Here is a 72,089-nt window from a genome sequence, read left to right as displayed (position 1 = left end):
TTTTCGGCAGGTGTGACTTATATTCTTATAGTCCGAAAAATACGGTATTTGATATTGTGGAGTGAAGTAGAAGCATTTAAGTCTCACCTTAAAACTCAACTGTATACTCTAGCCTTTAAATAAACCTCCTTTTTAGACCAGTTGATCTGCCGCTTCTTTTCTTTCTCCTATGTCCCCCCCTCCCTTGTGGAGGGGGTCCGGTCCGATGATCATGGATGAAGTACTGGCTGTCCAGAGTCGAGACCCAGGATGGACCGCTCGCCTGTATCGATTGGGGACATCTCTACACTGCATATCCGCCTCCGCTTGAGATGGTCTCCTGTGGACGGGACTCTCGCTGCTGTCTTGGATCCGCTTTGGACTGAACTCTCGCGGCTGTGTTGGACCCACTATGGATTGGACTTTCGCAGCATCATGTTAGACCCGCTCGACATCCATTGCTTTCGGTCCCCTAGAGGGGGGGGGGGGGGGGGGGTTGCCCACATCTGAGGTCCTCTCCAAGGTTTCTCATAGTCAGCATTGTCACTGGCGTCCCACTGGATGTGAATTCTCCCTGCCCACTGGGTGTGAGTTTTCCTTGCCCTTTTGTGGGTTCTTCCGAGGATGTTGTAGTCGTAATGATTTGTGCAGTCCTTTGAGACATTTGTGATTTGGGGCTATATAAATAAACATTGATTGATTGATTGAAGTATATTTATATAGCGCTTTTCTCAAAGTGACTCAAAGCGCTTTACATAGCGAAACCCAATATCTAATTTTGTTTTACATTTAAAGCAGTGTGGGTGGCACTGGGAGCAGGTGGGTAAAGTGTCTTGCCCAAGGACACAACGGCAGTGACTAGGATGGCAGAGGCGGGGATCGAACCTGCAACCCTCAAGTTGCTGGCACGGCCGCTCTATACCGCTCCAATGTGTAATCTGCAGTACATCATTTGCTTTTCGGTGCCATTTTTGTCCAGCCCTTCTCAGTTATTATCAATCAATCTTTATTTATATAGCCCTAAATCACAAATGTCTCAAAGGACTGTACAAAACATTACGACATCCTCGGAAGAACCCACATAAGGGCAAGGAGAACTCACACCCAGTAAGTCACCGCCAACAATGCCAACCTCAGCGCCTCCAAAACCCTCAAATCTAGACTCCAAACATCCCAGAATAAGCTAGTCCGGTTACTTTTAGACCTCCACCCCAGATCACACCTCAATCCAACCCACTTCTCCAAAGTGGGCTGGCTCAGGGTGGAGGACAGAGTAAAACAACTTGCACTGAGCCTGGTCTATAAAATCCGCTACACCTCCTTGATACCGAAGTACATGTCGAACTACTTCCTTAACGTAAATGACCGCCATAACCACAACACCAGGGGAAGCTCCACAAACCACGTTAAACCCAGATTCCGATCTAACAAAGGTCTTAACTCATTCTCTTTCTATGTGGAATGCACTCCCAACAGGTATAAAAGTAAGTGCATCTCTATATTCCTTCAAAACCGCTCTAAAACAACACCTACAGGCAACTTCAACCCTTTACTAATACCCTCCTCCATTCACATCCCATCTCCCCGGATAATAAACAACTCAAATGTACTTCTAATGTATATACTTGTTCTTATGCTATCTGAACTCACTATGTTCTCTGCTGACTGTACATATCCTACTAAGTAAGACCTACACTGTTTCAATGTCCACATTTCTCTGTTGATGCAATTGTTGATGACTGAAGTTCTGATATCAACCAAAGCTCCTCATCCCACTCCCCGGATTGTAAATAATTCAATGTACATAATATGATGATTAACTTGTGTGATGACTGTATTATGTTGATAGTATATATTTGTACCATGAATTGATTAACGTGGACCCCGACTTAAACAAGTTGAAAAACTTATTTGGGTGTTACCATTTAGTGGTCAATTGTACGGAATATGTACTGAACTGTGCAATCTACTAATAAAAGTATCAATCAATCAATCAATCAAAAATGAAATGATCTATTTTAATAGCTACGGCAGTAGCATATAGCAGTTAGCATTCCATGACCCACAATGCACTTCTGCCACCCCTTCTTAACTGTCTATGCGACGTCAAGGCTTGGTTAGCCCAGAATTTTTTAATAATGAATGAGGGAAAAACGGAAATTTTAGTTTTTGGTCCGGCCCTCACTGACTTGGGACCATTGCAAAATGATGTGTTTGTCCCAAAGTCACCAGCCTTGGCGTCATTTTAAACTAGACAAACAAGTCAATGGCGTTTTAAAAGTGTGTTTTTATCACCTTCGTCTTTTAGTAAAGGTTAAACCGTTTTTATCTTTTAACCTTTTTCAACAAGTCGTGCATGTTTTTATTTCAAGTGGCCTGGACTACTACAATGCACTTTTTGCTGGCATTAGCCAAAAAGCTCTCTCCCCGGTTGCAGTTAGTCCAGAACGCGGCAGCAGGACTTTTAACAGGGGCCAGGAAACGCCAGCATAGAACCCCAATTCTTCAGAGTCTGCACTGGCTCCCTGTTCATTTTAGAATTGATTTTAAAACATTGCTGTTTGTTTTTAAATCTTTACATGGACTGGCACCTCAATATATCTCGGACCTCATCCAAATTTACATTCCTGCCCACGCTCTGAGGTCCGAGAGCCAGCTCTAGCTCGTGGTGCCCAAGACCAGACTTAAGACCAGGGGAGACAGGACCTTCTCTGTGGTCGGCCCTAAGCTCTGGAACACTCTGCCGCTCCACGTTCAAACTGCTTCCACAGTGGAGTCTTTTAAGTCTCGTCTTAAGACCCACTTTTATTCTTTGGCTTTTAACACTACGTGAGTTGTGTGGTCCTCTGTCCTCTGTGTTTTTTACACACTTTGATTTATATTTTAGTGTTTTAATTGATTTTACCCTTTATAATAGTTTTTAATCATGTTTGTATTTATAGGTTTTATATTTATTTATTTTTTTGTTTTTATTCAGTCATTGGTGGAGCATAATATATATATATATATTTTTTTAATTTTTTTACAATTGTTTTTAACATGGCTGTGCAGCACTTTGGAAACCTTATTGTTGTTTAAATGTGCTATATAAATAAAGTGGATTGGATTGGATTGATGACCCTCCCCCGCCGAATTCTTATTGGTTGTCGTGTGTGTGACGTTCGCTGACATTTTCTTCGTCTCTTCCGCGAATGAGCTAAATATTATTATTGGATATTTTACGGTAATGTGTTAATCATTTCACACATAAGTCGTTACGGAGTATATGTCGCAGCCCCGACCAAACTATGAAAAAAAACTGCGACTTATAGTCCAAAAAAATACGGTACTTCGGTAACGTAAATGACCGCCATAACCACAACACCAGGGGGAGCTCCACAAACCACATAAACCCAGATTCCGATCTAACAAAGGTCTTAGGTCATTCTCTTTCTATGCCACATCAATGTGGAATGCACTCCCAACAGGTATAAAAGTAAGTGCATCTCTATCCTCCTTCAAAAGCGCTCTAAAACAACACCTCCAGGCAACTTCAACACTTTACTAATACCCTCCTCCATTCACATCCCATCTCCCCGGATTATAAATAACCAAATTTAAATAATTAAATGTATATACTTGTTCTTTTGCTTTCTGAACTCACCATGCTCTCTGCTGACTGTACATATCCTACTAAATAAGACCTACACTTTTTCAATGTCCATTTCTTTGATAATACAATTGTTGACTGAAGTTCTGATATCAACCAAAGCTCCTCATCCCACCCCCCGGATTGTAAATAATGTAAATAATTCAATGTACATACTATGATGATTAACTTGTGTGATAACTGTATTATGTTGATAGTATATATTTGTATCATGAATTGATTAACGTGGACCAAGTTGAAAAACTCATTGGGGTGTTACCATTTAGTGGTCAATTGTACGGAATATGTCCTGTACTGTGCAATCTACTAATAAAAGTTTCAATCAATCAATCAAAAACACATTTCTATTACATATAAGATGTCCGGGTCCAATGGGGCTAATAGGAGTGTGGAAATTAATGTGTGTACCACACACAGTTTCACCATTTTAGTCATAATTTTTGCGCGCAAAAAATACCTGTCTCTATGACTTTAGCTCCAGACTTCTTCTGTTTGTTTGATGTCATTACTGCCACTAGTGGTAGAAAAGTGGATTACAACCGAGTACCTGAGACAGATATTTTTGGGCGGCGCAAAGGCGTGGCTCGGGTGGTGGAGCGGCCGTGCCAGCCACTTGAGGGTTACCCGTTCGATCCCAGCTTCCGCCATCCTCGTCACATTTGTTGTGTCCTTGGGCAAGACACTTTACCCTTGCTCCTGATGAGTCGTGGTTCGGTCCTTGCAGGGTAAGTGCGGAGAGAGTGTTTTGCATCTTGCAACGGATTTAAATGGGTGTAATTTCAAATTTTTTTGGGTGATAGGACGTGATTTTGGTTTAGTGAGCAGGTTGTTATGTGTGAACATGTGTGTTGACTTTTTGTACTGGTTCCATTTTTATTTTCTGCACCATGACTAGGGGAGGTTGTTTGGATTGGGTCATAAAAATTCATGCTGTGCTTTTCATGTCAAAAAATGACACATCATGGTCACTGACCTGACTTTCTTATGTTGTCCACTAAATGGCGACACATAGCCACCTGTCAGGACCCTCTGGATATTTAATTTTGATAAGAAAGCATGGCGAAGTTGCTTATCAACTTATCGTGGGTGAAATTGAAGATGCCGTGGTATTACACTGATAACATTTTTTAGATACTAAAACTGATATCATGTGTATTGTATCTGCTGATGTAGTTACAGTGGGGCAATAAAGTATTTAGTCAGCCACCGATTGTGCAACTTTTCCCACTTAAAATGACGACAGAGGTCTGTAATTTTCATCATAGGTACACTTCAACTGTGAGAGACAGAATGTGAAAAAAAATCCAGGAATTCACATTGTAGGAATTTTAAAGATTTTATTTGTAAATTATGGTGGAATAAGTATTTGGTCAACCATTCAAAGCTCTCACTGATGGAAGGAGGTTTTGGCTCAAAATCTCACGATACATGGCCCCATTCATTCTTTCCTTAACACGGATCAATCGTCCTGTCCCCTTAGCAGAAAAACAGCCCCAAAGCAGGATGTTTCCACCCCCATGCTTCACAGTAGGTATGGTGTTCTTGGGATGCAACTCAGTATTCTTCTTCCTCCAAACACCACCAGTTGAGTTTATACCAAAATGGATACATGGATGATACAGCAGAGGATTGGGAGAATGTCATGTGGTCAGGTGAAACCAAAATAGAACTTTTTGGTATAAACTCAACTTGTCGTGTTTGGAGGAAGAAGAATACTGAGTTGGAACCCAAGAACACCATACCTACTGTGAAGCATGGGGGTGGAAACATCATGCTTTAGGGCTATTTTTCTATTAAAGGGACAGGACGATTGATCCGTTTTAAGGAAAGAATGAATGGGGCCATGTATCCTGAGATTTGGAGCCAAAACCTTCCATCAGTGAGAGCTTTGAATGGTTGACCAAATACTTATTTTCCACCATAATTTACAAATAAATTCTTTAAAATGACTACAAAGTGAATTCCTGGATTTTTTTTCCACATTCTGTCTCTCACAGTTGAAGTGTACCTATGATGAAAATTACAGACCTCTGTCATCATTTTAGGTGGGAGAACTTGCACAATCGGTGACTGACTAAATATTTTTTTGCCCCACTGTACAGTTGTGATCAAAATTATTCAACCCCCACACAATTTTGGTGTTTTAGCACGTTGAACATTTATTCCGTATTTTTTTTTATAGTCATATCAAATAAAGATGCATTAAATAGACAAATGCAACTTGAATTACATTATATTTTGTAACATACCAAACATTGTCATTTCTCTTAATATCTCATTGACAAAATTACTCAACCCCTTGAAGATCATACCTCTTAAGAACAGAATTTGAATAAGGTATTTTCAATCGGGTTTTGAACACACCTGTAGATGTGATTAGAACCATAACGAGCAACAATTAAACTGATTGAAAAAGACTGTGACGCTCCGCTTCTTGTAGATGGTCAATGGTGTATTTGCAACATGGTGAAGTCCAGGGAGTGGTCAAAGAAGTCAAGAGAGGAGGTGAATTCTCTTCATAAGAAAGGATATGGATATAAGAAAATAGCAAAGACATTACACATTCCAAGAGACACAGTTGGGAGCATAATTCGCAAGTTTAAAGCTAAAGGCACAGTGGAAACACTACCTGGGCGTGGTAGAAAGAGGATGCTGTGTGCAACTGCTGTCCGGTATTTGAAGCGTACAGTGGTGAAAAACAGCTGAGGAACTACAACAGGACATTGCAGAGGGGGGGACGCAGGTTTCGTCCCAGACATTAAGAGATGAACTCCCAGGCGTAGCCCACTTCTGACTACCAGGCACAAGAAAAATAGACTCCAGTATGCCAAAAATCATCTGGACAAACCCCAAAGGTTTTGGGAAACTGTTCTATGGAGTGATGAGACAAAACTGGAACTCTTTGGGCCTATGAAACAACATTATGTCTGGAGGAGAAAAAATTAAGCTTACAAAGAGAAGAACACCTTGCCTACTGTTAAGCATGGTGGGGGGTCAATCATGCTCTGGGGCTGTTTCTCTGCCTCAGGTACCGGGAATCTCCATTATGAATTCTATTTCCTAGCAGGATAGCTGCAAATGTCATGAAGTCAGTGAAGAAGCTAAGGCTTGGTAGACGTTGGACCTTCCAACAGGACAAGGATCCCAAGCATACCTCCAAATAAACATCAGAGTGGTTGCAGAAGAAGGGCTGGAAGACTCTGGAGTGGCCTTCACAGTGGCCAGACCTAAATCCTCTAGAAAAGCTGTGGTGGGACTTGAAGAAGGCAGTTGCAGCCCAAGAATATGAATGAACTGGAGGCCTTTGCCCAAGAGGAATGGACTAAAATACGTGTAGATGCTTGCAAGAAGCTTATGTATCACCTTTGAAGGATGTCATTACTGCCAAAGGGTGTTCTACTAAGTACTAAAGATGCATGGAACTAGGGGGTTGAATCATTTTGTCAATGAGATATTAAGAAAAATGTCCTTTTTTGCGATTTTGTAAAATACAGTGTTAGAATTTAACTTGCATTTGTCTATTTGACACATCTTTATTTGATATGACTATAAACAAAATACGGAATAAATGTCCAACTTGCTAAAACACCAAAATTGTGTAGGGGTTGAATCATTTTGATCACAACTGTATGTCAGAGTTAGGGGCGGTATAGCTCGGTTGGTAGAGTGGCCGTGCCAGCAACTTGAGGGTTGCAGGTTCGATTCCCGCTTCCGCCATCCTAGTCACTGCCGTTGTGTCCTTGGGCAAAACACTTTACCCACCTGCTCCCAGTGCCACCCACACTGGTTTAAAAATGTAACTTAGATATTGGGTTTCACTATGTAAAGCGCTTTGAGTCGCTAGAGAAAAGCGCTATATAAATATAATTCACTTCACTTCACAAATGTAAAAAGAAAAAAAAAAAAAAGGAAATGCAGGCCAAAACAATCGGTGGGACATTAAGCAAATGTTATGTTTAATGTACCCTAAGTTTTTTTGTGTAAATAAAACCAATAAAGACATTTTTTTTGCGGTCCCCCTTATTTGGAAAAATTACCGAAAAGTATCGAAATACATTTATCGGGACAACCCTACTACACGATATTGCGGGAAGACATCCGGCCAAGCAAAGTGTCTTCTTAATCCGCCAGGTCTTTGTTTTTTAATGAAGAGTTAACTAATCACTGTTTATTTATTTGCTTTATTATGATGCATTGAGATTATTAGCAGGGATTCCATTGCTGTGCAGCTGTATTCATTTACTGCAGCAGGGGGCAGCATAGTGTCATCAACCTGATTTAATCATGTCAACGTGGACGTTGAATAGTCGTTTTTGCCAGTGTGTGTGTGTGTGTGTGTGTGTGTGTGTGTGTGTGTGTCGACTTACATATTCCTTGCTTTTTCTCCCGCTTCCTTCCCGGTGGTCACAATAGAGTTGTTTTTTTTATTTTTTTTTATCTTCTCCAAGGCTGCTGGAAGGTCACCTGATCTCATTTTAGATTAGAACACCTCCACAGGCCAGAGTGCCACCGGGGCGGTTTGCTGAAGGAGCGGCGGGATGATTTGGGGGCTGCAGGGGTGTTTACTCAGCGTGACTTTCGGAAAAGAAGCAGAGTTGAGAAGAATGAGGCAAGGTGAAGATTTACCTTTTGTTGAAAGAGGGCTCACGCGCTTCCTGGAAGGCAAGGATGGTTATAAAAAAAAAGTAAAAAAAAAAAAAAGATGAGCTTCTTTTTTCGGGGTAGGTGAAAATGAAACCTGCAACACCTGCTTTGTTTGAGCGTGATTTTTTTCCATTTTACAGCCCAGCCGAGCGCAACAGGACCAATGAACGATGAAATTAGTTTTCCCTCACGTTGAATATGGAAAAAAAGAAAAGAAGAGGTGGTTAATAATCCGTGATATCAGCATGTTAAGACATCGGTGAAAGTGAACGTGTCAGATGATTGTTGGATAAGACCCTCCTGGTCACATCACTGTCAAAAGTAGCAGAAAAAACACATTTTAATATTAAATGACCTGATGTGTTGTTATTTGAAAAGCAGAGACAAGCGCGGAGGAAACAAAAAGCTATTCATGTGTATCCTGACAGGGGGCAGCAGAGAGCAGCACAATAAAAGAGTTGCCATATTCGGTGTCATGATTTTGTTTTTCCCCAATATTTACAACTCCATGTACACCAAATTGTATTTTAGATGTAGTTATTTTATCGTAATTACACTCCTTTGACGATTGACTGGGAAACATCACGTGTACAATTAAGTAATTTATTTCCAAAGACATGCACCAGGGGATAGGTTGATTGGCAACACTAAATTGGCCCTAGTGTGTGAATGTTGTCTGTCTATCTGTGTTGGCCCTGCGATGAGGTGGCGACTTGTCCAGGGTGTAACCCGCCTTCCGCCCGATTGTAGCTGAGATAGGCGCCAGCGCCCCCCGTGACCCCAAAAAGGGAATAAGCGGTTGAAAATGGATGGATGGATGGATTTCATTAAAATGTAATAATAATATTTTGGCATTTAATATTAAAAAAAAAACTATACACATAAACATTGTTTTAATTAAATTGTATTACGTTCATACATACTTGTAATTATCAAAGTTACTTATCTTAAAAAAAAAAAAAAAAAATTTAGTATGCGTGTACTTAAATATTACTATACAATAAAAACAAGTATTTAATTGATATGTAGTATTTAAGTAATGTAAAAACAACAATTAATAAACATAAGTATTGTTTTTAATTATTTTTAAAAAATAGTATTATATTCATTAAAAAATATATTTTCAAAATTACTAATCTTAAAAAAAAAAAAGTATTATTTTCATAAAGATTTGCTTGTTTCTTTAAAATAAATATTTTTTTGTATAATGTGCGTATATTTTATGCCCACCTTGTACTGCAGTTTGATTTAAGAGCACATTATCTTAAATTACCATACAATAAAAAAAACATTTATTTACAATTGAATAATTTTTATTTATTATAAAATAATCAAAACACATACTCATTTAATTATTTTAAAAAAAATATATTAATAAAAATTTAATTTTCATGTATGTATCTTTAAAAAAAACCTACCTTTTTTTGTATGTGTGTATACTATACATCCACCCTGTATTGATTTGAAAACACAATCTTAAATATTAATTTACAATAAAATAAAACAAGTATTTAATTCATATATTTTAATTAATGTAAAAACAAAAATTAACATAAGTGTTTTTAATTAATTTTGTAAGACAGTATTATATTCATAAAAACTTTTAATTTTCATAATTACTTTAAAAAAAAGTATTATTTTCATAAAGAATGACTTGTTTTCTTTATAAGAAATAACTTTTTTGTATAGTGTGTATATTACACGTCCACCTTGTACTGCAGTTTGATTTGAGAGCACATAATCTTAAATTACCGAGCAATAATATAAACATTTATTTAATTACAATTAAATAATATTTAAAAATTTATATAAAATATAAAAAAATACATATTCTCATTTCAAACTTACTTATCTTTTTAAAAAACAATTTTTTTTTTGTACAGTATGTGTGTGTACACTATGCGCCCACTTTGCTTGCTGCTAGCGGGGTGTGTAAACTAGTCAGGATGTGTCATGGATACAAAGGATTCTGGGTATTTGTCATGTTGCATTTATGCCGTGTTACTGGGAGGATGTCCTCCCGAAATGTGTTTGTCAATCTTGTTTGGTGTGGCTTCACAGCGTGGCGCATATTACTAAGAGTGTTAAAATGGTTTATATCACAACCATTAGTGTACTCTGTGTCACCCAGTATGGAAGCCACACACAACATGTTGCTGGACTGACAAGCAGATCGCACATGCTGTAGAGGGCGACAAAGTCAATGACTTCATAGCACGCCCTAATACATATTATCTGGGTGACTGCCGGTAGTCATTCTAGAGCAGGGGTGCCCATTACGTCGATCGCGAGCTACCAGTCGACTGCGGGGGGTGTGTCAGTCGATCTCCAGCCAGGCTTTTAAAAAAAATAGACCTAAAAATGAGTGATAATCAATCTTCACCAAGACGTCACTTAAATGACATTCATTCTTGTGAGATGACGCTGGCTGCTGCAAGATCCTTATTATGAAAATATGACCGAGAGGAAGGCGAGAAACACTTTTTATTTCAACAGACTCTCGCGCCGTACCTTCCGTCAAAACTCTAAAGGCCGACTGCACATTTCCTATCTTCACAATAAAAGCCCTGCTTCATGCTGCCTGCGCTAACTAAATACAGAGTCTCGGAAAACTGGCGTGCACAAGCGATCCCTCAGAAAGCTGGCGTGCACATCACTTGTGCATGCCAGCTTTCCGAGACTCTTATTTTGTTAGCGCAGGCAGCATGAAGCAGGGCTTTTATTGTGAAGATAGGAAATGTGCAGAGTTTTGACGGAAGGGACGGCGCGAAAGTCTGTTGAAATAAAAAGTGTTTCTCGCCTTCCTCTCTGTCATTTTTTCATAATAATGAACTGGCAGCAGCCAGCGTCATCTCACAAGACCCTCGGGTGCCGTGAATGTCAATCAAGCAAGCTACGGAATTTGCCGCCAATGTTTTTCTTGTAGTATAGATCTACGGTCGATCTACGTTCCCATCCTCACCTATGGTCATGAGCTTTGGGTCATGACCGAAAGGATAAGATCACGGGTACAAGCGGCCGAAATGAGTTTCCTCCGCCGGGTGGCGGGGCTCTCCCTTAGAGATAGGGTGAGAAGCTCTGCCATCCGGGAGGAGCTCAACGTAAAGCCGCTGCTCCTCCACATCGAGAGGAGCCAGATGAGGTGGTTCGGGCATCTGGTCAGGATGCCACCCGAACGCCTCCCTAGGGATGTGTTTAGGGCACGTCCAGCTGGTAGGAGGCCACGGGGAAGACCCAGGACACGTTGGAAAGACTATGTCTCCCGGCTGGCCTGGGAACGCCTCGGGATCCCCCGGGAAGAGCTAGACGAAGTGGCTGGAGATAGGGAAGTCTGGGCTTCCCTGCTTAGGCTGCTGCCCCCGCGACCCGACCTCGGATAAGCGGAAGATGATGGATGGATGGATGGATGGGTTTTTCTTGTAAAGTGTATGGAAGCTGGATGAATTATATGCCGAAAACCAACCACTTTCATGTGTTATTGTACAGAAAGGACAACTTTTTTTCTCCTCCAATTGAAAATGGGCGTTATCATCATTACTGTCTGATTCCAATCAATGCAAGTCATCAGAATCAGGTAATACACCAACTTATATTCTTGTCTTTGTGAAAGAAAGACATCTATATGTGTTACACATGCTTGTATTATCATTAAACACATTTAACTTGTTTACAAAAATGTCTCTTTCATAAATAAATAAATATAAATGATATACATAAATGAGGTAGATCCCCTCGAGTTGGTCAATTGAAAAGTAGCTCGCCTGCAGAAAAAGTGTGGGCACCCCTGGTCTAGAGAATATCAGCGTCTCCTATTGTCTTCTTCGCTTTGTGAAACGGGTCTTAAATGGCTCTTTGAATGGCAAAGGATACCGATCCCAGAACCATGTATATCAAATATTTCCGGACGGTTCAACCGCCCGAATCAATTTTTTCGTCATGTCACCCGCCCGACCCGCGGTTTATCCGCGGATGAGACCGCAAACCGCGCATATCTAGTGTATATCATACACATACCCTGTACTATAGTTTGATATCAGAGCACATCATTTTAAACACTGTACAATAAAATTTTATTAAAATGCATTTAATCAAAATGACATATTTTGTCATTTAGTATAAAATAAAAAAGATACATATCGGCTTTCAATAAAATGTTTGAAATGTTACATCATACATGTATGGGTGTATACTAAACACCCTCCCTGTACTGTAGTTTTGATTTAAGAGCACATCATCTTAAACAATACTATATATTTCCACGAAAGCAATCAAAGCTGCTCACACGGTCAATAAGGTGGCCAGTATGTTTTACAGGTAAACTTAAAGTGTATTATATCTATCCATGACAGCATTTTTGTTGTAAATTGTGAGGTGTGTCTGTTAAAATCATGGTTGTTTTTACAAATGATGACAGATGTGAACAAGAGCATGTATTGTCTTTGTGTGATGATGTAAACGAGATGTGGTTGCATTGTATATTAAGTAGGGGTGGGCAAATTAATGCGTTAATTACGCGTTAACTCATCAATCTATTAACGCCGACAATTATTTTATCGCACATTTGCGTATGTTGTTTACATGCTTTTATTTTGTTAACGCCTTTTCTTAACAAGATGGCGTCGCCCGGCGTGGAGGGGCTCTTGGTAAAGATGGAACATTTGGCAAAAATACCGGACAATTCTGCAAATTTCCTGGCTGGCTTACAGCGTGGTCACTCCGGGATCACTTATGACCGCCAGACAGTTCTGGATGTGGATAGATCGGGCCGTTTTGGACTGAATGAGGCGTGCTTGCTAGACCGGCTAGCTAGCATGGGAATACTTTGCCGGCTACATCCAGCGGCCTGTGAAGCAGCGGAGTATATGTGTTGTCTGTCTATTTATGAATAATGCAGACCAGGAGTGTTGGCTGAGTTCTTAACGTTTGCTTTCAGAGCGTGCATATCACAACATACAAGATGCCGTCATGGCGACACAACTGCGCATGCTCGTCATTCCTGTTGCATGCTGGGTAGGGTAGTTCTTTTTTTCCCTGGCTCATAACATCACAATATAGTACCATGTATATGATGCCTTCAGTTTATCAAAGCACCAAGCAAACAATCGGAAAATTCCCATCATATCAATTCCTAGATATGGTCATAATTATTTTAAGTGCACTACGCAGAATAAACACAACATTATTAATATTGCTACTACGGATAATTTGATCAAAAATTCCCTAAAACAGCCCACTACCTATAATATAGGTTTTTTTAAACATAAGATCCCTGATAAAAAAAAATGTTTCTGCTGTTACTTCAGAAATTGCCTGTTCAGATGTTATGATTGTGGCTCAGAGATTTGTATGTAGATTATATTTATTTTCCATAACAAACAGGATAACTTAAATACCCTGGCAGTGGCAATAAGCTTAAATGTTTGTATTTACATTTTTGGAGTTGATTTTCATAAAATATGCTATTTAACTGCTACTGTTTGACAAGGACTGATTTAAATTGTGTTTGCACAACAAATGTTTTGGCGCTTTTGTTCAAGTGGGAGAATATTCCAATAAAGGTGCACTACACACTACTTTTGAATTCATTATTGGGCTTTGCGTATACAATGCAGTTAATCGCGATTAATCGGAGAAATAGTGCGATTAACTTCGATTACAATTTTTAATCGTTGCCCAGCCCTAATATTAAGTATGTGTCCATGAAAGCGCATTTTATGACTTTTCTTGATTTGATTACGTGATAAGGTGTGATTTTATAGTCATGATTTTATTTCATGATTTTTGTATCCCTTTATATTAGGTAGCCAGGGACTGCAGATGGAAATGAGCTATTTAGCTATAATCTGGTACAGAATATACCTGTCTTTGAACTTAATGTTTCTGTGCATTGTCCCTTCAAATAAAGACTAAACAAACTATACAATAAAAATAAAAAAAAAATAATTATTATTAAAATGAACAATATACATATTGTCTTTTTTATTACATTTTAAAAATGTTATATTCATTAAAAACTATTTTATCTTTAAAAATACAACTTTTTTGTATAATGTGTGTATACTGTACATCTTCCCTGTACTGTAGTTTGATTTGTGAGCACACGATCTTAAACATTGCTATACAATAAAATAAAAGTTAAGTGCATTTATTAAAACTTAAATACAGTATCCCCCTGAATTGCCGCCGGGTATATAGTATGCGCCTGGCTAGAATTACTGCAGGGTCCAACTTGTTCAAGATTTCAATCATTTGAAATTGCAAAAAGGAAGAAGATTAAGAGCTATTCAGTAGGATTTAAATTCTAAGCTATTGAATATGCTAAAAAGAACAGTAAGCAGCTATGTTTTATTAATATGCCGTAGCTGCGTGTGTCAAATATGAGTCATTAAATGACTCCCGCCTCCTGATCCTTCTTGCGACTACTCGGCTGCAGAAGAAGTGACAACAAGCAGCGATCGTTTATTTTTTGCTCTCGCTTGCACTTTTAACATGGAGGATTACATATCCAAAATAAACCCGTTTTCTAAACTGGACTTTCAATCGAAGCAGGAGGTAATAAAGAAAGATCTCCATCGAGACAGAGAGACTTTTAAAACTGAAGAAAGATAAGGAAGACTTCTATAAACAAGTTATCGATGCTTTTGATCAGAAGAAGCTGCGCATAGACTTCATTTATAAGTGAAGTGAATTGTATTTATATAGCGCTTTTCTCTAGTGACTCAAAGCGCTTTACATAGTGAAACCCAATATCTAAGTTACATTTAAACCAGTGTGGGTGGCACTGGGAGCAGATGGGTAAAGTGTCTTGCCCAAGGAGACAACGGCAGTGACGAGGATGGCGGAAGCGGGAATCGAACCTGCAACCCTCGAGTCGCTGGCACGGCCACTCTACCAACCGAGCTATAAGGTAAGACCGTAATAAAGTTTTTTTATATTAAATGTGCTTTTCATGATGGTATCCTTACATCACACTCAAATTTATAAGCGCAGGCCTAAATTTACCGCATTCCTTTGTTAGCGCCAGGAGTGAGAAAAGGTTTTAAATTAATTAGCGTCCCGGCGGCAATTCAAGGAAATACGGTAAGTAATATTTTGTAATGTACATGGCACAAAGTCTTTTAATTGTTTTTATAATATTATATTCATTCAAAATGTTTATATTTTATCTTTAAAAATAAAACGTTTTTGTATGTTTGTATATTATAAATCGTCCCTGAACTGTAGTTTGATATGAAAACACATAATCTTAAACACTATACAATAAAACATTTTTTTTTAAATGCATTTAATTAAAATTACACATTTTGTAATTTACTATAAAATAAAAAATATACATATTCGCTTTAAATTACATTTTTAAAATATTATAAATTGGCCCTAGTGTGTGAATGTGAGTGTGAATGTTGTCCGTCTATTTGTGTTGGCCCTGCGATGAGGTAGCGACTTGTCCAGGGTGTACCCCGCCTTCCGCCCGATTGTAGCTGACCCCGAAAGGGTATAAGCGGTAGAAAATGGATGGATGGATGTATATGTATAATGTGTGCATACTATACATCTTCCCTGTACTGTAGTTTGATTTAAGAGCACATCATCTTAAATAGTATACTCATAACCACAATGTATGTACAAAGTGAGTCGTTTTAAAAGTGTTGCATGCCATGAGTGTTGTTTTTATTGTCATTTACAAAGATTAAAAAAAAACAAAAAGACATACTTGTTACTTCCACTTACAGACCGAAGACAGCGAGCCATGTTAGCCTACGTCTGCACGCTTACTGTGCGCGGCCGAGTACATAAATAGGACGCGGGCTGAGTCATTGTCTTCTCGCCGCAGACCGGCGGCGTCCGTCTCCTCGTCCTCCCACTCGGTCTCTGGGTATGAGGCGCAGCTCCGAGCCGTGTTTGAGGAACACGTTCCCTGCAACGCCAGACAAAACCTGTGAGTCGGTGTGTTAAAAAAGTGCAATTTGCCTAAAACTACATGAGTGAAAAAGTCTTGGTTGGGTTTATTTGTACGTTGCTTCACTTTTTCTACATTTTGTTATGTTACAGCCTTATAATGGAATAAATTCATTGTAGTCCTCTAAATTCTACAAACAATTCCCCTTAACGAAAATGTAAAAACTTTTTTTTCTAAAATATTTTTGCAAATTTATTTAAAAGAACACAAACATCAGGATGTACAGAAAAATCTTGATGAAAACCAACACTTCCCATCCAACCTGATGGAGCTAAAAAGTTGCTGCAAAGACGAATGGGCGAAAAATATATGAGGAGGTAATTGCTGCCAAAGGTGCATCAACAAAGTGTTGAGCAAACACTGTGGATACTTATGTACATAATAATAATACATTTTAGTTGTAAAAAACACTTTACATTGAGAAAAAAAAAAAAAAAAAAAGATAATAAAAAAATTAAAACTAGAACAGCCTAATAGCTACAACTAGTATGCATATATCTATAAAATGGCTTTTTTAAAAAGAAGGGTTTTTAATGAGATTAAGGGCTCCAACTTAAGGTGCAGTAGTGGGAACAAATATGGGGCAAAAATAAATAGCCTTTTTTAAAAACATTCACCATCTGTGGTGCCCTCAGGTGGTCAGGGAAAGCGTTCCACAGACTGGGAGCGGTGGAGCAGAAAGCCTGTTCTCTTTCAGGACATCTCCGCTCCAAACAGGCTAACCTCCTCCAACCTCCAATGACAAAGCTAAGAACTATGGGAGACCGGGCTTTCATTTTCTACTTGGTGGTTGGGTTGCTGTTGTTCCCAAACTATTTCATTTTCTTATAATAAAGCCGAACAGTTGACTTTGGAATATTTAGGAGGGAAGAAATGTCACGACTGGATTTGTTGCACAGGTGGCATCCCATGACAGTTTACGTGGCCTACCACTTGATGGCTGGGTTGCTGTTGTTCCCAAACAATTTCATTTTCTTATAATAAAGCCGACAGTTGACTTAGGACTATTTAGGAGGGAGGAAATGTCACGACTGGATTTGTTGCACAGGTGGCATCCCATGACAGTTTACGTGGCCGACCACTTGGTGGCTGAGTTGCTGTTGTTCCCAAACTATTTCATTTCCTCATGATAAAGCCGAGAGGTCCCCTTTCAAAAAAGTTCCAACGGTCTTTTTTCCCCTTCTTCGTGGCAGATCCTGGAAGGACGGGTGAAGTAAAAATATGGAGGGCATGCCACCGACGTGTAGCGAGAGAAAATTACAGCGTTGGTAAAATGGCTTACAAATGAGGTGGTTGCTTGTGTTGTGTAGTGTAGTGCAGGCTGAACACAGAACACTCACCTGCTGTTTGCGCGGGGTTGATTCCTATTCCGTCTGCAAAGGAAAGAACGCGAGTCAAAACGTGCGCACAAATGCGGAACATACTTGTGTTATGTAACGAGAAGCAAACATAAAGGAGACCTCAGTGACGCAGCCACACACCTGCCTTGGATCTACGAGTGTCTCAAAGGGCTGCACGAGCTACAACGACATCCCGGGCTCGGATTCTACATCAGGGCAAGGAAAAAACTACACCCAATGGGATGACAATAAGAAACCTTGGAGGGGACCGCAGATGTGGGACCTTCCCCCCTGCGACCAGTGCAATGGACACTGGGTGGATCTAGCATAATATTGTGAGTCTAGTCCATAGTGGATCTAACATAATAGTGAGAGTCCAGTCCATAGTGGATCTAACATAATAGCGAGAGTCCAGTCCATAGTGGATCTAACATAATAGCGAGAGGCCAGTCCATAGTGGATCTAACATAATAGTGTGAGAGTCCAGTCCATAGTGGATCTAACATAATAGTGAGAGTCCAGTCCATAGTGGATCTAACATAATAGTGTGAGAGTCCAGTCCATAGTGGATCTAACATAATAGTGAGAGTCCAGTCCAGATTAGATCTAACATAATAGTGAGAGTCCAGTCCATAGTAGATCTAACATAATAGTGAGAGTCCAGGCCAGAGTGGATCTAACATAATTGTGAGAGTCCAGTCCATAGTGGATCTAACAAAATAGTAAGAGTCTATTCCATAGTGGATCTAACATAATAGTGAGAGTCCAGTCCATATTAGATCTAACATAATAGTGAGAGTCCAGTCCATGGTGGAGCTAACATAATAGTGAGAGTCCAGTCCATAGTGGATCTAACATAATTGTGAGAGTCCAGTCCATAGTGGATCTAACAAAATAGTAAGAGCCCAGTCCATAGTGGATCTAACATAATAGTGAGAGTCCAGTCCATAGTGGATCTAACATAATAGTGAGAGTCCAGTCCATAGTAGATCTAACATAATAGTGAGAGTCCAGTCCATAGTGGATCTAACATAATTGTGACAGTCCAGTCCATAGTGGATCTAACATAATTGTGACAGTCCAGTCCATAGTGGATCTAACAAAATAGTAAGAGTCTAGTCCATAGTGGATCTAAGATAATAGTGAGAGTCCGGTCCATAGTGGATCTAACATAATAGTGTGAGTCTAGTCCATAGTGGATCTAACATAATAGTGAGAGTCCAGTCCATATTAGATCTAACATAATAGTAAGAGTCCAGTCCATAGTAGATCTAACATAATAGTGTGAGAGTCCAATCCATAATGGATCTAACATAATAGTGAGAGTCCAGTCCATAGTGAATCTAGTTAATAGTGAGAGTCTAGTCCATAGATTATTAGAGTCCAGTCCAGTTCATAGATTATTAGAGTCCAGTTCATTATGTCAAAATGATTCCTCTTATTCAGTGAAAATTCATATTTTAGTCTTAACAGTCCTGGCGTGATTGATGTTGTATTGCTTCTCTTCCCTGCATTGGCATGTGCTGTGTCTAAAACATGCGACTCCTTTATAGCACGGAGATGGCTGTGCTTGGTTCTTCTTGTCACTGTCCCCCACACATGCCAACAACGTGGGACAAGGATTGTTGTGATGCCGAAGATCACTCATTTATATTGTGTTTGTCTTTTGGTTAAAAGGTTATTCTCTAAATAGTTATTTGTGATTGATACTGTATTACTGCCTAACCCGATATTTAACACACAAAAAAAATTGTTTTTGCTTGCCCCCTTCCCCCAAAAAAACAGGCCACTTCTCACCAACCCCTCCACTCTCTTCTTACATTCCCAAGGAGGACACAAAGATCTGGAAATTTCTTTGTCTTGCTCTCCCCCCCTTTTCCTTTAAGCAGCGTAGACTTGTTTCTCTGCAAACTGATGTTATTTTAGATTAGGGCTGCAACCAACCCTTATTTTGATAGTTGATTAGTCAACGACTATCTTAACGATTAGTCTACTAATCAGATAATAAAGTGTATGTGTATTTAATAGCTCTAATATTTCCATCCACCTTTAAAACCTCTAAAGGCTTAGTGTCCACATGCGTGGACAGCACCATTTAGCTCTTATTTCCAAAATTGTTTACACTACTGAATTGGGATCTTGTGGCCGCTTATGTGGACACTTATACTGCCATCTGGTGGTGTCAGAAGAGTATAACATACAAGGGAAGTTGGAGAAAAAAGGTGTAGAAATAAGAATTAGCATGTCACTAAAAATGAAGTCCACGTTTGTGTACTTATGGACTAAGTACATCATATGAAAAGATGATTCTTAGTTTTTATTCTAATTAGGGTCCAATAAGCCCAAATAGCAAAGAGAAATTTAAAAAAGCATGTAAGCTGCATATTAAATGCAGCTTAAGTTATTTTAGGCATGTGCTTAACTAACTCATTCATATCTATTTATTTATACTGCTCATTCAGCTGTTGCAGTGATTATTAAATTGTTGCCATTAAAAACAACGTGAAGACAAAGCGCTAAAATGTTTACCTTGTTTATGTATTAAAATCTGTTAAAATAGCAGCAATGAAAACAAACATGTAACTTCCTCTAAAAGAGAAGCATTTTGTGATGTTTAAAAGGCTGCACACTGATTTATTGACTATAGATTAACTATTGGCAGTTTTAGCTGCTTTGAAACATACTTAAAATCAATGTAGACAAAGTTTAGCTGGCTGATTTAAGCTAAAAAGATAAGTTATTTTTCACACATGCTAAAACTCCTACAGAGGTTGAGAGGCGTCTTCCCTATCCCAGATGTCCGACATCCTGCTTTTGCATTAAATGCTTGTGTAAAACACATAAAAACTAGGTCTGCTTTGCAAAATGAGAAAGACGTTCATGTTTTTAGCATGAATAGGAAGAAATGTTAACGTTATCACTGGGTTGGACCCACCTCCTGCCGGGAAAAACGAGCGACTATTGTCGAATAAAATTGGGCGGCAAATGTTATTGTCGACTAATCGTTGCACCCCAAGTACTTAAAAGACCTTTGTCTTTATTGAAGAGGAAACATTCCCAAACACTCACCATTAGTGATGATGGCGCTGGTGGCCGGGGGCACTTTGAACTGCAGAGAAGGGAAGGCAAAATACGAATATATTTAAAATTAATCTCGACATGGTAACGTTTAAAGTATATGAAAAAAATAAATTAAAAAAAGGCTTAAAACACTTTTGAGTGGGACCCTTCATTGTTGAAGGGATTTGCTATACAACATTCAAAAATATGATTAAAAAAAAAAATACTTAAAATCAACAGCTATATTTAAAATTAATCTAGAAATTATAGCATTCAATGTAAATAAAAAAAATATATATGTTTTCCAATACTTGAAACACTTTTGAGTGGGACCCTTGAGCGTTGAAGGGATTGCTATAGAACATTCAAAAAAATAAATACAAAAAAAAACCCTACATAAAATCAACAAATATATTTAAAATTAATCTAGAAATGTTTGTGTTCAAAGCATATGAAAAAAACAAAAAAAACCCACTTTAAACACTTTTGAGTGGGACCCTTCATCGTTGAAGGGATTTGCTATACAACATTCAAAAATATGATTGAAAAAAAAACCTACTTAAAATCAACAAATATATTTAAAATTAATCTAGAAATTTTAGCGTTCAATGTAAATAAAAAAATATATTTTTTCCAATACTTGAAACACTTTTGAGTGGGACCCTTGAGCGTTGAAGGGATTGCTATAGAACATTGAAAAAAATAAATTAAAAAAAAAAACCTACATAAAATCAACACATATATTTAAAATGAATCTAGAAATGTTTGTGTTCAAAGTATATGAAAAAAAAAAGAAAAACACTTTAACCCTAGTATTATGTTGGGAAAAATGACATTGATTATGTTGCGGGTCGTTTTGACCCGTACTGCGTAAATGCACTCAAAACAGTCAAGAAAACAGGTTAAACCAATAACAATTTTATTTTAGGTTATATAAACATTTAGAAAAGTGACATACAATACATTTTTTAATTCCAATTGTATTATGTTAAGGGTCAATTTGACCCATTTCAGTTTTTGTGTTGATCAAAGCACTGGTTATCCTTTCTTTTTCTTGCTGAAATCTGGTGACTTTTCCTCATCTAGGGTCATGAACTGGTGTGTAAATCTGGACACTGTGTTGTGTAGTGGAATGTTTGTGCAGAGTTTGTATAAAAAGATGATGTTGCGGGTCATTTTGACCCAGGCGCTTTAATGTGGGTATATAGCTGTTCAGATCCAAAAATAAACATGTCTCCTTGATGTACTTTTTACTTTGATGTACACTTGTTTGTATTTTGATTGTCTCTGAGACCCAGAGCCAGGTGTGTGAAGAGAGGGAACTTTCTCACACTTGTCCTTGTCTCCCCAGATGTCATCCCCTCTGGAGCTCATTTTTGGTGAGTTTGTCAAAGAGATGACATGAGAACAGTGACAAGGAAAAGTGTGAGAAAGTTCCCTCTCTTCACACACCTGGATCTGGGTCTCAGAGGCCATCAAAATACAAACAATTGTACATCAAAGTAAAAAGTACATCAAAGAGACTTGTTTATTTTGGCTATTTACCCATATTAAAGTTTCTGGGTCAAAATGACCCGCAACATCATCTTTGTATACAGACTCTGCGAGACATTCCACTACACAACAAAGTCTCCAGATTTTACACACCAGTTCACGACCCTAGATGAGGAAAAGTCACCAAATTTCAGCGAGAAAAAGAAAGGATAACCAGTACTTTGATAAACACAAAAACTGAAATGGGTCAAATTGACCCTCAACATAATAGAAGGGTTAAACACTTTTGAGTGGGACCCTTCATCGTTGAAGGGATTGCTATACAACATTAAAAAAAACCTACTTAAAATCAACAAATATATTTAAAATTAATCTAGAAATGTTAGCGTTCAATGTATATAAAAAAATATATATTTATTTCAATACTTGAAACACTTTTGAGTGGGACCCTTGGGCGTTGACAATGTGGATTGTTAATAAAAATGGCCAATGTTCAAAAATAATTAAGAATTAAAATAAACGTTATGAAATATTGACCTGTTTAAGGCTAAAAAAAACTTCACATTAAATAATGAATAATTTAACTTTTGGGGAGTAATATTGCATTTTTTTGGGACAAAAAGACCAAAGTTGCTATACAACATTCAAAATAAAAAAAAATTAAAAATCCTTAAAATCAACGAATATATTTAAAATTGATCTAAACATTTTTAGAGTTCAATGTATATAAAAAATTATACATATATATATATGTATATATGAATTAAATACTTTTGAGTGGGACCCTTGAGGGTGGAATGGACCTATAATGTGGATTTTTAATAAAAACAGTCGATGCTCAAAAATAAAAAAGACTTAAAATCAATGTTTTGAATTGTAGACCAGCTTAAGACTCAAATAACTTCACATTAAATATTTCAAAAAATTCCTTTTTTAGGGGAGGACTATTGCATATTTTTTTGACAAAATGGACAAAATTGCTACACAACATTAAAAAAAACCCTACTTAAAATCAACAAATATACTTAAAATTGATTTAGAAATGTATAAATATATATATGAATTAAATACTTTTGAGTGGGACCCTCGAGGGTGGAATGGACCTATAATGTGGATTTTTAATAAAAACAGTCAATGCTCAAAAAATAATTAAGACTTAAAATCAATGTTATGAATTGTAGACCTGCTTAAGACTCAAATAACTTGACATTAAATATTTCACAAAATTCCTTTTTTAGGGGAGGACTATTGAATATTTTTTTGACAAAATGGACAAAATTGCTACACAACATTAAAAAAAACCCTACTTAAAATCAACAAATATACTTAAAATTGATTTAGAAACTTATACATATATATATATGGATTAAATACTTTTGAGTGGGACCCTTGAGGGTGGAATGGACCTATAATGTGGATTTTTAATAAAAACAGTCAATGCTCAAAAAATAAAAAAGACTTAAAATCAATGTTATGAATTGTAGACCAGCTTAAGACTCAAATAACTTCACATTAAATATTTCAAAAAAATCCTTTTTTAGGGGAGGACTATTGCATATTTTTTTTTACAAAATTGCTAGACAACATTAAAAAAAACCCTATTTAAAATCAACAAATATACTTAAAATTGATTTAGAAATGTATAAATATATATATGAATTAAATACTTTTGAGTGGGACCCTTGAGGGTGGAATGGACCTATAATGTGGATTTTTAATAAAAACTATCAATGCTCAAAAAATCATAATGATTCAATGAATGAATGAATGAATCAATGTTATAAACTATTGATCTGTTTAAGGTTCATATAACGCCACATCAAATATTTGACTAAATAATTTTTGGGGGAGGAATATCGCATAATGTTTGACAAAAAGGCCAAAATTGGTATACAACATTGAAAAAAAAAATGTATTAAAATTAAAATCAACAAACATATTTAAAATTAATCTACAAATGTTAAAAAAAATAGTTATACTAAGAGAGTCAGTGCTCAAAAATAATTAAGAATCAAACTCAATGTTGTTATGAATTATTGACCTGGTAAAGACTCAGATAACTTCACATCAAATATGAAATGATTTAACTTTTGGGGAGGAATATTGCATAATTTTTGGACAAAAAGGCCAAAGTTGCTATACAACATTCAAAAACATAAAACAAATATTTAAAAGCATACATTATATTTAAAATTGATCTAGAAATTAAATTAAATTAAATTAAATACTTTTGAGTGGGACACTTGAGGGTGGAATGGACCTACAATGTGGATTTTTAATAAAAACAGTCAATGCTCGAAAAATAATTAAGAATTACAATCAATGTTATGAACTATTGACCTGTTTAAGGTTCAGATAACTTCACATCAAATATTTGACTAATTCATTTTTGGGGGAGGAATCTTGCATTTTTTTTATTTTAATTTTTCTGACAAAAAGGACACAATTGGTATACAACATTGAAAAAACCAAAACCTATATATTTAAAATTCATCTACAAATGTTAGCAAAGTATATATCAAAAAATATATATCTTTGTTTTACTTGGAACACTTTTGAGTGAGACCCTCGAGCATCGAAGGGATGTTAATAACAATGTAGATTGTTAATAAAAATGGTCAATGTTCAAAAACAATTAAGAATTAAAATCAATGTTGTTATGAATTATTGACCTGTTTAAGGCTCAAATAACTTCACATCAAATATTGAATAATTTAACTTCTGGGGAGGAATATTGCATATTTTTCCCCCAGTCTGTGGAACGCGCTCTCCCTGACCACCTGAGGGCACCACAGACTGTGGATGCTTTTAAAAAAGGCTTAAAAACCCTTCTTTAAAAAAAATAAAAAAAACTTTTTTATTTTAGATATATGCATACTAGTTTTAGCTATTAGGCTGATCTCTTTTTTATTTTTATTATCTTTTTATTTGTATTTATTTTTTTAATGCAATGTAGCCCTTTGAGGTTGTTTACTCAATGTGAAGTGTTTTTTTTACAAATAAAACATATTATTATTATTATTATTATTAAAAAGGCAAAACATTCAAAAAAATAATTAAATAAATACTTAAAATCAACATCCATTTTTCCATCCATTTTCTACCGCTTATTCCCTTTCGGGGTCGCTGGCGCCTATCTCAGCTACAATCGGGCGGAAGGCGGGGTACACCCTGGACAAGTCGCCACCTCATCGCAGGGCCAACACAGATAGACAGACAACACTCACACTCACATTCACACACTAGGGCCAATTTAGTGTTGCCAATCAACCTATCCCCAGGTGCATGTCTTTGGAGGTGGGAGGAAGCCGGAGTACCCGGAGGGAACCCACGCATTCGCGGGGAGATCATTCAAACTCCACACAGAAAGATCCCGAGCCTGGATTTGAACCCAGGACTGCAGGACCTTCGTATTGTGAGGCAGATGCACTAACCCCTCTGCCACCGTGAAGCCCTTAAAATCAACAATTATATTTAAAATTGATCTATAAATTTTAGAGTTTAGTGTCTATAAAAATATATAAATTAAACACTTGAGTGGGACCCTTGAGGGTGGAAAAGACCTACAATGTGCATTTTTATTAAAAACAGTCAATGCTCAAAAAGTAACAATGAATTAAAATCAGTGTTATGAATTATTGATGTGTTTACGGCTCCTACAAGTTCACGTCCAATATTTGAAAAGTCCACCGGTGCTACAGCAGCTGACAGGATAACGAAGGAAGCCGGCTGGCGGCGGCAGATAACGTTAGCTCCTCCCAGGAGTGAAGTTAGGACGAGCGAGTGTGGGAAAAAAAATAATAATTCTGTCACTCAAATGCTGGCGACGGTGGAGAAAAAAAAAAACCCTGTCTCTTGCGGTTATTTATCGCACTAATCCCAAAAAATCGATGTTGATTAATCGTGTGGCAATAGCACATGTCCCCTCAGATTCATAGTGATAGCGTTTCTTACACCCACCTCCAATTTTCTTACAAAAAATGACAAACATCGCCGCTAAAAGAGGATTGATGTTCCGTTATTGGTGCATTCAAGGTGTACATTGAGTTTGAATGGGGGTGCTAGAAAGGGACTGGTAGAGGTTTACTATGAAAGTCACACAACTACTACTATGGGGGGATAAAGAACAAGGTCTAAATGAAGTGATAACCACGAAACTTTACAAGGAGAGATACAACCATCCAAGCATCACTTTGTTAGCAGGCGCTAACATGTAATTAAAGAAGATATGCAGCTGGCAACATGTCCTAGTTCCTGATGCTTCTGGCCCTCGCTGACGTCACACGTAATGCTGGGCGACATGGCGGGAAACCGTATCACCGTAGGTGTTTTATACATGTTTTTATTTGAAATGTAGCCTTCCTCTGATTATAATGCCCTCAGCTCTCAAGGCAGAAAGGAAATGTCAACACAAGCATGGAAAACAAACAATGTAAACAACATTGAAGACTTAATAAGATCTTAAAATAGGGAATGTATAAGAAATGCTTCATAGAGTGTAAGAAAATAGTGCAAAGTATGAAAATGTAAACAGAGCAACCTGAGAAGAACTATTTTCTGCAGTTTTAGTGCCGGGAAATAACGTCTGTGTAACATGAATTTGCCCTGTTATTTTTATTTAACTATAAAAATGATTTTTTGTTATGCAGTAATTATTTAAATTGTATTATTATATCTGTCGATATCAATAATTATTGATATTTCTTATGACCAATGGAAAATATGAAGAATAAAATAGTTTTATTTGAAACGTAACTTCCTCTGATTTTAATCCCCTCAGCTATCAAGGCAGAAAGGAAACAAACATGAAAAACATTCAAACAATGTCAACAAAATAATAAAATCGCATTAAACACTTAATAACCTCTTAAAATAAGGAATATGTAAAAAAATGATTCATAAAGTGTAAGAAAATGGTGCAAAGTGTAAAAATTTAAACATAGAGAAACATGAGAAGAACTATTTTCTGCAGGTTTAGTGCCGGGAAATAACGCCTGTGTAACATGAATTTGCAGTCTTAGTCTTATTTAAGTATGAAAATATTTTTTTTGTTATGCAGTAATTATTTAAATTGTATTATTATCTCAGTCGATATCAATAATTATTGATATTTCTTATGACCTATGGAAAATAAGAAGGCGAATGAAATATTTTATATTTTTATTCTAAATGTAACTTCCTCTGATTATAATGTCCTCAGCTATCAAGACAGAAAGGAAACACAAACATGGAAAACAGTCAATGTCAACAAAATGGTAAAATCCCATTCGACACTTAACAATAAGATCTTAAAATAAGGAATATGTAAGAAATGCTTCATAGAGTGTAAGAAAATAGTGTAAAGTGTGAAAATGTACACAAAGAAACCTGAGAACTATTTTCAGCTGATTTAGTGCCAGGAAATAACGTCTGTGTGACATGAATTTGCCCTGTTATTCTTATTTAAATATGAAAATGACTTTTTGTTATGCAGTAATTATTTAAATTGTATCATTAAAACGGTCGATATCAATAACTATTGATATTTTTATGACCAATGGAAAATAAGGAGAATAAAATATTGTATATTTTTATTTAAAATGTAACCTTCCTCTGATTATAATGCCCTCAGCTATCAAGGCAGAAAAGAAATGTCAACACAAGCATAGAAAACACTCAAACAATGTCAACAAAATTGCAAAATCCCATTAAACACTTAACAATAAGCTCTTAAAATAAGGAATATGTAAGAAATGCTTCATAAAGTGTAAGAAAATAGTGCAAAGTGTGAAAATGTAAATATAGAGAAACTTGAGAACTATTTTCTGCAGGTTTAGTGCCAGGAAATAACGTTTGTGTAACATGTATTTGCCATGTTATTCTTATTGAACTATAAAAATGATTTTTTGTTAAGCAGTAATTATTTAAATTGTATTATTATATCGGTCGATATCAATAATTATAAATATTTCTTATGACCAATGGAAAATAAGAAGAATACAATATTTCATATTTTTATTGGAAACGTAACTTCCTCTGATTATAATGCCCTCAGCTATCAAGACAGAAAGGAAACACAAACATGGAAAACATTCAAACAATGTCAACAAAATAGTAAAATCACATTGAACACTTAACAATAAGATCTTGAAATAAGGACTATATAAGAAATGCTTTATAAAGTGTAAGAAAATAGTGCAAAGTGTGAAAATGTAAACAGAGAAACCTGAGCAGAACTATTTTCTGCAGGTTTAGTGGCAGGAAATAACGTCTGTGTAACATTAACTTGCCCTCTTATCCTTGACTCTGTGTTGTATTTCATTTAGGTAACTTTACAAAAATAATGTTTCGTTTTACTAATTGTGGTTGTAGTTGATCTACTTATGTTGGTGAACCATTTATTTGTATAGCGTGTGACTGTGGAGATTGGTTTATCAAAGGGTAAAGTACCAGTAGAATGACTATTGGACTTGAGATAGGTTTATCAAAGGGTAAAGTACCAGTAGAATGACTATTGGACTTTATACGGCAGCGGTCTCAAACATGCGCCCCGCGAGACATTTTGTGGCCCGCACCTTGATGTGAAAATTTAAAGGCCTACTCAGGGTATCCGCGGATCCTTAAAAAGTCTTAAATTCACGTATCTAAAATTAGGGCCTTAAAAAGTATAACATTTATTAAAAATGTATTATACATTTTAATAAATCAGAAACTGATGACATAGTGCTGTATTTTGGGGTATTTTGGTAAAGTGGCCGTGCCAGCAACTTGTGGGTTCCAGGTTCGATCCCCGCTTCCGCCATCCTAGTCACTGCCTTTGTGTCCTTGGGCTTGACACTTTAGATCAGGGGTGTCAAACTCAATTACAGAGTGGGCCAAAATTTAAAACTGAACAAAGCCGCAGGCCAAGGTTGAACAAATTAACCTTTTAAATAGGGACCCAAACAAGTTTTGCAATGAATATTGAACAAGCAAGGCTTAAATAGGGCAGCACGGTGAAACAGGGGTTAGTGCATCTGCCTCACAATACGAAGGTCCTGAGTAATCCTGGGTTCAATCCTGGATCTTTCGGTGTGGAGTTTGCATGTTCTCCCCGTGACTGCGTGGGTTCCCTCCGGGTACTCGGGCTTCCTCCCATGGAACAGGCAGAGCTTATACAACGTAATAGTGCAAAATCAACTTTCAAAAAACTAACAAAAAAACATCAGTGATATATTAAATAAAACTTAATTTAAAAAAATAATGCCTCTTTTCTATTTGCAGCCTTCTGAGGTAAATATAAACATTAACTTTTTCCGCAGGCTAATAAATTCGAAAATAAAAATTAGGTGGGCGGGGTTTGGTGGTAGCGGGGGGTGTATATTGTATTGTATTCCGGAAGAGTTAGTGCTGCAAGGGATCCTGGGTATTTGTTCTGTTGTGTTCATGTTGTGTTACGGTGCAAGTTTTCTTCCGAAATGTGTTTTGTCATTCTTGTTTGGTGTGGGTTCACAGTGTGGCGCATATCTGTAACGATGTTAAAGTTGTTTATACGGCCACCCTCAGTGTGACCTGTATGGCTGTTGACCAAGTATGTTGTGTGAAAGCCGCATATATTGTGTGACTTGGCCAGCACGCTGTTTATATGGAGGAAAAGAGGACGTGACGGCATGATGTAGAGGACAGTGCCTTTAAGGCACGCTCGCAATATTGTTGTCCGGGTGGAAATCGGGAGAATGGTTGCCCAGGGAGATTTTCGGGAGGGGCACTGAACTTCGGGAGTCTCCCGGGAAAATCGGGAGGGTTGGCAAGTATGAGTATTAGTGGTGAATGTGATGTTACTGGCGGGCCAGCTCAAATGTTAATTTGATATTGCCTCAAGGGCCAAATGAAATCAAATGGCGGGCCAGTTTTGGCCCGCGGGCCAGAGTTTGACACCCATGCTTTAGATATTGGGTTTCACAAAGTAAGGCGCTTTAAGTCACTATAGAGAAAAAGTGCTATTTAATTATAATTCACTTCACTTATTTGACTTCTTTATCTCTTTTTTTTTTCAACCAAAAATGCTTTGCTCTGATTAGGGGGTACTTGAATTGAAAAAATGTTCACAGGGGGTACATCACTGAAAAAAGGTTGAGAACCACTGTCCTATAGTGTATGAATGGGAATGTTATCTATCTGTGTTGGCCCTGCGATGTGGTGGCGACTTGTCCAGGGTTTACCCCGCCTTCCGCCCAATTGTAGCTGAGATAGGCGCATCAGCTCCGCCCGCGATCCCAAAGAGAATAAGCGGTAGAAAATTGATTAATCGGCAAAGTATGTGAAAATACCATAAAAATAGAGATGGTTAGATGAAGCCTAATGAGGCATTGAACCACTTGACGTACCTCCCTCTATCAAAATATAAAAATAGAGATATTATTGAAGAATAAAAAATACATATATTTGTCTTTAGATATATGGATAATATTTATCTAGCATTTGTATTAGACATTACTAATGACATGATGGTATTACCCTTGTGATGAGGTGGCGACTTTTCCAGGGTGTACGCCGCCTTCCGCCTGAATGCAGCTGAGATAGGCTCCAGCGACACCCCGCGACCCCGAACGGACAAGCGGTAGAAAATGGATGGATGGATGATGGTATTACGTTCACACCCCAACACTGCTTTACCTAACAATCAGTAATCATAATTCCAATATTGATAACAATAATCATAATCATTACTTTGACCATATTTGGTAGCCCATGAACACAATTGTTTTATCTATATGGACAAAAAGTGCAGTTACGTCTTCCACACACGCGTGTTCGCTTTGGAGCCCCTACCTCGAAAGAAAATGGTGTCTTAACTTGCCTTGGTCCCATAAAATATGAGCCCTCCTCTAACCTATTAAGGCCCAAGCTGTTTGTTTACCTGCTTTTTTTTAATTTCTCTTTGCTATTTGGGCTTATTGGACCCTAATTAGAATAAAAACAAAATCATCTTTTAATATGATGTACTTAGTCCAAAAGTACACAAAAGTGTACTTCATACCGAGGATGTCGTTGTGGTTTGTGCAGCCCTTTGAGACACTTGTGATTTAGGGCTATATAAATAAACATTGATTGATTGATTGATTATTTAACTATTAAAATAAATTATTGTTATGCAGTAATTATTTAAATGTTACTATTATATCGGTCGATATTAATAATTATTGATATTTTTTATGACCTATGGAAAATAAGGAGAATAAAATATTTTTATTTAAAGGGGAACATTATCACAATTTCAAAAGGGTTAAAAACAATAAAAATCAGTTCCCAGTGGCTTGTTGTATTTTTTGAAGTTTTTTTCAAAATTTTACCGGTCCCGGAATATCCCTAAATAAAGCTTTAAAGTGTCTTATTTTCGCTATCTTCGAAACCACTATCCATTTCCCTGTGACGTCATACAGGGCTGCCAATACAAACATGGCGGTTACCACAGCAAGATATAGCGACATTAGCTCGGATTCAGACTCGGATTTCGGCGGCTTAAGCGATTCAATAGATTACGCATGTATTGAAACAGATGGTCGGAGTATGGAGGCGGATAGCGAAAACGAATTTGAAGATGAAATTGAAGCTATTGAGCGAATAGCTATTGACGCTATTCGGCCATAGCGTGGGTGTACCTAATGAAGTGGCCCATAGCATGGCTGCCTTATTAGCATCGCCGGTCAAATGTGCGGACCAAACGATCAGGACTTTCGCATCTTGTGACACTGGAGCAACTTAAATCCGTCGATTGGTAAGTGTTTGTTTTGCATTAAATGTGGGTATCTAGTTTCAAATGTACATACAGCTAGCGTAAATAGCATGTTAGCATCGATTAGCTGGCAGTCATGCCGTGACCAAATAAGTCTGATCAGCACATAAGTCAACAACATCAACAAAACTCACCTTTGTGATTTCGTTGACTTAATGGTTGCAAATGCATTTGCAGGTTTTCCATACATCTCTGTGCCATGTCTGTCTTAGCATCGCCGGTCAAATGTGAAGACACTTTGGTACATTCAATGGGGGTCTGGCGGCAGATTTCTTGCCAGTGGTGCAACTTGAATCCCTCCCTGTTAGTGTTGTTACACCCTCCGACAACACACCCACGAGGCATGATGTCTCCAAGGTTCCAAAAAATGGTCGAAAAAACGGAAAATAACAGAGCTGAGACCCGGTGTTTGTAATGTGATATTGAATATGGCGGGTGTGTTACCTCGGTGACGTCACGTTCTGACGTCATTGCTAAAAGACTGATAAACAGAAAGGCGTTTAATTTGCCAAAAATCACCCATTTAGAGTCCGGAAATCGGTTAAAAAAATACATGGTCTTTTTTCTGCAACATCAAGGTATATATTGACACTTACATAGGTCTGCTGATAATGTTCCCCTTTAAAATGTAACCTTCCTCTGATTATAATCACTCAGCTATCAAGGCAGAAAGGAAACACAAACATGGAAAACACTTAATGTCAACCAAATAATAAAATCACATTGAACACTTAATAAGATCTTAAAATAAGGAATATGTAAGAAATGCTTCATAAAGTGTAAGAAAATAGTGCAAAGTGTGAAAATGTAAACAGAGCAACCTGAGAAGACTATTTTCTGCAGGGTTTAGTGGCAGGAAGTAACAGCTGTGCTCTAAAGCAGTGGTCCCCAACCACCGGTCCGGGGACCGATACCGGTCCGTGACGCATTTGCTACCGGGCCGCACAGAAATATTATTCATTTATAAACGACCGCATTTTCTCTGACTTAACATTGGCCTGTCCCTCTAAACACACCAATAAGTTTGTTAATAGATAAATATTACAACTTAATATACAATCTGGCACAATTTTAATGTGCCAGATTGTAACCAAAGGCTAATTTTTCATGCTCATTTTTTTGCGGTTTTTATCTGCAGAAAGCTGGTCCGTGAAAATAATGCATAAATTAAACCTGTCCCCGCTGGAAAAAAAGGTTGGGGAACCCTGCTGTAAATGGTGAGCACGGCTAAGTTAGTGTGGGTCTTGCCTCGCATCGTTTAAAGACCACATTGGTCTGACTACTGTCCCTTTTAAAAAACAATCCAAAAACCTGTCCAGGTGACTTTTCCTCTTTTATCTACATTTTTTTCATTTTGACTTTTCTCTTCTCACTCCATGCAAAAAATCAACCAAGAAAACGTGATTGTTGATACTGTCACCTGATTGGCTGTCAGCGTGCCACTCCCACTGATCACTTCCCTGAGAGCGAGTGCCTTTTGTTCACGCAACCAACCTTGCTTCAATACTTTTGCGTTCTTCCGATGGAGAAAAAAAAAACAAAGATTTTTTTTATTGATATCGAGCACATGTTTATCGCGATATATTTTGATATCGTTTTATCGCCCAGCCCTATATGTTACATTGCTACAAAAGTGCAATGGTGAAGAGATCCAGATGATAAGTTTGTTATCATCGGTGCATTTAGCCACAAGGGATTGTAAGAACCAAGGTATAGACACACACTATATTATCTCACGGTATTATCAATTACTTAATTAATTACTTAATTAATTGTTAGACCCGCTCGACATCCATTGCTTTCCTCCTCTCCAAGGTTCTCATAGTCATCATTGTCACCTACGTCCCACTGGGTGTGAGTTTTCCTTGCCCTTATGTGGGCCTACCGAGGATGTCGTAGTGGTTTGTGCAGCCCTTTGAGACACTAGTGATTTAGGGCTATATAAGTAAACATTGATTGATTGATTGAATTAACAATTATCAATTCTTACCTCCTCAGCAGCAAACTTCAGAACTGCTGTGAAAGGCGTGCTGTCGGGGACACTCAGTCTGCAACAAAACAAACATTTAAAAGATAAATACTCCATTTTTGATGCCATGATGTCGATTAATTGCAACTCTCTGGTGTTTACTTGTGTTTTCAAAGTCTTTCATTTACAATTGTGGATAGACTCATCAAATCAAAACATGCTGGGGCCGTTTTGATATTTTTCATTTTCACAATTAATACAATACAATAATACAATAACCTACTCCTAGTGGTTAGAGCACGGGGCGGGAACCTTTTTGGGCTAAGAGAGCCAAGAAGCCAAATATTTTAAAATGTATTTCCGTAAGAGCCATATAATATTTTTTTTAACACTGAACACAACTAAAAGTGTGCATTTATAAGTAAGACCAACATGTCCAGAGTATAAGAGGTCTCTTATTCTTTGTAATAACATTGTTATTCTGAAGCTAACATAGGAGGGGGCGTGGCCTGCGGGCCTGCAGCAAAGCAGGATGTTGCCAGGACCGGCCTCGAAATCAGTGACAGGTGCATAGATGGCCCACCTGGGCCTTTTTATCTAATCACCTGTCGCTTTGTTATAAGCAGCAGCCAGGAGGAGAGACAGGGTTGGAACTGGAGCCAAATAGAAAATAGACAATTGCTGGAAAGCAACTGAGAGACTAATTGAAAAAACATATATATATATTTTACCCTAAAACAGGCTCTCATGTCGGTGCTTGGTGGTCTGAAGAACCCCCAGGAGGGCAAGCCCAACACTAACCAATAATAAATAAATTACTTCTTACCATTAACGCAACTTCTTGAACATAAAAATGCATGACAACGTTTTATATTTTGAATGTTATTTTTAACACTGTGATTACAAGTGGATTTATTCATTACTTATCGTGTTAAGCAGTGTCAGCTCGGATTTATCCGAGAGCCAGATGCAGTCATCAAAAGAGCCACATCTGGCTCGCGAGCCATCGGTTCCCTACCCCTGGGTTAGAGTGTCCGCCCTGAGATCGGTAGGTCGTGAGTTCAAATCCCGGCCGAGTCGTACCAAAGACTATAAAAATGGGACCCATTGCCTCTCTGCTCGGCACTCAGCATCAAGGGCGGGAATTGGGGGTTAAATCACCATAAATGACTCCCGGGCGCGGCACCGCTGCTGCCCACTGCTCCCCTCACGTCCCAGGGGGTGATCAAGGGTGAGGGGTCAAATGCAGAGAATAATTTTGCCACTTCTAGTATGTGTGTGACTATCATTGCTACTTTAACTTTATTTATAGATTTTTTTTTTTACCTTTCGGGCTCTCCTCAAGTTTGGTCCCGAAGACCTGGAATGGTCTAAGTCAGTGGTCCCCAACCACCGGGCCGCGGCCGTGGCCCGATTGGTACCGGGCCGCAGAAGAATTTTTTAGTTTATAATTTTTTTTTTTTTTTTTAACATTAAATCAACATAAAAAACACAATATACACTTACAATTAGTGCACCAACCACAAAAACCTCCCCTTTTCATGACAAAAACGTCCCTTTTTCATGACAAAGAAGAAAAGAAAAAAAAAGGTTTGAATGTTTTGATAATATATTTTTTCATAATTAGACAATATTTAAGTTAACATAATTTGCGATTACATGGAGTACATGTATTCCCCCCCCCCCCGGGCTAAATTATTAAGCGTTGACCGGTCCGGGTTGGGGACCACTGGTCTAAGTCACAGGCCCAGATGTGGCCACTTCATTTTATTTGGCCCTGAAAAAGCCTGGAAATAACATGTATCAATAAAGTATTGTAACTTTTCTTATTAAATGTATTCTTTCTTTCCATTTTGTGAGGGGGGGGGGGATACATGTACTCCATGTAATCGCAAATGATGTTAACTTAAATATTGTCTATTTATGAAAAAATATATTATCAAAACATTCAAACCATTTAAAAAAAAAAACTGAAATAAATACTAATAATAATGACTTCAAAGCAAACTATCCATCAAATTGTGCAATGTAAAAGTAGCAATAGATTTCATGGTAAAATTGGGAAATTTACTGTGGTTTTCACAGCATTTTTCTCTCAATGAAAAAAACAATACTTTTTTACTGTAATAAACTGTGGTGCCGTTTTGGCATTTATGGTAATGCACCAGTCCGAGTCCATGGTTCTCGCCCGGAAAAGGGTGGAGTGCCATCTCCGGGTTGGGGAGGAGACCCTGCTCCCAAGTGGAGGAGTTCAAGTACCTAGGAGTCTTGTTCACGAGTGGGGGAAGAGTGGATCGTGAGATCGACAGGCGGATCGGTGCGGCGTCTTCAGTAATGCGGACGTTGTATCGATTCGTTGTGGTGAAGAAGGAGCTGAGCCGGAAGACAAAGCTCTCAATTTACCGGTCGATCTACGTTCCCATCCTCACCTATGGTCATGAGCTTTGGGTCATGACCGAAAGGATAAGATCACGGGTACAAGCGGCCCAAATGAGTTTCCAGGTCTCTCCCTTAGAGATAGGGTGAGAAGCTCTGCCATCCGGGAGGAACTCAAAGTAAAGCCGCTGCTCCTTCACATGGAGAGGAGCCAGAGGAGGTGGTTCGGGCATCTGGTCAGGATGCCACCCGAACGCCTCCCTAGGGAGGGTTTTAGGGCACGTCCAGCTGGTAGGAGGCCACGGAGAAGACCCAGGACACGTTGGGAAGACTATGTCTCCCGGCTGGCCTGGGAACGCCTCGGGATCCCCCGGGAAGAGCTAGACGAAGTGGCTGGAGATAGTGAAGTCTGGGCTTCCCTGCTTAGGCTGCTGCCCCCGCGACCCGACCTCGGATAAGCGGAAGATGATGGATGGATGGATGGATGGTAATGCACCAAAAAATCTACAGTTGTGGATTCGTGGCAAAAAACTAACTGGCAGCTTAGGTGCGGAAATTGTACTGTAAAATTGCATTTTTTTTTATTTATAGTAAAAAAACCAATGTATTTTTTTTTAAATTTATCATAAAAACGATAGTACTGTTTTTCCATTTACAGTAATACATTACATTTTGAGGCGGAATTATTGCAACTTACTCTTTTTTTTTTTTGTAAGCTTTAGTTTTTAAAAGTAAAATGCATAAAAAAATGGCGTAATAATAGTATTCACTGTTAGCAGCGTCCCTGTGGGGCCAAACATAACTTTGATGTGGCCCTCAGTGAAAATGTCTCTTTTTTTTTTCGATACAAGTCATATATTTTTATTTTAAAAAAATATAACTTCAGGTCTATCTGTCTATAAAAAGGTGTTTTATTCTTATGTTGTATCCCATCCATCCATCCATTTTCTACCGCTTATTACCTTTTGGGGTGGCGGGGGGCGCTGGCTACAATCGGGCGGAAGGCGGTGTACACCCTGGACAAGTCGCCACCTCATCGCAGGGTCAACACAGATAGACAGACAACATTCACACTCACATTCACACACTAGGGCCAATTATCCCCTTTTTGTCAAAACCCTATTTTTGGGGTAAAAAAAACCCCACAAAATATGCAATATTCCCCACGTATGATACAGTAGATAAGTTTGTGTTTTTGCCTCATCCCTGTGAGAATCCTGCATGTGACTGAAGCATTAAGGAGGGGTACTACATATGCATTATTTACGTTTTCTTCACTCACGCTTTAAGTAAGAGCTGAGGCTTAAGTACAACCTTACTTACTTATTTGAAGTAATTGGAGCCTTAAATAGGTCAATCATTCATAACATTGGTTTGAATTAATTATTTATATTTTTTGAGCAATGAGTTTTCATGAATAAATCCCACTAAAATTATTGGGGATCCTAAAGAGTTCAAGTAATAAAAGTGTTAAAGATAAGGCACAATTAAAAAAACATTTTTTTTTACTTTCAACACTCAAATCTCCAGATCACCTTCAGGTCTAAGTTTTAATTAATTTTTCATCTTTTTGTTGTATGCCCTATTTGTAATAAAATAAATAAAAAAAACAACACAAATGACGCAATATTTTAACAAAAAAATATTTAAAAGTGGAATATTTGATGTGAAGTAAACAGAGCCTTGACTCGGTCAATATTTCCAAACAATATACACATTGCAACTTTTTTTTGTTATACCTTTTTGCTCTTTTATTCCACTTGTTTAAGTTGTGTTATTTAATAGTATGTGTAGAATTGTAATTTATTTTAAAAACTTCACTTAAATCTCTAGATCACATTCAGGTCTAAGTTTTAATTAATTTTTCATCTTTTTGTTGTATGCCCTATTTGTAATAAAATAAATAAAAAAAACAACACAAATTACGCAATATTTTCACCAAAAAATATTTAAAAGTGGAATATTTGATGTGAAGTAAACAAAGCCTTGACTCGGTCAATATTTCCACACAATATACACATTGCAACTTTTTTTTGTTATACCTTTTTGCTCTTTTATTCCACTTGTTTAACTTGTGTTATTTAATAGTATGTGTAGAATTGTAATTTATTTTAAAAACTTCACTTAAATCTCTAGATCACATTCAGGTCTAAGTTTTATCAATTGTTCATGTTTTTGCTGTATGCCCTTTTTGTCAAAGAAAACACAAATAATATGCAATATTTTCACCAAAAAATATTGCAAAAAAGTGGAATATCTGATGTGAAGTAAACAGCTTTGAATAGGTCAATATTTCAAAACAAAATTGACTTACAAAAATAAATGCGAAATGCCTGCATGGCAGCTTTGTTATTTGGGTCAACATTGCAACTTTCTCTTGTTATACATTTTTGCTCTTTTATTCCACTTTTTTATGTTTTGTTTTTAAATAGTATGTGTAGAATGTTAAAAAAAAAATAATAACACTTAAATCTCTAGATCACTTTCAGGTCTAAGTTTTTATTATTAGGGACCGAATGTCCCTTTGGGACAGAGGACCCTATTGTATTTCTAAGGTTTTATTATTATTATTCCGTCGCCTCTTTGAGCTGTAATTTGACCACCATAACATGCTTCAAAACTCACCAAATTTTACACACACATCAGCACTTACGAAAATGGCCATCGAATAAAAAAAAACAAACCCCAAAACTCAAAATTGCGCTCTAGCGTCCCCTAGGAAAAAACACAGACAAAACTGCTCGTAACTTCCATTAGGAATGTTGTAGAGACATGAAACAAAAACCTCTATGTAGGTCTGACTTAGACCTACATTTCATAAAATGATATCCTTCAGCAAAAATCAACAGGAAGTTGGCAAACACAAAAGTTTTCTAAAAAAAATGTCATTTTTGCCTCTTTGAGCTGTAATTTGACCCCCTTAAAATGCTTCAAAACTCACCAAACTCGACACACACATCAGAACTGGTGAAAATTGCGATCTAATAAAAAACCAAACCCCAAAACTCAAAACTGCTCTCTAGCGACCCCTAGGAATAAAACACTGACAAAACTGCTCTTGGGAAGAAAAAACTGACAAAATTGTTTGTAACTTCCGGTAGGAATGTCCTAGGGACATTAAACAAAAACCTCTATGTAGGTCTCACTTAGACCTACATTTCACTCATTGACATCCTTCAGCAATCAACAGGAAGTTGGCAATTAGACCTTCAAAACAAAATTTTTGTAAAAACCTGTCACCTTTTTTCAAACATTATCTCCTCTGAGCGCGTTTGTTGCGTCGGCCTCAAACTCGCACAGGAAAGAGATTGAACCCTTCTGAATGAAAGTTGCGTAAAGAGTTTTTCTAGCTGCTCCGGTTTTGATTTTACGAGCTGATGCTGCTGCGCTGCTGCCGTCTCAAGATGGCCGCTTAAAAGCAGGAAGCACCAGCGTGACCACACAATGCAGAGAAGGTAGGTACTGTGCGGGTAAAGATATGTTGACTGGGTGAAAGAAGGAGGCACCAGTTTGACTCCAGGATACAGAGAAGGTAGGTAATGTGCAGGTAAAGAAAGATAGGTTGTCTGGGTGATGGCAGGAAGCACCAGCATGTACGGGTGAAAGAAAGAAGCACCAGTGTGACCCCAGGATGCAGGGAAGGTAGGTAATGTGGAGGTAAAGATATGTTGAATGGGTAAAAGCAGGAAACACCAGCAAAAGTCAGTTCCACCCATCGCTGCTTGCAGCTTTAATTATGTTGTTTTTTTTAATAGTATTTGTAGAATGTTTATTTAAAATAAAATAAAAAAAAATACTTAAATCTCTAGATCACTTTTAGGTCTAAGTTTTTATTATTTTTACATATTTTTGCTGTATGCCCTTTTTGTCAAAGAAAAAAAACACATAATACGCAATATTTTCACCCAAAAAATTTGCAAAAAAGTGGAATATCTGATGTGAAGTAAACAGCATTGAATAGGTCAATATTTCCAAACAATATTGACTTTAAAAAAAAATGCCTGCATGGCAGTTTTGTTATTAGGGTCAATTTTGCTACTTTTTCTTGTTATACCTTTTTGCTCTTTAATTCCACTTTTTAATGTTTTGTTTTTTAATAGCATGTGTTAAACGTTAATAAATTGGGAAAAAAAACTACTTTGAATTTACAGGATGGTGCAATGCGTTGAAAGTGAATGGTGGAAGATTTTAAAAATGGCCAAAGCATTTTGAATGGGAAAAATGTCCCGGAAAACCTGGAATTCCGGGAAATCTGGGAATCTGTCAAGGGGAAGCCCGTGATTCCTGAATAGGCTGAACAGTTTTGAAGTTGGAACAGTTTGAATCAGATGAAAAATGTGGGAGTTGTGAAAGTCTAATGAATGTCTCATTTATTTCTATGGGAATTTCCCCCAAAATTCGGAATTTCGGGAAAAGCAGGAGCTTTTGGTCAAAATGGTGTTGGAATTCTTCAAATCTGTCAAGAAATGTTGAAGTTGTCCATCCATCCATCCATTTTCTACCGCTTATTCCCTTTGGGGTCGCTGGTGCTTATCTCAGCTACAATCGGGCGGAGGGCGGCGTACACCCTGGACAAGTTGCCACCTCATCGCAGATGTTGAAGTAGTAACATGTTGAATGGAGAAATGGCATTACGGAATCCCTGGAAAACCGGGAATTAAACCAACTTCATTTTTTGTCCTGATTAAGAGGAATGTTTGGACAGTGGAATAGTTGAAATGCCTTGAAAAATGTGGAAGTAGTCGCCAGAAAAAAGGGTGGAAATAGGGCTTTGGAAAACTAGGTATTCTGGAAAAATCCTGGAATTGTTTTCAACTTGGAAAAAAAGACTATTTTGAAATTCCAGGATGGTGAACTACGATGAGGTGGCGACTTGTCCAGGGTGTAGGCTGCCTTCCGCCCGATTGAAGCTGAGATAGGCACCAGCGCCCCCCGTAACGCCAAAGGGAATAAGCGGTAGAAAATGGATGGATGAATGGTGAAATATGTTGAAGGTGGAATGGTTTGAAAAAAATTTGAAAATGGTGGAAAATTGAAAAATGGGCCAATTAATTTTGAATAGGAAAAACCTCCCGGGAAAAATTGAATTCTGGGAAATATGGGAAGCCACGCTTTTGACACCCATGATTCACAGTCTCGCGAGAGTTGGCATATGCTAGCACAGATGCTTAAATAATACAAATGTATGGACGAGTTGTTTACAACTAAAACCAGGACGTAAAACACCCTTTTTAAGCGTATAATAAATATGACATTTAAAACAAAGATACATGAGATTATTAATAAAATAAAGACATGTTGCTGAGCTGTCAGTGTAATACTCACACTTTGAACGGGAGCCGGGGGTCCGACGTCAGTGTGATTTTAAACGTAACTTTGGACCTGGACAAGCCGACACAAAGAGCAGGATTCATGGCGTCTGTTTTATCAGCACAATTCTCACATTTTAGAGGAAAAGTGAAGGATTAGAGAGAAGAAACTTACATTTTTCAGGCGAGGCGACGCTGGTTTGGGAGCTGTTTACACACACCCGGAAGCCCGAAGGACCCCTTCATACACGTCATCAATTTAATTGTAGTTTTATTTTTTATTTTTTAAACATAACCACACACATTTGATGTTTTAGAAAAACACATTTTGTTGGTGTGATTAAACATATATTACAGGAGGAAACACTGAAAGTGAGGAAAAGTTTTAAAACAGGCAGTCTTGCCGGTCTACTAACATTACCGTAAATGACAACAGTGAGGCGCACTGACATAATTACGGTGGGAAAAGTTCGACCGTCCTCACATTTGATTTTATTTTTCCTTTTTTTTTTTTTTTTTTTTTTAAATAAACACGAATGCATTCTGACAGTGAAAGTTTAACAATTGTAAACTTAAACACATACATAATTATAAATGTATGAACAGATGTGGCATTACTCCTTTCAAAAAAAAAAGTGCAGATGCAAAATTGCAATACAAAAATTGGAGCATTAACAAAAATAAAGAAAATAAAAGAAAATAACAAAGAAACTAGAATACATCTAAATAACCAAAGGACAAGAAGATATGTGTATTGCTAAGTAGAGGACTGTACAGGTAAATTGTAATTCAAGTGCGTTTCTACCTGAGTCAGCTTCTACAAAAAAAAAAAAAAAAAAAAACAATAAAAAATACAATAAAATAAAAAAAATAAATAGAATGGCATTGTAAGAGAAAGGGGTACAAAAAGTCCATCCATTTCTACCGCTTATTCCCTTTGGGGCTGCAGGGGGCGCTGGTGCTTATCTCAGCTATAATCGGGCGGAAGGCGGCGTACACCCTGGACAAGTCGCCACCTCATCACAGGGTACAAAAAGTTTAAAGTGAAAAATATAAGTTGCATTAATGACTAAGCAAATAAAATGTACTTGTTTTTACTGTAATAAACTGTGGCATTTACAGTAATATACCGAAAAATCTACAGCTGTTGATTTGCGGTAAAAAAAACAAACAAACTGGCAGCTCAGGTGCCAAAATGTTACTGTAAAATTTTAATTTTTTTATTTACAGTAAAAAAAAAAAACTAATGTAAATTTTCCTGGCAACCTAGCTGCCTTTTTTTATTGATCATAAAAACAATAGTACTATTTTTTCCGTTAACAGTACTACACAAAATTTTGAGGTGAAATTATTGCAACTTGCCCATTTTTATTTTTTTTTTACATTTTAGTTTTTAAAAAATCATTAATAAAATGCATTTAAGTGCATTTCTACCTGAGTCAGCTTCTACACAAAAAAAAATAAATAAATAAAAATAGAATGGCATTGTAAGAGATAGGGGGGGAAAAAAGGGTTCCAAAAAGTTTAAAGTCAAATATATAAGTTGCATTAACAACTATCAATCAATTAATGTTTATTTATACAGCCCTCAATCACAAGTGTCTCAAAGGGCTGCACAAGCCACGACATCCTCAGGTTGCCCACATAAGGGCAAGGAAAAACTCACAACCCAGTGGGATGTCAATGTGAATGACTATAAGAAACCTTGGAGAGGACCGCAGATGTGGGTGAACCCCCCGTTCTAAGGGAGACTGGATGCAATGGACATCGAGTGGGTCTAACATAATATTGTGAAAGTCCAGTCCATAGTGGATCCAACATAATAGTGAGAGTCCAGTCCATAGTGGATTCAACATAATAGTGAGAGTCCAGTCCATCGTGGATCTAACATAATAATGAAGGTCTAGTCCATAGTGGATCTAACATAAACGTAAGAGTCCATTCCATAGTGGATCTAACATAATAGTGTGAGAGTCCAGTCCATAGTGGATCTAACATAATATTGTGAAAGTCCAGTCCATAGTGGATCCAACATAATAGTGAGAGTCCAGTCCATAGTGGATCTAACATAATAGTGTGAGAGTCCAGTCCATAGTGGATCCAACATAATAGTGAGAGTCCAGTCCATAGTGGATCCAACATAATAGTGAGAGTCCAGTCCATCGTGGATCTAACATAATAATGAAGGTCTAGTCCATAGTGGATCTAACATAAAAGTAAGAGTCCAGTCCATAGTTGATCTAACATAATAGTGTGAGAGTCCAGTCCATAGTGGATCCAACATAATAGTGAGAGTCCAGTCCATAGTGGATCTAACATAATAGTGTGAGAGTCCAGTCCATAGTGGATCCAACATAATAGTGAGAGTCCAGTCCATAGTGGATCCAACATAATAGTGAGAGTCCAGTCCATCGTGGATCTAACATAATAATGACGGTCTAGTCCATAGTGGATCTAACATAAAAGTAAGAGTCCAGTCCATAGTGGATCTAACATAATAGTGTGAGAGTCCAGTCCATAGTGGATCCAACATAATAGTGAGAGTCCAGTCCATAGTGGATCCAACATAATAGTGAGAGTCCAGTCCATCGTGGATCTAACATAATAATGAAGGTCTAGTCCATAGTGGATCTAACATAAAAGTATGAGTCCAGTCCATAGTGGATCTAACATAATAGTGTGAGAGTCCAGTCCATAGTGGATCCAACATAATAGTGAGAGTCCAGTCCATAGTGGATCTAACATAATAGTGTGAGAGTCCAGTCCATAGTGGATCCAACATAATAGTGAGAGTCCAGTCCATAGTGGATCCAACATAATAGTGAGAGTCCAGTCCATCGTGGATCTAACATAATAATGAAGGTCTAGTCCATAGTGGATCTAACATAAAAGTAAGAGTCTAGTCCATAGTGGATCTAACATAATAGTGTGAGAGTCCAGTCCATAGTGGATCCAACATAATAGTGTGAGAGTCCAGTCCATAGTGGATCTAACATAATGGTGTGAGAGTCCAGTCCATAGTGGATCCAACATAATAGTGAGAGTCCAGTCCATAGTGGATCCAACATAATAGTGAGAGTCCAGTCCATCGTGGATCTAACATAATAATGACGGTCTAGTCCATAGTGGATCTAACATAAAAGTAAGAGTCCAGTCCATAGTGGATCTAACATAATAGTGTGAGAGTCCAGTCCATAGTGGATCCAACATAATAGTGAGAGTCCAGTCCATAGTGGATCCAACATAATAGTGAGAGTCCAGTTCATCGTGGATCTAACATAATAATGAAGGTCTAGTCCATAGTGGATCTAACATAAAAGTAAGAGTCCAGTCCATAGTGGATCTAACATAATAGTGTGAGAGTCTAGTCCATAGTGGATCCAACATAATAGTGTGAGAGTCTAGTCCATAGTGGATCCAACATAATAGTGTGAGAGTCTAGTCCATAGTGGATCCAACATAATAGTGAGAGTCCAGTCCATAGTGGATCTAACATAATAGTGAGAGTCCAGTCCATAGTGGATCTAACATAATAGTGTGAGAGTCCAGTCCATAGTGGATCCAACATAATAGTGAGAGTCCAGTCCATAGTGGATCCAACATAATAGTGAGAGTCCAGTCCATCGTGGATCTAACATAATAATGAAGGTCTAGTCCATAGTGGATCTAACATAAAAGTAAGAGTCCAGTCCATAGTGGATCTAACATAATAGTGTGAGAGTCCAGTCCATAGTGGATCTAACATAAAAGTAAGAGTCCAGTCCATAGTGGATCTAGCATAATCATGTGAGAGTCCACAATGTCCTTCCTTGGTGGTCCTGAGAACCCGCACGACAGCGCGAGACCGTCACATTACCCAATCATGGCACCCACCTGTTCTCCCACTTATCCTTTTTACCTGTGGGATGTTCCAAATAAGTGTCTGATGAGCATTCCTCTACTTTCTCAGTCTCTTTTGCCAGCTTTTTTTGAAACATGTTGCAGGCATCCAATTCCAAATGAGCTAATATTTGCAAAAAATAACGTTTCTCAGTGTAAACATTAAGTATCTTGTCCATGCAGTCTATTCAATTGAATATAAGTTGAAAAGGACTAGCAAATCATTGAATTAAGTTTGTATTTACCTTTTACACAACGTGACAACTTCACTGCTTTTGGGTTTTGTATTTGTCAGGTTGAGTTTGTGACGAACCCCCAGGCATTGTGTAGGTAAATATGATTTAATTTAACACTAAAACAAGGACAAACAAAAGGGTACAAACAAAAGGCGCGCACAAGGGCGGAGAACAAAATTGGCTATGAACAAAACTAGCACAAAGGCAAACTGTGGACTAAAAACAAACATATATTACACACCTGGCTCAGATTGCCGCTCCAGTGTCGCTCCGGGTGTGTCACGCCTCTCCTCGCCGCCGCATGGCCCGCCCCCCGGCCCGCCCCCCGGCCTCCAGGTGGGCCCGCGCAGCTGCTTTCCGCCCGTTGTCGGCCCGTCGGCTGTGTCTCTCCATTATGACATTGACAGGTAGTGGTGAAAATAATCCAGCACTGATTGGAGGGGAAGGGCGTGACTAAGCAATAGACCTCCTTTTTAGACCAGTTGATCTGCCGCTTCTTTTCTTTTTTTTCTCCTATGTCCCCCCTTCCCTTGTTGAGGGGGTCCGGTCCGATGACCATGGATGAAGTACTGGCTGTCCAGAGTCGAGACCCAGGATGGACCGCTCGCCTGTGTATCGGTTGGGGACATCTCTACGCTGCTGATCCGCCTCCGCTTGGGATGGTTTCCTGTGGATGGGACTCTCGCTGCTGTCTTGGATCCGCTTTGAACTGAACTCTCGCGGCTGTGTTGGAGCCACTATGGATTGGACTTTCACAGTATCATGTTAGACCCGCTCGACATCCATTGCTTTCGGTCCCCTAAAGGGGAGGGGGGTTGTCCACATCTGAGGTCCTCTCCAAGGTTTCTCATAGTCAGCATTGTCACTGGCGTCGCACTGGATGTGAATTCTCCCTGCCCACTGGGTGTGAGTTTTCCTTGCCCTTTTGTGGGTTCTTCCGAGGGTGTCGTAGTCGTAAGGGTTTGTGCAGTCCTTTGAGACATTTGTGATTTGGGGCTATATAAACAAACATTGGTTGATTGATTGATTGATCGTGCAGGTAAATATGATTTAATTTAACACTAAAACAAGAACAAAAACAAGGGTACAAACAAAAGGCGCGCACAAGGGCGGAGAACAATCTTGGCTATGAACAAAACTGGCACAAAGGCTAACTGTGGACTAGAAACAAAAACACTTACTGTGACATGAGCCGATCTGTATTAATGACATTGACAGGTAGTGGTGAAAATAATCCAGCATTGATTGGAGGGGGAAGGCAGCTTTAGATAGCAGCTGGCTGATTGACACCAGGTGTGGCCAGGTGCCAATCAGCCACAGCTGGGGAGACACAGCACTGAAACGGACAAAAAAACAAAGACAAACGCAGAGGAAAAACTAAAACATGGCCAAACTGTCAGGGACAAGCCTGACAGTTTTGTTAAAGACCAAAATGGTGCTAAGGCTATGTTAGATAACATAGATTTAAGTCTCTTTTTGGCACTATAAATAGAGATTAATGACTCAGAGGTTCATTAATGTACATTTCTGCAGGGGTTCCGGTCCAGAAAAAGCCTCCTTGTGAAGGTTGAAGGAATAAGTTAAAAAAAAAACACAACAACAACATGAATATAGTCATGAAATAAGGCAGGGGTAGGGAACCTATGGCTCTAGAGCCAGATGTGGCTCTTTTGATGACTGCATCTGGCTCTCGGATAAATCTGAGCTGACATTGCTTGACACGATAAGTAGGGAATAATTCTACTTGTAATCACAGTGTTCAAAATATACAACCTTCTCATGCATTTTTAATCCATCCATCCGTTTTCTACCGCACCTGTTCAAGAAGTCGCGTTAATGGTATTATTGGTTAGTGTGGGGCTTGTCCTCCTGGGTTACAATATTGTTTTATTTTTCAATAAGTCTCTCAGTTGCTTTCTTTTTCTCTTTCGTTCTCGCTCGCGCTCTGGCTCCAGCCCCAACCCCCGTCTTTCCTCCTGGCTGCTGCTTATGACAGAGCGACAGGTGATTAGATAACAAGGCCCAGGTGGGCCGTTTATGCACCTGTCGCTGATTACGACGCCCATCCTGGCAACACCCCGCTTCGCTGCAGGCCCGCCGGCCACGCCCCTTCTACATTTAGCTTTAGAATAACAATAATAGTGTGTGTGTCTGTGTGGTAATAATGGGTTCTAGCTAGAAATGTCCGATAATGGGACAGCGTGGCGCAGTGGGATAGTGGCCGTGCGCAACCCGAGGGTCCCTGGTTCAATCCCCACCTAGTACCAACCTCGTCACGTCCGTTGTGTCCTGAGCAAGACACTTCACCCTTGCTCCTGATGGGTGCTGGCTAGCGCCTTGCATGGCAGCTCCCTCCATCAGTGTGTGAATGTGTGTGTGAATGGGTGAATGTGGAAGTAATGTCAAAGCGCTTTGAGTACCTTGAAGGTAGAAAAGCGCTATACAAGTACAACCCATTTATTATCATCTAGAGCAGGGGTGCCCATTACGTCGATCGCGAGCTACCAGTCGACCGCGAGGGGTGTGTCAGTCGATCTCCAGCCAGGCTTTTAAAAAAAATAGACCTAAAAATGAGTGATCATCAATCTTCACCAAGACGTCACTTAAATGACATTCACGGTACCGGAGGGTCTTGTGAGATGACGCTGGCTGCTGCAAGATCATTATTATGAAAATATGACCGAGAGGAAGGCGAGAAACACTTTTTATTTCAACAGACTCTCGCGCCGTACCTTCCGTCAAAACTCTAAAGGCCGACTGCACATTTCCTATCTTCACAATAAAAGCCCTGCTTCATGCTGCCTGCGCTAACTAAATACAGAGTCTGGGAAAACTGGCGTGCACAAGCGATCCCTCAGAAAGCTGGCGTGCACAAGCTTTCCGAGACTCTTATTTTGTTAGCGCAGGCAGCATGAAGCAGGGCTTTTATTGCGAAGACAGGAAATGTGCAGTCGGCCTTTAGAGTTTTGACGGAAGGGACGGCGCGAAAGTCTGTTGAAATAAAAAGTGTTTCTCGCCTTCCTCTCTGTCATTTTTTCATAATAATGAACTGGCAGCAGCCAGCGTCATCTCACAAGACCCTCGGGTGCCGTGAATGTCAATCAAGCAAGCTACTGAATTTGCCGCCAATGTTTTTCTTGTAAAGTGTATGGAAGCTGGATGAATTAGATGCCAAAAACCAACCACTTTCATGTGGTATTGTACAGAAAGGACAACTTTTTTTCTCCTCCATTTGAAAATGTGGGCGTTATCATCATTACTGTCTGATTCCAATCAATGCAAGTCATCAGAATCAGGTAATACACCAACCTATATTCTTGTCTTGGTGAAAGAAAGACATCTATATGTGTTACACATGCTTGTATTATCATTAAACACAATTAACTTGTTTACAAAAATGTCTCTGTCATAAATAAATAAATATAAATGATATATATAAATGAGGTAGATCCCCTCGAGTTGGTCAATTGAAAAGTAGCTCGCCTGCAGAAAAAGTGTGGGCACCCCTGATTTATAACAATGGTATTAAAAAGAATAAGACACATATTATACTCTAGAAATGTTGGCCTTACTTAAAAATGCACGTATTTAGTTGTGTTCAATCAATCAATCAATCAATGTTTATTTATATAGCCCCAAATCACAAATGTCTCACAGGACTGCACAAATCATTACGACTACGACATCCTCGGAAGAACCCACAAAAGGGCAAGGAAAACTCACACCCAGTGGGCAGGGAGAATTCACATCCAGTGGGACGCCAGTGACAATGCTGACTATGAGAAACCTTGGAGAGGACCTCAGATGTGGGCAACCCCCCCCCCCCCCCCCTCTAAGGGACCGAAAGCAATGGATGTCGAGCGGGTCTAACATGATACTGTGAAAGTTCAATCCATAGTGGCTCCAACACAGCTGCGAGAGTTCAGTTCAAGCGGATCCAAGACAGCAGCGAGAGTCCCGTCCACAGGAAACCATCTCAAGCGGAGGCGGATCAGCAGCGTAGAGATGTCCCCAACCGATACAGGCGAGCGGTCCATCCTGGGTCCCGACGAGCGGTCCATCCTGGGTCTCGACTCTGGACAGCCAGTACTTCATCCATGGTCATCGGACCGGACCCCCTCCACAAGGGAGGGGGGGACATAGGAGAAAGAAAAGAAGCGGCAGATCAACTGGTCTAAAAAGGAGGTCTATTTAAAGGCTAGAGTATACAGATGAGTTTTAAGGTGAGACTTCTACTGAGGTAGCATCTCGAACTGTTACCGGGAGGGCATTCCAGAGTACTGGAGCCCGAACGGAAAACGCTCTATAGCCCGCAGACTTTTTTTGGGCTCTAGGAATCACTAATAAGCCGGAGTCTTTTGAACGCAGATTTCTTGCCGGGACATATGGTACAATACAATCGGCAAGATAAGATGGAGCTAGACCGTGTAGTATTTTATACGTAAGTAGTAAAACCTCAAAGTCACATCTTAAGTGCACAGGAAGCCAGTGCAGGTGAGCCCGTACAGGTATATATGTATGTATATATGTATATAAAGGTATATACAGTATAGGTATATATGTATGTATATATGTATATAAAGGTATATACAGTATAGGTATATATGTATATAAAGGTATATACAGTATAGGTATATATGTATGTATGTATGTATATAAAGGTATATACAGTACTGGCGTAATATGATCAAACTTTCTTGTTCTTGTCAAAAGTCTAGAGTTCAGTCTTAAAAAAATATGGTATGGCTCTTAGGTAAATACATTTGAAAATATATGGCTTCTTGGCTCTCTCCCGACCCCTGAAACAAGGCGTGCATCAATGAAATGAAAGTGAGAAAAGATGAACCCTTCATCCCCGCCGAGGGTCCATTCGGGCTGCAGAATATGGCGGCGAGCACACAATGGATGAAAAGAGCTCATTAACATAGAAAAAGGGTGAACAAAAAAAAAAACCTACTAATGCTGCGGCACAAAGCATCAAGTGCGTTAGATTTACAACACATATGGACATCATTGCTTAGTCACGGCCTTCCCCGAAAGGGCGCAGCTGCCAAATAATAACAAACGAGCGCACTTTGTGCACAACAAGCAGCCATGCGTCTATATTTACACCACGCACGCCCCCTCAGTCCTCCTTTTCCATTCCTCTGCTCACTTTTGAGTCGGATGATTTTTTTTTTTGTCTCTCCGTGGCGTCTCGTCGGGCATCACGGTGAAATATATCGGGGTGTTTAAAAAAATCAGGTAATTAATGCTAAACCGGGGAGCTCATTACCTTGCAGCTGCAGAGGCCGGGGTTACAGTTAATGCTGGATTTAAATCCCGAACGGATTGGGGGATAAAAGGGTCGCTGGAAGTGGAAGTCGTTTGGACTTGGTATCAAACTACAAAAGACATTGGAAAATAGAGAAATAAGAGTAGAAAAGTTGTTGTTGCGACGTCCATCCATCCATCCATCTTCTTCCGCTTATCCGAGGTCGGGTCGCGGGGGCAGCAGCCTAAGCAGGGAAGCCCAGACTTCCCTCTCCCCAGTCACTTCTTCCCGAGGCGTTCCCAGGCCAGTCTTCCCAACTTTTTCCTGGGTCTTCCCCGGTTGGACATGCCCTAAACACCTCCCTAGGGAGGCGTTCGGGTGGCATCCTGACCAGATGCCCGAACCACCTCATCTGGCTCCTCTCCATTTGGAGGAGCAGCGGCTTTACTTTGAGCTTCCCACCAGATGGCAGAGCTTCTCACCCTATCTCTAAGGGAGAGACCTGGAAACTCATTTGGGCCGCTTGTACCCGTGATCTTGTCTTTTCGGTCATAACCCGAAGCTCATGACCATAGGTAAGGTTGGGAACGTAGATCGACCGGTAAATTGAGAGCTTTGCCTTCCGGTTCAGCACCTTCTTCACCACAACGGATCGGTACAGCGTCCGCATTACTGAAGACGCCGCCCCGATCCGCCTGCCGATCTCACTAAAAACTCTTCTCTCACTTGTGAACAAGACTCCGGGGTACTTGAACTCCTCCACTTGGGGCAGGGTCTCCTCCCCAACCCGGGGGTGGCACTCCACCCTTTTCTGGGTGAGCACAGACTTCCCTCTCCCCAGCCAAATCGTCCAGCTCCTCCCGGGGGATTCCGAGGCGTTCCCAGGCAGACATAGTCTTCCCAACGTTTCCTGGGTCTTCCCCGTGGCCTCCTACCGATCGGACATGCCCTTAACACCTCCTTAGGGAGGCGTTCGGGTGGCATCCTGACCAGATGCCCGAACCACCTCATCTGGCTCCTCTCGATGTGAAGGAGCAGCGGCTTTACTTTGAGTTCCTCCCGGATGACAGAGCTTCTCACCCTATCTCTAAGGGAGAGACCTGGAAACTCATTTGGGTCGCTTGTACCCGTGATCTTATCCTTTCGGTTATAACCCAAAGCTCATGACCATAGGTGAGGTTGGGAACGTAGATCGACCAGTAAATTGAGAGCTTTGCCTTCCGGTTCAGCTCCTTCTTCACCACAACGGATCGGTACAGCGTCCGCATTACTGGATACGCCGCCCCGATCCGCCTGCCGATCTCACTAAAAACTCTTCCCTCACTTGTGAACAAGACTCCGAGGTACTTGAACTCCTCCACTTGGAGCAGGGTCTCCTCCCCAACCCGGAGGTGGCACTCCACCCTTTTCTGGGTGAGCCCAGACTTCCCTCTTCCCAGCCAAATCGTCCAGCTCCTCCCGGGGGATTCCGAAGCGTTCCCAGGTAGACATAGTCTTCCCGACGTGTCCTGGGTCTTCCCCGTGGCCTCCTACCGGTTGGACGTGCCCTAAACACCTCCCTAGGGAGGCGTTCGGGTGGCATCCTGACCAGATGCCCGAACCACCTCATCTGGCTCCTCCCGATGTGGAGGAGCAGCGGTTTTACTTTGAGGTCCTCCCGGATGGCAGAGCTTCTCACCCTATCTCTAAGGGAGAGACCTGGAAACTCATTTCGGCCACTTGTACCCGTGATCTTATCCTTTCGGTTATAACCCAAAGCTCATGACCATAGGTGAGGTTGGGAACGTAGATCGACCGGTAAATTGAGAGCTTTGCCTTCCGGCGCTCCTTCTTCACCACAACGGATCGATACAGCATCCGCATTACTGAAGACGCCGCCCCGATCCGCCTGCCGATCTCACTAAAAACTCTTCCCTCACTCGTGAACAAGACTCCGAGGTACTTGAACTCCTCCACTTGGAGCAGGGTCTCCTCCCCAACCCGGGGATGGCACTCCACCCTTTTCTGGGTGAGCCCAGACTTCCCTCTCCCCAGTCATTTCTTCCCGAGGCGTTCCCAGGCCAGTCTTCCCAACTTTTTCCTGGGTCTTCCCCTTGGCCTCCTACCGATCGGACATGCCCTTAACACCTCCTTAGGGAGGCGTTCGGGTGGCATCCTGACCAGATGCCCGAAGCACCTCAGCTGGGTTCTCTCGATGTGAAGGAGCAGCGGCTTTACTTTGAGCTTCCCACCGGATGGCAGAGCTTCTCACCCTATCTCTAAGGGAGAGACCTGCCACCCGTCGGAGGAAACTCATTTGGGCCGCTTGTACCCGTGATCTTGTCCTTTCGGTTATAACCCAAAGCTCATGACCATAGGTAAGGTTGGGAACGTAGATCGACCGGTAAATTGAGAGCTTTGTCTTCCGGCTCTGCTCCTTCTTTACCACAACGGATCGATACAGCGTCCGCATTACTGGAGACGCCGCCCCGATCCGCCTGCCAATCTCACTAAAAACTCTTCCCTCGCTTGTGAACAAGACTCCGAGGTACTTGAACTCCTCCACTTGGGGAAGGGTCTCCTCCCCAACCCGGGGATGGCACTCCACCCTTTTCTGGGTGAGCCCAGACTTCCCTCTCCCCAGTCACTTCTTCCCGAGGCGTTCCCAAGCCAGTCTTCCCAACTTTTTCCTGGGTCTTCCCCGTGGCCTCCTACCGATCGGACATGCCCTTAACACCTCCCTAGGGAGGCGTTCGGGTGGCATCCTGACCAGATGCCCGAACCACCTCATCTGGCTCCTCTCCATGTGGAGGAGCAGCGGCTTTACTTTGAGCTTCCCACCGGATGGCAGAGCTTCTCACCCTATCTCTAAGGGAGAGCCCCGCCACCCGGCGGAGGAAACTCATTTGGGCTGCTTGTACCCGTGATCTTGTCCTTTCGGTTATAACCCAAAGCTCATGACCATAGGTAAGGTTGGGAACGTAGATCGACCGGTAAATTGAGAGCTTTGCCTTCCGGCTCTGCTCCTTCTTCACCACAACGGATCGATACAGCGTCCGCATTACTGGAGACGCCGCCCCGATCCGCCTGCCGATCTCACTAAAAACTCTTCCCTCGCTTGTGAACAAGACTCCTAGGTACTTGAACTCCTCCACTTGGGGCAGGGTCTCCTCCCCAACCCGGAGATGGCACTCCACCCTTTTCTGGGTGAGCACAGACTTCCCTCTCCCCAGCTAAATCGTCCAGCTCCTCCCGGGGGATTCCGAGGCGTTCCCAGGCAGACATAGTCTTCCCGACGTGTCCTGGGTCTTCCCCGTGGCTTCCTACCGATCGGACATGCCCTTAACACCTCCTTAGGGAGGCGTTCGGGTGGCATCCTGACCAGATGCCCGAACCACCTCATCTGGCTCCTCTCCATGTGGAGGAGCAGCGGCTTTACTTTGAGTTCCTCCCGGATGGCAGAGCTTGTCACCCTATCTCTAAGGGAGAGACCTGGAAACTCATTTGGGCCGCTTGTACCCGTGATCTTATCCTTTCGGTTATAACCCAAAGCTCATGACCATAGGTAAGGTTGGGAACGTAGATCGACCGGTAAATTGAGAGCTTTGCCTTCCGGCTCTGCACCGCGTTGGTGACCCCTGTTCTAGATAATCCTGTATAACTAACGCTAGAACAAACAGAGGCATAATCATTCATCAAAGGAAATCACATGAGTACAACAGGAATACACTTTTATGCAATGTAGTAGGAGCGGGAAGAACTGTAAGGGGGAGCATGAATGACTGAATAAGGTTTTAAACTGTATTTAAGTTAGATATCATTATTGAATACCATTAAAATCCAGAGTAAGATTATAAAACAGAGGTCACCAACGCGGTGCCCGCGGGCACCAGGTCGCCCGTAAGGACCAGATGAGTCGCCCGCTGGCCTGTTCTAAAAATAGCTCAAATAGCAGCACTTACCAGTGAGCTGCCTCTATTTTTTAAATTGTATTTATTTACTAGCAAGCTGGTCTCGCTTTGCTGGACATTTTTAATTCTAAGAGAGACAAAACTCAAATAGAATTTGAAAATCAAAGAAAATATTTGAAAGACTTGGTCTTCACTTGTTTAAATAAATTCATTTTTTTTTTTTTACTTTGCTTCTTATAACTTTCAGAAAGACAATTTTAGAGAAAAAATACAACCTTAAAAATGATTTTAGGATTTTTAAACACATATACTTTTTTACCTTTTAAATTGCTTCCTCTTCTTTCCTGACAATTTAAATCAAAGTTCAGGTATGTTTTATTTATTTTAAAGAATAATAAATACATTTTAATTTAATTCTTCATTTTAGCTTCTGTTTTTTTGACGAAGAAAATGTGTGAAATATTTCTAGATAGGCGCCAGCGCCCCCCGTGACCACAAAAAAGGAATAAGCGGTAGAAAAATGGATGGATGGATTGATTTCTTCAAACTTATTATGATTAAAATTCCCAAAATTATTCTGGCAAATCTAGAAAATCTGTAGAATCCAATTTAAATCTTATTTCAAAGTCTTTTGAATTTTTTTTTAAATTTTTGTTCTGTAAAATCTAGAAGAAATAATGATTTGTCTTTGTTAGAAATATAGCTTGGTCCAATTTGTTATATATTCTAACAAAGTGCAGATTGGATTTTAACCTATTTAAAACATGTCATCAACATTCTAAAATTAATTTTAAGCAGGAAAAATTACTAACGATGTTACATAAATTATTTTTTAAATTTTTTCAAAAAGATTCGAATTAGCTAGTTTTTCTCTTAATTTTTTTCGGTTGAATTTTGAATTTTAAAGAGTCGAAATTGAAGATAAACTGTTTCAAATTTAATTTTCTTTTTTTTTCCTGTTTTATCCTTTTTTTAAACTGTTTAATTAAGTGTTTTTTTCATCATTTATTCTCTACAAAAAACCTTCCGTAAAAGGAAAAAAAAATGTACGACGGAATAACAGACAGAAATACCCATTTTTTTGTATATATAGGTTTATTTATTAAAGGTAAATTGAGCAAATTGGCTATTTCCGGCAATTTATTTAAGTGTGTATCAAACTGGTAGCCCTTGGCATTAATCAGTACCCAAGAAGTAGCTCTTGCTTTCAAAAAGGTTGCTGACCCCTGGTATAAAATATACCGGTACTGAGTATACAACCCTAATCGCTAGTCATAATTCTTGCGACCCAAAGTCCGGACTTGCCTGCATTTGTTCACCGCGTGACGCCATGAAAACTTCCTGTCTATGTACTACATCAAAGCCTTAGACCATGGGTGTCAAACTCTGGCCCGCGGGCCAAATTTGGCCCGCCGTGTAATTTAATTTGGCCCTTGAGGCAATATCAAATTAGCATTGGAGCTGGTCCGCCGGTATAATGACAATATAACATATTATAACACCACATTCACCACTAATACTCATACTTGCCAACCCTTCCGATTTCCCTGGATGACTTCTGAAGTTCAGTGCCCCTCCCGAAAATCTCCCGGGCAACCTTTCTCCCGATTTCCACCCGGGGCGTGCCTTAAAGGCACTGAATTTGCGTGCCGGCCCAATCACAAAATATCTACGGCTTTAACAGACACACACAAGTGATCGCAATTCATACTTGCTCAACAGCCATACAGGTCACACTGAGGGTGGCCGTATAAACAACTTGAACACTGTAACAAATATGCGCCACACTGCGAACCCACACCAAATAAGAATGACAAACACATTTCGGCAGAACATCCACACTGTAACACAACAGAACAAATACCCAGAACCCGATGCAGCACTAACTCTTACGGGACGCTACAATATACACCCCCGCTACCAACACACCACAGACAAAACTGCTTGTAACTTCCGGTAGGGATGTCAAAGAGACATGAAACAAAAAACACTATGTAGGTCTCACTTAGACCTACATTTTAATAATTAACATACTTTAGCAAAAATCAACAGGAAGTTTGATATTTTCACTTCAATACAACAACTGCATTACTTTCACAATGCATTAGATTCTCAAAATAGTGGCTCCAAGGCGTCTCGGGGGCAGCAGCCAAAGGCGGACCCGACCAACGCTGCTTGCAGCTTTAATTATTATTTGAAACTCGATTTTGCATGTCACTATAAAGATATATAAGCCTTGTTTGTTCAATATTCAATGAAAAACCTGTTTAGGTCCCTATTAAAAGGTTAATTTGTTCAACCTTGGCCCGCAGCTTTGTTCAGTTTTACATTTTGGCCCGCTCTGTATTTGAGTTTGACACCCCTGCCCTAGACACAACTTGGTCCAGACCAGGGGTAGGGAACCTATGGCTCTAGAGCCAGATGTGGCTCTTTTGATAAATCTTAGCTGACATTGCTTAACACCATAATTATGAATAATTTCACTGGTAATCACAGTGCTAAAAATAACGTGCAAAATAAAAAACATTCTCATGCATTTAAATCCATCCATCCGTTTTCTACCGCACCTGTTCAAGAAGTCGCATTAATGGTAAAAAGTATTTTATGTCACGATGGGGGGGTCGCCGCTTGCTGCGGGGTCGTGTTCCCAGGAAGGCAGACGGACTACTCGGGACATGGCATTTAGGTAAAAACATGATTTAATTTTAACTAAAAAAATATACAAACAAAAATCGCTCACAGCGGAGGCACAACTTGGGCTAAGGAACAAAGCCTACGCATAAACAGACTAAGAACATAAATCAAACAAAACTTACTTGGCATGGCATGAAACACGAAACCATGGCAAGGCATGAAACAAGTCAGCACAGGGCGACTGACTGGCAAAGACGAGCTTAAATACTGCCTCTGATTAGTGCTCGGGAAGCAGGTGAGCAGGCATTTTGTCCACCAGAGACGGGTGGACAAAATGAGTAACCAAGGAAACCAGACAAGGGAGTGGAAAAAAACAGGAACTTAAAGAGTCCAAAGGACAAACAGCACATGGCCAAAGAAAAACATGATCAACATTATTGGTTAGCTTCAGAATAACAATGTTATTAAAAAGAATAAAAGACTTATTATACTCTAAAAATGTTGGTCTTACTTAGAAATGCACACATTTAGTTGTATTCAGTGTTAAAAAATATGTTATGGCTCTCACGGAAATACATTTTGAAATATTTGTCTTTCATGGCTCTCTCGGCCAAAACGGTTCCCGACCCCTAATCCAGACTGTTTAGTGCGCTGCAGACTATGAACATAAATCAAACAAAACTTACTTGGCATGGCATGAAGCACGAAACTATGGCAAGGCATGAAACAAGTCAGCACAGAGCAAGAAAAGATCACATTGACGCCAGGGCGACTGACTGGCAAAGACGAGCTTAAATACTGCCTCTGATTAGTGCTCGGGAAGCAGGTGAGCGGGCATTTTGTCCACCAGAGACGGGTGGACAAAATGAGTAACCAAGGAAACCAGACAAGGAAGTGGAAAAAAACAGGAACTTAAAGACTCCAAAGGACAAACAGCACATGGCCAAAGAAAAACATGATCAACATTATTGGTTAGCTTTAGAATAACAATGTTATTAAAAATAATAAAAGACTTATTATACTCTAAAAATGTTGGTCTTATTTAAAAATGCACACATTTAGTTGTATTCAGTGTTAAAAAATATGATATGGCTCTCACGGAAATACCATCCATCCATCCATCATCTTCCGCTTATCCGAGGTCGGGTCGCGGGGGCAGCAGCCTAAGCAGGGAAGCCCAGACTTCCCTATCTCCAGCCACTTCGTCTAGCTCTTCCCGGGGGATCCCGAGGCGTTCCCAGGCCAGCCGGGAGACATAGTCTTCCCAACGTGTCCTGGGTCTTCCCCGTGGCCTCCTACCAGCTGGACGTGCCCTAAACACATCCCTAGGGAGGCGTTCGGGTGGCATCCTGACCAGATGCCCGAACCACTTCATCTGGCTCCTCTCGATGTGGAGGAGCAGCGGCTTTACGTTGAGCTCCTCCCGGATGGCAGAGCTTCTCACCCTATCTCTAAGGGAGAGACCCGCCACCCGGCGGAGGAAACTCATTTCGGCCGCTTGTACCCGTGATCTTATCCTTTCGGTCATGACCCAAAGTTCATGACCATAGGTGAGGATGGGAACGTAGATCGACCGGTAAATTGAGAGCTTTGCCTTCCGGCTCAGCTCCTTCTTCACCACAACGGATCGATACAACGTCCGCATTACTGAAGACGCCGCACCGATCCGCCTGTCGATCTCACGATCCACTCTTCCCCCACTCGTGAACAAGACTCCTAGGTACTTGAACTCCTCCACTTGGGGCAGGGTCTCCTCCCCAACCCGGAGATGGCACTCCACCCTTTTCCGGGCGAGAACCATGGACTCGGACTTGGAGGTGCTGATTCTCATTCCGGTCGCTTCACACTCGGCTGCGAACCGATCCAGTGAGAGCTGAAGATCCTGGTCAGATGAAGCCATCAGGACTACATCATCTGCAAAAAGCAGAGACCTAATCCCGTGGCCACCAAAACGGAACCCCTCAACGCCTTGACTGCGCCTAGAAATTCTGTCCATAAAAGTTATGAACAGAATCGGTGACAAAGGACAGCCTTGGCGGAGTCCAACCCTCACTGGAAACGTGTCCGACTTACTGCCAGCAATGCGGACCAAGCTCTGGCACTGATCATACAGGTAGCGGACCGCCACAATAAGACAGTCCGATACCCCATACTCTCTGAGCACTCCCCACAGGACTTCCCGAGGGACACGGTCGAATGCCTTCTCCAAGTCCACAAAGCACATGTAGACTGGTTGGGCAAACTCCCATGCACCCTCAAGAACCCTGCCGAGAGTATAGAGCTGGTCCACAGTTCCACGACCAGGACGAAAACCACACTGTTCCTCCTGAATCCGAGGTTCGACTATCCGGCGAAGCCTCCTCTCCAGTACACCTGAATAAACCTTACCGGGAAGGCTGAGGAGTGTGATCCCACGATAGTTGGAACACACCCTCCGGTCACGGAAATACATTCTGAAATATTTGTCTTTCATGGCTCTCTCAGCCAAAAAGGTTCCCGACCCCGGGCCCTGACTGTTTAGTGCGCTGCAAGGGGCAGTTTCTGTAGCGTGAGGCTAAGAACTAAATAAGAACCGTCCGCAGAATTTATGATTAGTTGGCGAGGCGTCGCACATTCGGCTACATCCTCCTCCATCACCCCGCCGCTCTTCCTCAGCTATCATCCTTCATCCGGCGTGGCCCGTCATCCCTCGGAAATTACAATCAAATGCGGCGCGGTGGAGGCCACTTGCTCCTCTTCTTAGTCATCAAAGGTCAAGAGACGCAACGCTACACACACATTTCAGGTGTGTGTGTGTGTGTTTTCCAGAGGTGGGTAGAGTAGCCAGAAATTGTACTCAAGTAAGAGTACTGTTACTTTAGAGATTTATTACGCAAGTAAAAGTAAGGTCTCTAAGTTAGGTCTCTGCTTTTTGCAGATGATGTGGTCCTGATGGCTTCATCTGGCCAGGATCTTCAGCTCTCACTGGATCGGTTCGCAGCCGAGTGTGAAGCGACCGGAATGAGAATCAGCACCTCCAAGTCCGAGTCCATGGTTCTCGCCCGGAAAAGGGTGGAGTGCCATCTCCGGGTAGGGGAGGAGACCCTGCCCCAAGTGGAGGAGTTCAAGTACCTAGGAGTCTTGTTCACGAGTGAGGGAAGAGTGGATGGTGAGATCGACAGGCGGATCGGTGCGGCGTCTTCAGTAATGCGGACGTTGTACCGATCCGTTGTGGTGAAGAAGGAGCTGAGCCTGACTCCGTCGCAATATTTTCTCGTAAAATTTATACTTTTTTTTAGGAAAAATTATTACTTTTTTGTAAGAAAAAATATTACTTTTTTGTAGGAAAACTTATTGCCTTTTTTTTTTTTTTTTAGGAAAAAATCTTACTTTTTAAAGCAAAAATGCGACATTTGTCAGACAAAATTCGGACTTGTATCACAATATTGCCAATTTTTTTTGTGGTTCTTGTAAAATACTGAATTTTTTTTCAGTAAAATGATGACCTTTGTCATAATTTTGCCAAGTAAAATTGCGACTATTATTATAACGTTGCCAAAATTTGAAAGTTCTCTTACGAAATGGTGACTTTTATCGGGTAAAATCACGACTCTTTTCATGAAATCGCCAACGCTTTGAGCTTTTCTTGTAAAATTTCGACTGTTATCGATTAAAATTCCTACTTTTATCATAACATTGAACACATGTTCCGTTTTTCGTGTAAACATTTTGACTTGCGTAGAGAAAATTTACGACTTTTATTATAAAACTGCGAAAATTTTAAGGTTTTTTTTGTGTGTGTGTGTGTGTGTGTGTGTGTGTGTGTGTGTGTGAGTGTGTGTGTGTGTGTGATGGTCCGGATGTTACCCGAGTCAAAAAGGAGGGATTTTTCAAATTAACTGTGTGTCGCTTTTAAAACTGCTCCCCCTGGGGTTAACATATGAAATAACAAGTGTGTGTAAGAAATTGAAATGTGCCCCATTTGGCCAAAATTAATTAATTACAAACCAGAAAAATTCCATTAAAATGAATGAACTAAAAGCAGTCTTTTTCTCGCAATGTATCGACTTTTTTCTGATAAAATTGGGAAAAATTTCTCATATTCTTTCTGTTTCTGTAATGTCGCAATATTTTCTCGTAAAATTTATACTTTTTTTTAGGAAAAATTATTACTTTTTTGTAAGAAAAAATGTTACTTTTTTGTAGGAAAACTTATTGCCTTTTTTTGTAGGAAAAAATCTTACTTTTTAAAGCAAAAATGCGACATTTGTCAGACAAAATTCAGACTTTTATCACAATATTGCCAATTTTTTTTGTGGTTCTTGTAAAATACTGAATTTTTTTTTCAGTAAAATGATGACCTTTGTCATAATTTTGCCAAGTAAAATTGCGACTATTATTATAACGTTGCCAAAATTTGAAAGTTCTCTTACGAAATGGTGACTTTTATCGGGTAAAATCACGACTTTTTTCATGAAATCGCCAACGCTTTGAGCTTTTCTTGTAAAATTTCGACTGTTATCGATTAAAATTCCTACTTTTATCATAACATTGAACACATGTTCCGTTTTTCGTGTAAAAATTTTGACTTGCGTAGAGAAAATTTACGACTTTTATAATAAAACTGCCAAAATTTTAAGTTTTTTTGGGTGAAATTCCAACAAATTTTTACAACATTTTTTTTAAATATTTGCATAGTACGTATATATTATTAATTTTGTAAATACACTTCTTTATATATCTAGATAGGCTGCTCCTAAAGAGGTAGGCATTTTTCTCAGGTCCCCACAAGGTCAGAAATACAAGTGTGTGTGTGTGTCTGTGTGTGTGTGTGTCTGTGTGTGTGTGTGTGTGGGGTTAACATATGAAATAACAAGTGTGTGTAAGAAATTGAAATGCGCCCCCTTTGGCCAAAATTAATTTAAAAATAAATGAATAAAAATGTATATAGAAACATACTGTAATAACTTGAAGTAAATACTGAAAATTGAAAAACAATTACAAACCAGAAAAATTCCATTAAAATGAATGAACTAAAAGCAGCCTTTTTCTCACAATGTGTCGACTTTTTTCTGATAAAATTGGGAACAATTTCTCATAGTCTTTCTGTTTCTGTAATGTCGCAATATTTTCTCGTAAAATTATTACTTTGTTTAGGAAAAATTATTACTTTTTTTTAAGAAAAAGTATTACTTTTTTGGAGGAAAAAGTATTGCCTTTTTTTTTTTAGGAAAAAATCTTACTTTTTAAAGCAAAAATGCGACATTTGTCAGACAAAATTCGGACTTTTATCACAATATTGCAATTTTTTTTTGTTGTTCTTGTAAAATACAGAATTTTTTTTCAGTAAAATGATGACCTTTGCCATAAGTTTGCCAAGTAAAATTGCGACTATTATTATAACGTTGCCAAAATTTGAAAGTTCTCTTACGAAATGGTGACTTTTATCGGGTAAAATCACGACTCTTTTCATGAAATCGCCAACGCTTTGAGCTTTTCTTGTAAAATTTCGACTGTTATCGATTAAAATTCCTACTTTTATCATAACATTGAACACATGCTCCGTTTTTCGTGTAAAAATTTTGACTTGCGTAGAGAAAATTTACGACTTTTATAATAAAACTGCCAAAATTTTAAGTTTTTTTGGGTGAAATTCCAACAAATTTTTACAATTTTTTTTTTAAATATTTGCATAGTACGTATATATTATTAATTTTGTAAATACACTTCTTTATATATCTAGATAGGCTGCTCCTAAAGAGGTAGGCATTTTTCTCAGGTCCCCACAAGGTCAGAAATACAAGTGTGTGTGTGTGTGTCTGTGTGTGTGTGTGTGTGGTGTGATGGTCCAAGTGCCTTTTTGATGCCGTAGTACATGCCTTTGATGTTACCCGAGTCAAAAAGGAGGGATTTTTTAAATTAACTGTGTGTCGCTTTTAAAACTGCTCCCCCTGGGGTTAACATATGAAATAACAAGTGTGTGTAAGAAATTGAAATGCGCCCCCTTTGGCCAAAATTAATTTAAAAATAAATGAATAAAAATGTATATAGAAACATACTGTAATAACTTGAAGTAAATACTGAAAATTGAAAAACAATTACAAACCAGAAAAATGCCATTAAAATGAATGAACTAAAAGCAGCCTTTTTCTCACAATGTGTCGACTTTTTTCTGATAAAATTGGGAACAATTTCTCATAGTCTTTCTGTTTCTGTAATGTCGCAATATTTTCTCGTAAAATTATTACTTTGTTTAGGAAAAATTATTACTTTTTTTTAAGAAAAAGTATTACTTTTTTGGAGGAAAAAGTATTGCCTTTTTTTTTTTAGGAAAAAATCTTACTTTTTAAAGCAAAAATGCGACATTTGTCTGACAAAATTCGGACTTTTATCACAATATTGCAATTTTTTTGTTGTTCTTGTAAAATACTGAATTTTTTTTCAGTAAAATGATGACCTTTGTCATAATTTTGCCAAGTAAAATTGCGACTATTATTAGAACGTTGCCAAAATGTGAAAGTTCTCTTACAAAATCATGACTTTTATCAGGTAAAATCACGACTCTTTTCATGAAATCGCCAACGTTTTGAGCTTTTCTTGTAAAATTTCGACTGTTATCGATTAAAATTCCTACTTTTATCATAACATTGAACACATGTTCTGTTTTTCGTGTAAAAATTTTGACTTGCGTAGAGAAAATTTACGACTTTTATTATAAAACTGCGAAAATTTTAAGTTTTTTTGTGAAATTCCAACAAAATTTTCACAACAATTTTTTATATATTTGCATAGTACGTATATATTATTAATTTTGTAAATACACTTCTTTATATATCTAGAAAGGCTGCTCCTAAAGAGGTAGGCATTTTTCTCAGGTCCCCACAAGGTCAGAAATACAAGTGTGTGTGTGTGTGTGCGTGTGTGTGTGTGTGTGTGTGTGTGTGTGTCTGTGTGTGTGTGTGTGTGGTGTGATGGTCCAAGTGCCTTTTTGATGCCGTAGTACATGCCTTTGATGTTACCCGAGTCAAAAAGGAGGGATTTTTTAAATTAACTGTGTGTCGCTTTTAAAACTGCTCCCCCTGGGGTTAACATATGAAATAACAAGTGTGTGTAAGAAATTGAAATGCGCCCCCTTTGGCCAAAATTAATTTAAAAATAAATGAATAAAAATGTATATAGAAACATACTGTAATAGCTTGAAGTAAATACTGAAAATTGAAAAACAATTACAAACCAGAACAATTCCATTAAAATGAATGAAATAAAAGCAGCCTTTTTCTCACAATGTGTCGACTTTTTTCTGATAAAATTGGGAACGATTTCTCATATTCTTTCTGTTTCTGTAATGTCGCAATATTTTCTCGTAAAATTATTACTCTTTTTTAGGAAAAATTATTACTTTTTTTTAAGAAAAAATATAACTTTTTTGTAGGAAAAAGTATTGCCTTTTTTTTTTTTTTTGGAAAAAATCTTACTTTTTAAAGCAAAAATGCAACATTTGTCAGACAAAATTCGGACTTTTATCACAATATTGCAATTTTTTTTTGTTGTTCTTGTAAAATACTGAATTTTTTTTCAGTAAAATGATGACCTTTGCCATAAGTTTGCCAAGTAAAATTGCGACTATTATTATAACGTTGCCAAAATTTGAAAGTTCTCTTACGAAATGGTGACTTTTATCGGGTAAAATCACGACTCTTTTCATGAAATCGCCAACGCTTTGAGCTTTTCTTGTAAAATTTCGACTGTTATCGATTAAAATTCCTACTTTTATCATAACATTGAACACATGCTCCGTTTTTCGTGTAAAAATTTTGACTTGCGTAGAGAAAATTTACGACTTTTATAATAAAACTGCCAAAATTTTAAGTTTTTTTGGGTGAAATTCCAACAAATTTTTACAATTTTTTTTTTAAATATTTGCATAGTACGTATATATTATTAATTTTGTAAATACACTTCTTTATATATCTAGATAGGCTGCTCCTAAAGAGGTAGGCATTTTTCTCAGGTCCCCACAAGGTCAGAAATACAAGTGTGTGTGTGTGTGTGTGTGTGTGTCTGTGTGTGTGTGTGTGTGGTGTGATGGTCCAAGTGCCTTTTTGATGCCGTAGTACATGCCTTTGATGTTACCCGAGTCAAAAAGGAGGGATTTTTTAAATTAACTGTGTGTCGCTTTTAAAACTGCTCCCCCTGGGGTTAACATATGAAATAACAAGTGTGTGTAAGAAATTGAAATGCGCCCCCTTTGGCCAAAATTAATTTAAAAATAAATGAATAAAAATGTATATAGAAACATACTGTAATAACTTGAAGTAAATACTGAAAATTGAAAAACAATTACAAACCAGAAAAATTCCATTAAAATGAATGAACTAAAAGCAGCCTTTTTCTCACAATGTGTCGACTTTTTTCTGATAAAATTGGGAACAATTTCTCATAGTCTTTCTGTTTCTGTAATGTCGCAATATTTTCTCGTAAAATTATTACTTTGTTTAGGAAAAATTATTACTTTTTTTTAAGAAAAAGTATTACTTTTTTGGAGGAAAAAGTATTGCCTTTTTTTTTTTAGGAAAAAATCTTACTTTTTAAAGCAAAAATGCGACATTTGTCTGACAAAATTCGGACTTTTATCACAATATTGCAATTTTTTTGTTGTTCTTGTAAAATACTGAATTTTTTTTCAGTAAAATGATGACCTTTGTCATAATTTTGCCAAGTAAAATTGCGACTATTATTAGAACGTTGCCAAAATGTGAAAGTTCTCTTACAAAATCATGACTTTTATCAGGTAAAATCACGACTCTTTTCATGAAATCGCCAACGTTTTGAGCTTTTCTTGTAAAATTTCGACTGTTATCGATTAAAATTCCTACTTTTATCATAACATTGAACACATGTTCTGTTTTTCGTGTAAAAATTTTGACTTGCGTAGAGAAAATTTACGACTTTTATTATAAAACTGCGAAAATTTTAAGTTTTTTTGTGAAATTCCAACAAAATTTTCACAACAATTTTTTATATATTTGCATAGTACGTATATATTATTAATTTTGTAAATACACTTCTTTATATATCTAGAAAGGCTGCTCCTAAAGAGGTAGGCATTTTTCTCAGGTCCCCACAAGGTCAGAAATACAAGTGTGTGTGTGTGTGTGTGTGTGTGTGTGTGTGTGTGTGTGTGTGTGTGTGTGTGTGTGTGTGTGTTTATCTAAGCTGCACAGCAGAGCAGACAAGCCCCACAACAGCAATTACCCGGCCTGTGACTCCGCCTCCATGCCTTACGCTGTCATGGCACTTGCACATCCGGCCGAGTGTGTTTGCCACAGCTGCATGCTCTTGGCCGCCTAGGCAGTCTTCCCAGGCCCGGTATCATCCTCAAGAAGGTTCTTGACACCAATGAAAGACTCAGTTGTGACCTCAAAAGGCACAAGACATTGATAGAACGTTGATTATACGTACATTCATGCAAGGTTGAAAAATAGTTGTATTTGTAAATTGAGACACTGTTGATGTCCAAAGTTGTTGGTTGGGAAATTACCTGATTTTAATAGTCAAATCAACAAATCATCAACTCTCACTATTATGTTAGATCCACTATGGACTGGACTCTCACTATTATGTTAGATCCACTATGGACTGGACTCACACTATTATGTTAGATCCACTATGGACTGGACTCTCACACTATTATGTTAGATCCACTATGGACTGGACTCTCACTATTATGTATGATCCACTATGGACTGGACTCTCACACTATTATGTTAGATCCACTATGGACTGGACTCTCACACTATTATGTTAGATCCACTATGGAGTGGACTCTCACACTATTATGTTGGATCCACTATGGACTGGACTCTCACAATATTATGTTAGATCCACTATGGACTGGACTCTCACTATTATGTTAGATCCACTATGGACTGGACTCTCACTATTATGTTGAATCCACTATGGACTGGGCTTTCACTATTATGTTAGATCCACTATGGACTAGACTTTCACTATTATGTTAAATCCACTATTGACTGGACTCTCACTATTATGTTAGATCCACTATGGACTGGACTCTCACAATATATGTTAGATCCACTATGGGCTGGACTCTCACACTATTAAGGTCGATCCACTATGGACGTGACTCTCACTAATATGTTAAATCCACTATGGACTGGACTCTCACTATTATGTTAGATCCACTATGGACTGGACTCACACTATAATGTTAGATCCAATATGGACCGGACTCTCACACTATTATGTTAGATCCACTATGGACTGTACTCTCACTAGTATGTTAGATCCACTATGGACTGGACTCTCACACTATTATGTTAGATCCACTATGGACTGTACTCTCACTAGTATGTTAGATCCACTATGGACTGGACTCTCACTATTATGTTAGATCCACTATGGACTGGACTCTCACAATATATGTTAGATCCACTATGGGCTGGACTCTCACACTATTAAGGTCGATCCACTATGGACGTGACTCTCACTAATATGTTAAATCCACTATGGACTGGACTCTCACTATTATGTTAGATCCACTATGGACTGGACTCACACTATAATGTTAGATCCAATATGGACCGGACTCTCACACTATTATGTTAGATCCACTATGGACTGTACTCTCACTAGTATGTTAGATCCACTATGGACTGGACTCTCACACTATTATGTTAGATCCACTATGGACTGGACTCTCACTAGTATGTTAGATCCATTATGGACTGGACTCTCACACTATTATGTTAGATCCACTATGGACTGTACTCTCACTAGTATGTTAGATCCACTATGGACTGGACTCTCACACTATTATGTTAGATCCACTATGGACTGGACTCTCACTATTATGTTAGATCCACTATGGACTGGACTCTCACACTATTAAGGTCGATCCACTATGGACTGGACTCTCACACTATTAAGGTCGATCCACTATGGACTGGACTCTCACAATATATGTTAGATCCACTATGTACTGGACTCTCACACTATAATGTTAGATCCACTATGGACCGGACTCTCACACTATTATGTTAGATCCACTATGGACTGGACTCTCACACTATTATGTTAGATCCACTATGGACTGGACTCTCACTATTATGTTAGATCCACTATGGACTGGACTCTCACACTATTATGTTAGATCCACTATGGACTGGACTCTCACACTATTATGTTAGATCCACTATGGACTGGACTCTCACATTATATTTTAGATCCACTATGGACTGGACTCTCACTATTATGTTAGATCCACTATGGACTGGACTCTCACACTATTATGTTAGATCCACTATGGACTGGACTCTCACATTATATTTTAGATCCACTATGGACTGGACTCTCACTATTATGTTAGATCCACTATGGACTGGACTCTCACACTATTATGTTAGATCCACTATGGACTGGACTCTCACATTATATTTTAGATCCACTATGGACTGGACTTTCACTATTATGTTACGACTGGAGGCAATTGGACTTTTCTTGTTTATGATGCTTCAAAGTTGCTTCCATTCGACATTTGTGGATGTCGAATGGACTAAAAAATGACTAAAATAACAGAGTAAAATAATGCTTTTTGGTCTTAAATATAAGACAAAGCTAAGTTACGTAGCTTAGCTACATGTAGCTAGCTACCGGGGACGGCGTGTGTGTGTGAATGGGTGAATGTGGAAATAGTACCTTGAAGGTAGAAAGGCGCTATACAAGTATGTGGAGAGGGGGCGTGGTCTGCGGGCCTGCCGCGGAGCGGGGTGTGGAATGACCGGCCTCGAAGCAAGCGGCAGGTGAGTGGATTACCCAGCTGGGACCGACAGTCAGCAGCTTTATTTTGTCCATTCTGTACAACACACATAAGAACTGAAATTACATTTTTGGACACAGTCCCACTAAGAGCAGACATACGTTACAAGACGGGACCGCCAACGGATCAAAGGTAAGAACAAGGTAACATTGGGAAAGGGGGAAGAGTAAAAAAATATCAGTTTAAGGCTGGACCAGGGGTCACCAAGGCGGGCACCAGGTCGCCCGTAAGGACCAGATGAGTTGCCCGCTGGCCTGTTCTAAAAATAGCTCAAATAGCAGCACTTACCAGTGAGCTGCCTCTATTTTTTTTAATTGTATTTATTTACTAGCAAGCTGGTCTCGCTTTGCTGGACATTTTTAATTCTAAGAGAGACAAAACTCAAATAGAATTTGAAAATCCCCAAAAATATTTTAAAGACTTGGTCTTCACTTGTTTAAATAAATTCATTTATTTTTTTTATTTTGCTTCTTATAACTTTCAGAAAGACAATTTTAGAGAAAAAATACAACCGTAAAAAGGATTTTGGGATTTTTAAACACATACTTTTTTACCTTTTAAATTCCTTCCTCTTCTTTCCTGACAATTTAAATCAATGTTCAAGTATATTTTTTATTATTATTGTAAAGAATAATAAATACTTTTTAATTTAATTCTTCATTTTAGCTTCTGTTTTTTCGACGAATCAAATTTGTGAAATATTTCTTCAAACTTATTATGATTAAAAAATATATATAAAATCTGGTAAATCTAAAAAAATCTATAGAATCATATTTAAATCTTATTTGAAAGTCTTTTGAATTTATTAAAAAATTTTTGTTTTGGAAAATCTAGAAGAAATAATGATTAGTCTTTGTTAGAAATATAGCTTGGTCCAATTTGTTATATATTCTAACAAAGTGCAGATTGGATTTTAACTTATTTAAAACATGTCATCAAATATCTCAAATTAATGTTAATCAAGAAAGATTACTAATGATGTTCCCCGTGACACCAAAAGGGACAAGCGGTAGGAAATGGATGGATGGATAGATGGGTTCCATAAATTCTTTTTTGATTTTTTTTTTTTTTAATATTCAAATCAGCTAGTTTTTCCCTTCATTTTTTTCGGTTGAATTTTGAATCTTAAAGAGTCGAAATTGAAGATAAGCTATGTTTCAAAATGTAATTTTAATTTTTTTCGTGTTTTTTTCATCATTTATTCTCTACAAAAAACCTTCCGTTAAAGAAAAAAAAATGTACGACAGAATGACGGACAAAAATACCCTTTTTTTAATATAAATATAGATGTATTTAATAAAGGTAAATTGAGCAAATTGGCTATTTCTGGCAATTTATTTAAGTGTGTATCAAACTGGTAGCCCTTCGCATTTATCAGTACCCAAGAAGTAGCTCTTGCTTTCAAAAAGGTTGGTGACCCCTGGGCTGGATCCTCAGGAGGGGTCCAGACTGAGTCCGAGGAAAAAACCTCACATAGCAGGGAAGAAGGGAGCGAAGAAAAATGCGACCGCCCTCACCAAGAGGCAAGACAGAAAAAAAAAATTAATTAAAAAATTATCCGATCACCTGTGGCCTTTATTAGCAGCAGCCGGCCCGAGACACGTGGTTGGAGTTGGAGCCGGATGGGCTCCATAAATTCTTTTTTGATTTTTTTCAAAAAGAGTCAAATTAGCTGGTTTTTCTCTTCATTATTTTCGGTTGAATTTTGAATTTTAAAGAGTCGAAATTGAAGATAAACTATGTTTCAAAATTAAATTTTCATTTTTTTTGTGTTTTCTTGTCTTTTAAACCGTTCAATTAAGTGTTTTTTTCATCATTTATTCTCTACAGAAAACCTTCCGTTAAAGAAAAAAAAATGTACGACGGATTGACAGACAAAAATCCCCTTTTTTTTTTTTTTTTATAAATATAGATGTATTTAATAAAGGTACATTGAGCAAATTGGCTATTTCTGGCTATTTATTTAATTGTGTATCAAACTGGTAGCCTTTCGCATTTATCAGTACCCAAGAAGTAGCTCTTGCTTTCAAAAAGGTTGGTGACCCCTGGGCTGGACCCTCAGGAGGGGTCCAGACTGAGTCCGAGGAAAAAAACCTCACATGGTAGGGAAGGAGGGAGCGGAGAAAAATGTGACCGTCCTCACCTAGACAGAAAAAAGAAAAAAAATTAAAAAATTATCCGATCACCTGTGGCCTTTATTAGCAGCAGCCGGTCCGAGACACGTGGTTGGAGTTGGAGCCGGATGGGTTCCATAAATTCTTTTTTGATTTTTTTCAAGAACAGTCAAATTAGCTGGTTTTTCTCTTCATTATTTTCGGTTGAATTTTGAATTTTAAAGAGTCGAAATTGAAGATAAACCATGTTTCAAAATTTAATTTTCATTTTTTTCGTGTTTTTTCCTCTTTTAAACCGTTCAATTATGTGTTTTTTTCATTATTTGTTCTCTACAAAAAACCTTCTGTTAAAGAAAAAAAAATGTACGACAAAATGACGGACAAAAATACCCTTTTTTTTAATATATATATATATAAACATAGATGTATTTAATAAAGGTAAATTGAGCAAATTTCTGGCCATTTATTTAAGTGTGTATCAAACTGGTAGCCCTTCGCATTTATCAGTACCCAAGAAGTAGCTCTTGCTTTCAAAAAGGTTGGTGACCCCCTGGGCTGGACCCTCAGGAGGGGTCCAGACTGAGTCCGAGGAAAAATCCTCACATAGCAGGGAAGGAGGGAGCGAAGAAAAATGTGACCGCCCTCACCAAGAGGCAAGACAGAAAAAAAAAAATTAATTAAAAAATCATCTGATCACCTGTGGCCTTTATTAGCAGCAGCCGGGTCGAGA

The 72,089-nt window shown here is 39.0% G+C and overlaps 1 protein-coding gene across 1 annotated transcript; it reads right to left on the bottom strand.

Annotated features, from left to right (window-relative positions):
• Positions 1-15,910: 15,910 nt before the first annotated feature.
• ufm1 (ubiquitin-fold modifier 1) lies at positions 15,911-41,819 on the bottom strand. The gene is made up of 6 exons (XM_061896829.1): positions 41,710-41,819; positions 41,551-41,607; positions 33,871-33,928; positions 20,642-20,681; positions 17,573-17,605; positions 15,911-16,190 (listed from the first exon to the last, which is right to left on the bottom strand). Coding segments are annotated over exons 1-6 (294 nt in total). The 5' UTR covers positions 41,712-41,819; the 3' UTR covers positions 15,911-16,086.
• Between the last annotated feature and the right edge of the window lie 30,270 nt (positions 41,820-72,089).

This window comes from Nerophis ophidion, linkage group LG04 (genome assembly GCF_033978795.1).
Source record: "Nerophis ophidion isolate RoL-2023_Sa linkage group LG04, RoL_Noph_v1.0, whole genome shotgun sequence".
NCBI lineage: Eukaryota > Metazoa > Chordata > Actinopteri > Syngnathiformes > Syngnathidae > Nerophis > Nerophis ophidion.
The sequence above is the reverse complement of the archived record's forward strand: the minus strand, read 5'-3'. Positions and strand labels throughout refer to the sequence as shown.

Excerpts from the sequence above, each read along its gene's own strand:
- ufm1 (XM_061896829.1), bottom strand. Across the intron at positions 20,682-33,870 it reads TGAAGTTTGCTGCTGAGGAG|TTCAAAGTGCCCCCGGCCAC; the intron begins GTAAGAATTGAT and ends CCTTCTCTGCAG. Across the intron at positions 16,191-17,572 it reads CAACCCCGCGCAAACAGCAG|GGAACGTGTTCCTCAAACAC; the intron begins GTGAGTGTTCTG and ends CTGGCGTTGCAG.